Below are 58209 nucleotides of genomic sequence, written 5' to 3' on the forward strand. Positions count from 1 at the left end.
GCCATTCCCTTCTCCAGGGGATATTCCCAACCCAGGGACTGAACCAGGTCTCCTGCATTGCAGGCAGATTCTTTCTGGCTGAGTCATCGAGAAGTCCATATATTATGTAAAGCAATAATATATTATGTAAATCAATAAATAAATCCAAGAAAATACACTCACATGAGTTTACCACTGCCTTTCCCCTGTACCTATATTTCAAGGAACTTAAAATTATTGTGAGTTTTTTGTGTAATTTAAACTGAAGCACAATATATCAGCTACTGAAAACTAGTAGGGCTAGTTTTTTTTTAATTTAATTTTTTATTTTAATTAATTTTTTAAATTAATTAATTAATTAAAATTAATTAAATTTAATTAATTTTATTTAATTATTTTAATCAAATTCAGTATTAAACAAGAGAACATTTGTTTCCTATTCTTTCCACAGAAAAATCATAAAGCAATTTACTTCCATGTCTCTCAAATTCCACTTTCTAGAAATACTGAAGACTGTGTAGCAGGCTTATCTTAGATTATTTAGAGACCATGTTCATGTCAAAGTCCAATGCTGATTTTACATAACCCCTGAGGACAAGCACATTCAGAGAGTCAACCTTTAAACAGATTTCATTGTCAACAATGGAAAGTATTTTGGTAAATAATTATCTCTATAACTTTACTTAAAAAAAAGAAGAGTATTATATCCTGATAACAAAAGGACTGGGAAAACTACTCTGTTGTAAGTAAGGTGACAGGACTCATTAATGAGAAACTGGTGTGAGGTCACGTAGATAGTTTGAATTAATATAAGGAAACTTTTTGTGCCCCTGAACTTGTCCCTGTAAAGTCATTGTAGCTTCTCTTGAATATCACCTTTGCACAGTGCCCTTTGAGAAGCTCCAGGATGAAATTGGTGGCCTGGGGAAATTCCAGATCCTTCAGATGCTTTTAGCTTTGCCTTCTCTCATGATGATAGCATGCCATATACTGCTGGAGAACTTCACTGCAGCTGTTCCAGGGCATCGCTGCTGGGTCCACATCCTCAGTAATGCCACTGTCTCTGATAATGACACTGGGACCCTCAGCTTTGATGTCCTCCTGGGAATTTCCATCCCCTTGGATTCTAAATTGAAGCCAGAGAAATGTCATCGCTTCCTCCATCCACAGTGGCAGCTCCTTCACCTAAATGGGATCTTTCCCGACATGAGTGACGTGGACACAGAGCCCTGTGTGGATGGCTGGGTGTATGATCGCTGCTTGTTCTCCTCCACCATCATGACTGAGGTAAAGCCTCATTTACTATTGTGAGTACATGGTCTGGGTGTTTAGAATAACAGCATAAATACTGTTCAAGTGCTTAGTATTAGTGTACCCACCTGCCTTTCATTCTTTCAGCAATAATGATTGCTTACCTTTTTAAAAGCCAAGCATTTAAAATTGAGGACAGTGAAATCAACCAACTGGATATGAATTCTAACACCACAAAGCTTTACCTTTAGTATAAAGACTGGTGATTAGACAAGTAATTACTTGTGAAAAATTATTCTTGCTCACTTGTTCTCAATCTAGTTGCAAATTGGAAATATTATTTTTAATTAGAACATATTTCAATACCCTGGTTACTTGTCAGAGAAACAGACTGGAGTACATTTCACTCTAGATGTGAAATCTAGACTTCAATATTTTTTTAAAAACTCAGTGTTTCCTTACAATGGGATGACCCAGAGGGATGGCAAGGGAAGGGAGGAAGGAGGAGGGTTCAGGATGGGGAACATGTGTATACCTGTTGTGGATTCATGTTGATATATGGCAAAACCAATACAATATTGTAAAGTTAAAAAAAAAAACTCAATGTTTCCAATGTGTAGCAAAGATTGAGGACCGCTGGGGTATGCAGTGCTAAGTGAATATAAAGACTGATCCTGTTATAACCTAGAAGACTTGGTTGAGAAATTCTAGAAAAGCCATGCTTAAACTGAGACTTGAATGATATAGATGAATAAACATAGTAAAAAAAAAAAAAAAAAACAGAACGTGTTCACGAAGGGCACTTTGAGGGATTATGGGATGCTGTGAAGCCCCTTTGTGCTGGTTTTCTTCTCTTCCAGTGGAACTTTGTATGTGATCATCAGTCACAGAAATCAGTGGTTCAATCCCTAGTCATGGCTGGAGTGCTGGTTGGGGGCCTCATACATGGCCATCTCTCAGACAGGTGAGTGTCTCCACATCACTGCTGCCCTTCCTCTGGGGTGAGCTGCCTTGGTTCCCAGGGAGCTATGGATGGAAATGCAGAATTCAACTCATTGTGATGAATGACATTTTGTTGCCACAGAGCTCTGTGTACTGGACACAGAAATATCATCTCCACAAGATCTGGGGGATATTCCAGAACAGTATTTAGAGGGTAAGTATCATAATACTTCATCCAGAAATATGAGGAAGAGTTATCTATGGGAACAGAAAGGAAGGTGCTTCAAGACAGGAGGTGCAGCTTCTTTAAAAACACAGATATAGAGAATAGCACTGCTGGCCTTTGCCATGATTTTTATGTTAAGTCCCTACTGGACTCAATGAGCTAAATGCTTATGGGTTCCCACATTGGTTATCATGTCTTGGTTGCCCCACCATAATTGGTAGGCATTTCTATAAAACCTGGTGCATAGTGAGGTAATACTGGAATTGTAAAATAATTGTGGATGTTTATCTTGCTTTTATTTTTTTTAATTTTTTAAATTATATTATTTTTTTTTTTACTTTACAATATTTTATTGGTTTTGCCATACATCAACATGCATTCGCCACGGGTGTACACGTGTTCCCATCCCGAACCCCCCTCCCACCTCCCTCCCCATACCATCCCTCTGGGTCATCCCAGTGCACCAGCCCCAAGCATCCTGAATTCTGCATTGAACATGGACTGGCGATTCATTTCTTATATGGTATTATACATGTTTTAATGCCATTCTCCCAAATCATCCCCCCCCGCCTCTCCCACAGAGTCCAAAAGACTGTCCTATACATCTGTGTCTCTCTTGCTGTCTCGCATACAGGATTGTCGTTACCATCTTTCTAAATTCCATATATATGCATTAGTATACTGTATTGGTGTTTTTCTTTCTGGCTTACTTCACTCTGTATAATAGGCTCCAGTTTCATCCACCTCATTAGAAGTGATTCAAATGTATTCTTTTTAATGGCTGAGTAATTAATATTCCATTGTGTATATGTACCACAGCGTTCTTATCCATTCATCTGCTGATGGACATCTAGGTTGCTTCCATGTCCTGGCTATTATAAACTGTGCTGCGATGAACATTGGGGTACACGTGTCTCTTTCAATTCTGGTTTCCTCTGTGTGTATGCCCAACTTATAAAAGCCTTGTATTAAGTATTCGTGCAATCATATATTATCTTAATATGAGTTAATTAATCTATAGACCTCAGGAGTCACAATTTGTGGTGTGAGAAATTTGGGTTATCCTGTGCCAGCAGTGTCCATCCTCAAGTAAGAGACAACGATGGCACACTCAAGTCTTTCACAGGAGAAATGAGAGACTTAAAGTATCCCTTACCATCCATAAGCCTAAAGCCATTTTATCTTTCACCTGAAAATTGTGAACTTTGTATGCAATTACCCCAAATGTAATTCACAAAAGAGTTGACAGTATTCTGACCAAAGCCTTTATGATAATTCACAATAAAGTGCCTTTTGATGCTACTGTGAGTGGAATTGTTCTCTTTAATACTTTTTTTCCACATATTTCATTGTTAGTGTACAGAAATGCAATTGATTTCTGTATGTTGATTTTGTATCCTGTAACTTCACCGAATTTGTTCTTCACTCAATTTTTGGTTGAATCTTTAGAATTTTCTGTGTATAGGATGATAGCATCTGCAAACAGAGAGAACTTAATTCTTCCTTCCAACTTCTATGGCTTTTTCTTGCCTGCTTTCTCTGATTACAACTTACAATATTATGTTAAATGTGACCTGTGTGAGTGGGCACCCTTGTTTTTTCCTAAGCTTAGAGGAAAATCCTTCGACCTGTCAGCATTGAGTATGATATTAGCTGAGGATTTGTCATGTATGGCCTTTATTATGTTGAAGTACATTTCTTCTGTACCCAAATAATTATTTTTATCACTAAAGGATGTTGGATTTTGTCTGTATCTCTTGACATGATCATACTAATTTACCTTTCATTCCATTATGTGGTTTTTCACATTTATTGATTCACATATCTTGAGTAATCCTTACATCCTGGGGGTGAATTCCACTTGATCATGTTTTATGATCCTTTTAGTGTGCTATTGAATTTGGTTTACTAATATTTTGTTGAGAATGTTTTGCATCTGTATTCAGCAGAGATGTTGGTCTGCAGTTTTCTTGGAGTGTCCTTATCTGACTTTGGAATCAGAAAAGTGGTGGATTTCTAAAATCAGTTTGAGAGTGTTTCCTCCTCTTCAAATTTTTTTGGAAGTGTTTGAAAGGAACTGGTTTAATTCATTTTTTAATGTTTGGTAGAATTCACCTGTGAAACCTCTTGTCCAGGTTTTGCATTGTTTTTCTTTCTTTCTTTCTTTTTTTTTTGTGAGAAGGGGTGGTTTATATTACTGATTTAATCTCCTTAGTCATTATTGGTCTGTTCATATTTTTCCATTTCTTTATGATTCAGTCTCGGTAGATTGTATGTGTCTAGGAACTTACCCATTTCTTATAGGTTAACCTTTTTTTTAATTAAAGGTTTTATTTTATTTTATTAAAGGTTTTATTTATTTTATTAAAACACAGAAATATTTGAGTAGTACCTTATAACCCTGTGTCTCCACTTTCGTTTTTAATTTTTTATTTGAGTCTTCTCTCTAACTTTCTTAATCTGGCTAAACATTGTTGAAAACAAAGTAATGAGGTCCACCAATATTATTGTGTTGCTGTCTATTTCTCCTTTCATATATGTTAGCATTTGCTTAATATATTGAGGTGCTCTGGTGTTAGTTGCATAATTATTTATTACTGATATATCATCTTGATAAATGGTTCCTTTATCATTATGTAATGCACCTTTTTGTGTCTTCTTACCATTTTTGATTGGAGTCTCTTTTGTCTGATGTAAGTATCAGACAAAAAAATTCTCATTTGATTGTACTCTGTATAGAGTATCCTTTCCTGTCCCATCACTTTGAGCCTATGTATGTCTTTAAAGCTGAAGTGAGCCTCTTGTAAGGAGAATATAGTTCAGTCCTTTTCTAAAAAATCCATTTAGTGACTCTCTCTTTTGATGGGAAAATTCAACCCATTTGCTTTTAATTGTTAATAAGTTGGCTTCCCTGGTGCCTCAGTGATAAAGAATCCACCTGCCAATGCAGAAGACACAAGAAACATGGCTTCAATCCTTAGGTTGGGAAGATCTCCTGGAGTAGGAAGTGGCAATCCACTCCAGTATTCTTGCCTACAGAATTCCATGGGCAGAGGAGCCTGACGGGCTACAGACCACAGGGTCACAAAGAGTTGGATGTGACTGGGGACAATAACGAGCAATAATGCTGAAAATGTTGCTTTTTCTCTTTCATCTTCAATATTAAAATGGCTACACAAAAATCCACCAACTTTGATAAGTTTTTAAAATGCACACTGATATGGCAGCTGTCAAAGTACCAGGTAACAAAATTATTTTGAATGAAGTTAAAGACAACTAAGCACTGATAGAGCCATCTAATGGGGGAGAAATGAATGACCCTTTGACCAACCTAACATGAACACCAATTCTTCTTGAACTTTTCCATGAAACAGAAGAGGAGGAAAGCTCCCTAACTCACTCTATGGGACCAGTGCTGCTCTGATATCAAAGCCAGATAATGACATCACAAGAAAACAACAGAGCAACATCCTTTATGAACAGAAAATCTGCAGCAAAATGCTAGCAGACTGAATCCAACTGCATATTTAAAAAGTTATATACCTTGAACAAATAGGATTTATCCCAGGAATGCAAAGGTAGTCTATGATAAGAAAATCAATCAATGTAATATAGCACTTTAATAGGAAAAGAAAGCATAATTTCAATTGATACATTTTATAAAATGTACAATTCAGCATTTTATAAAACCTAGCACTCTTTTATGATAAAAGTAAGACTACTAAGAATAAAAGGGAACCCAACAAGTTAAAGGGTATTTAAGAAAAAAACTACAACTAACATTAAGCTCAATGGTGAAAGGAAAACTTTCACAATAACTTCGGGAGCAAGTCAAGGATGTCTGCTTTCACTGTTGCTAATCAACATTGTACTGAAGAATCTAATTAGAGTAATTAGATAAGAAAGAGAAATTAAATTTATCCAAATTGAAAAGAAAAACTTTAGTCTATCTATATTTGTAGATGACATGATTATACAAATTTAAAATTCCAAAGAATGCACAAGAGAGCTATTAGAGTTCATGAATGAATTCAACAAAGTTGTAGGGTACAAGAAAAACACACAATTATATAACCACAATGAACAAGCAGAAAATGAAATTGAGAAAGTTATTACACTTACAATATCTTCTAAAAAATAAACTACCTATCAATAAAATTAATCTAAGAGATAAAAGATTTGTATACTGTAAACTATAAAGCCTTGCTGAAAGAAATAGAAAAGCCCTAAACAAATGGAAAGGATCCCATGTTAATGCTGTAGGAAGACTTAATGTTGGCAACTAGTCAATCTACTTAATGCAATCAAGAGTTTCAGTGAAATCCCTATCAAAATTCCAACACTGTTTTCTATAGAAATGGAAAAGCTGAACTTTAAATTTATATGAATTTGGAGCTCCAAAGAGCCAAACAATGTTAAAAAGAAGGATAAATTCAGAGGACCCACACTTTTTGACTACTACAAAACTGCCATAACCAAATATTATAGTACTGCCATAAGGATAGAGGAGAGGTACAAACCAACAAAAAGGAACTGAGTCCAGAAATGAAATTGTACATTTAGAGCCAACTGACTTTTGTCAAGTGTGCCAAGATCACTCAGCATGGAAAAGAAAAATGTTTTCAGGAAATGGTATTTAACCACTAAATATCCATGTTCACGCCTGCAAATTCACTTCAGTCATGTCTGACTCTTTGCGACCCTATGGACTGTAGCCCTCCAGGCTCCTATGTCCATGAGATTCTCCAGGCAAGAACAGTGGAGTAGGTTGCTGTGCCCTTCTCCAGAGGGTCTTCCCAACCTAGGGATTGAACCTGCGTTTCTTAATGTCTCCTGCATAGGCATGCTTTTTTTTTTTTTTTTACCATTAGTGCCACCTAATAAGCCCCTAAATGCCCATACGAAATAAAAAAAAAAGTTTACTCTTCTCTCACTCTATATGCAAAAGCTGAGTGAATTAATAACCTATATGTAAGAGTTAAAACTTTAAAACTCTTAAAGGAAGCATAGAAGTGAATCTTCATAACCTTGTATTTGCTAATGGATTCTTAGACATGCAAATCACAAACAACAAAAGAAAAATAGCTTAATCAGACTTCATCAAAATTAAAAACCTTGTGCATCAAAAGTTATTATCAAGAGAATAAAAGATAACCTACAAGTTGGGTGAAAATATTTTAAAATAACATAGCTGATAAGTATTTAATATCCAGAATATATGAACCATTCAATAACAAAATGATAAACCAATTTAAATATTAGCAAAGGACTTGAATATATTTCTATAAAGAAGATATACAAGTAGTTGATAAGCACATGAAAAGATCCCAATGTCATCACTTATTAAATAAATGCAAGTCAAAACTGTACTACAAACCATATCACACCTACTAGGATGGCTATAATTTTATTATTTTTTAATATAAATTTACTTATTTTAATTGGATGGCTATAATTTTAAAAAAGCAGAAATAGTAAGTGTTGGTGAGCAAGTAGAGAAATTGAAACCCTCATTCAATGACAGTGGAAATATAAAATGATGAATCCTCAATAGACATGAATTTGAGCAAGTTTCAGAAGATAGTGAAGGACAGGGAAGCCTGGTGTGCAGAGTCGGACACAACTTAGTGACTGAATAACAACAACAAGATGGGAAACAGTTTGGCAGGTTGTCAAATGGCATTAAAACATGTATAATATCATATAAGAAACGAATCACCAGTCCAGGTTCGATGAAGGATACAGGAAGCTTGGGGCTGGTGCACTGGGATGACCCAGAGGGATGGTATGGGGAGGGAGGTGGGAGGGGGGTTCAGGATGGGGAACACGTGTATACCCATGGCGGATGAGTGTTGATGTATGGCAAAACCAATACAATATTGTAAAGTAAAAAAAATAATAATAATTAAAAAAACAAATTAAAAAAAAAGTCTAAACAGAATTTTCACATGAACCAGCAATTCCATTCCTAGGTATATACTCTAAAAAATTAAAAACAGCGAGTTTGATAGCTGTACATCAGTATTCATTACAACATTATTTATAATACCTGAAGGTGGTGATCCAAGTATGCATCAGCAGATTAATGGGTAAACAAATATGGTGAATATACACAATAGGATATTATTCATCCTGAAAATAGAATGATGTTCTGGTACTTGCTACAACATAAATAAACTATGAAAAAAAATACGCTGAATGAAATAAACCAGGCACAGGACAAACGTATGCATCCACTTACAAAAGAACAATCTTTCTGACCATTGGGGTTTTAAGCAGGAGGTGTCCGAAAAGTTACCGCAGGGATAACTGGCTTGCGGCGGCCAAACGTTCACAATGATGTCGCTTTTTGATCCTTCGATGTCAGCTCTTCCTATCATTGTGAAACAGAATTCACAAGAACTAGCTAAGACTAGGCAAATTAGAGGAGGCAGAAAGTAGATTTAAGGTATCAGAAGAATAAGGTGAATGAAGAGTTATAAATTAATGATTGCAGAATATGAACTCTGTATCTAATTCTGTCAGTTTTATTTCATGTATTTCAAGCTTTTGTTGAGTTCATATACATTTGACCTTTTCAGCATTATTATTTCTGTAAATGTCTTTTGTTTTGAAATTTGTTTTATTTGATGATAATGTAAAGACACCAGGCATCTTATAATTACTATTTGAACTAAATATTTTTTTTACTGTCAATTTACTTTCAACCCACAATATTTTAAGTACTATTGTACTTAAAATTAGGTCTTTTTTTAACCCTTTGATAATCTCCCTCATGTGATAGACGGTTTAGGTCATTAGCAACTTGTTTGATGTGATTGTTGTTATGATTCGTTTCAGTCTATCACTTTAATTTTTTCTACATAATTTTCTTTTTTTTAATATTTTATTTTATTTTTTAACTTTACAGTATTGTATTGGTTTTGCCATATATCAACATGCATCCACCACAGGTATACATGTGTTCCCCATCCTGAACCCTCCTCCCTCCTCCCTCCCTGTACCATTTTATTGATGATTATGTTGTTGTTCAGTTGTTCAGTCCATGGGGTTGACTCTGCAACCCCGTGGACTGCAGCGCACCAGGCTTCCCTGTCCTTCCCTGTCCTTCTCCCAGAGTTTGCTCAAACTCACATCCATTGAGTCAGTGATGTCATCCAACCATCTTATCCTCTGTTGTCCCCTTCTCCTGCCTTCAATCTTGATGATAATAATGATTACTAAAATGCTTATTTGGTATTATTTTTGTTCCTATGTTTTTACATTTTCCAGTTTTTTTGGTGCACTATTTGAATTTTTAAAGAATTCTATTTCAAACCTTGCAGAGGAATTCTGAATTCCAAAATTTGTACGTTAGTTTTTATTACTGGGTGTATATATTAGCACATCCTATGTAGTCCAAGTCATATACACTAAGGTCCCCTTTTCCTGACGCCCAAGGAAAACCAAATTCCCTTTTCCTCATTTGTCTTTCACCTTCTTTTCCCCTTGATTCACCATCTTACATTAATCTTTCCCCTGAAAAAATTATGTAATTTCTTCTGTCTGGCTTATGGAGCTCATATTGTTCTAGGAAAGCATGTTGCTTGAGAACTGAAAATCCAGATTCAATTGAGTGATTTTACATAAAGCTTTAACAACTTTAATGCATTGTTCCCTGATACTTTGCAGTGGCTCAGGACTTCCCTGGTGGCTCGGACAGTGAAGAATCTGTCTGCAATGCAGGAAACCTGGGTTCGATCCCTGAGTCCAGGAGATACTCTGGAGAAGGGAATGGCAACCCACTCCAGTATTCTTGCCTGGAGAATTCCATGAATAGAGGAGCCTAGCAGTCTATACAGTCCATGGGGTTGCAAAGAGTCAGACATGACTGAGCAACTAACTTTTTTTTTTTTCAGCTGTAATTTAGAGACTCAAGTATACTTTTAGCTCCATGCATTCTAGACACTCTATAGAGACTCTCTACTTTGCTGGATACACATACTTGTTAAATGGATGTTTACGGTAATATTCAGTTCAATTCAGTTCAGTCGCTCAGTCGTGTCTGACTCTTTGTGACCTCATCAATTGTAGCACCCCAGGCCTCCCTGTCCATCACCAATTCCTGGAGTTCACCCAAAGTCACGTCCATTGAGTTGGTGATGCCATCCAGCCATCTCATCCTCTGTCGTCCCCTTTTCCTCCTGCCCCCAATCCCTCCCAGCATCAGAGTCTTTTCCAATGAGTCAACTCTTTGCATAAGGTGGCCAAAGTATTGGAGTTTCAGCTTTAGCATAATTCCAAAGAACACCCAGGACTGATCTCCTTTAGGATGGACTGGTTGGATCTCCTTGCAGTCCAAGGGACTCTCAAGAGTCTTCTCCAACACCACAGTTCAAAAGCATCAATTCTTCGGCCTTCAGCTTTCTTCACAGTCCAACTCTCACATCCATACATGACCACTGGAAAAACCATAGCCTTGACTAGATGGACCTTTGTTGGCAAAGTAATGTCTCTGCTTTTGAATATGCTATCTAGGTTGTTCATAACTTTCCTTCTGAAGAGTAAGCATCTTTTAATTTCATGGCTGCAATCACCATCTGCAGTGATTTGGGAGCCCCCCAAAATAAAGTCTGACACTGTTTCCCCATCTATTTTCCATGAAGTGATGGGATCAGATGCCATGATCTTAGTTTTCTGAATGTTGAGCTTTAAGTCAACTTTTTCACTCTCCTCTTTCACTTTCATCAAGAGTAATACAGTAATATTACAATTTCCAATACTGTGGTTTCTTTAATATGATATAACTTGATGTCAATTGCCTCCTGCTGACTAGAGAATGAAGTTTTTAGATTCTTAGGCTACTACATAGACAAAGAGTGTTACTTTTGGGGAAATGTGTTGATTTAGCTCTTGTTTTTTCAAGATTTCAGGTTCACTTATTAAAACACTGGTGCACTGGGACGGCCCAGAGGGATGGTATGGGGAGGGAGGAGGGAGGAGGGTTCGGGATGGGAACACATGTATACCTGTGGCGGATTCATTTTGATATTTGACAAAACTAATACAATTATGTAAAGTTTAAAAATAAAATAAAATTAGAAAAAAAAAAAAAAAAACACTGTCTAAATTTCAGAGTATGCTTTTGCTTTCTGAGTTTCTTACCATGTATTACTATTACTCCCATAATCTAAGCTGACTCTCTGTTTCTTAGGTTTGGGCGAAAGTTGATTCTCAGGTGCTGTTTGCTCCAGCTCGCCATCTCTGGGACCTGTGCAGCCTTTGCTCCCACCTTCCTCATTGACTGCTTACTATGCTTCTAGTCAGGTTGTTCTGCTATAGTCATCATAGCAAATAACAACATGCTTGGTAAGTCCACAACTGTGATCTAATCCATTTTCCAAGTCTTGAATTTGACCTTGAAATTTCACCTTTATCTGACATTAGTATCTCAATTGGGTTTCTTTCAGTTATAGAGTGGCTAAGTTCCCAGTCACAAACCATAGTAATGACACTGTTATCCTGTACCTTTAGTATTGGACAGACAATGCTGGGAGGACTGGCTTTTGTCTTTCGAGAGTGGCGCACCCTGCAGCTGGTGGTGTCTGTACCGTTCTTTGTCTTCTTTTTCTCCTCAAGGTATGAGCCTTCTCTCTCACTCGGTCTTATGGGTACCTGGGGTGAAAATGCATATTGAATCAGAGTAGTCTTACTCCAGGGATCATATCTAATTGTTTGGAAGTAAAACCCATGTCTCTCATTTGTTCACTCTGTGCAAACTGAGATTTGAAAAGCACAACAGGGAGTGACAATGACTTTTCTTCCAGAGAAATCTAAGTATTTTCTGCCATCCTTCTTCATGTATCTTACTCTGTGTAGCAGTCATAGAGTTATTTTAGTGTTATTTTCCTTAATGTAAAATGCACTCAAATATTTAAAAAGTAAGCACCTTTAATATTTTTGGCTTTGGAATGAATCACATCATGGCAAAGTTTTTATTTTCATTTTTGTAGGTGAAATTGGATAAAAGGAAGAGGCAACAAATTTATCCATATAGTTAGCTGACATAATAGAAGCATAGTTTTTTCCAGTAATAAAACTGGCATGCAGTTTAGGTGCTTTACATCATGTGTTCAGCAGTCCCTACCCTCTTAGATAATTTTAACATTTATTTATGCTTCATCATTACACTTAAAACCAGTCTAGGGAGAATGAGATTTCATCACTCATAAAGAAATGACTATAGATTTAATACACTGAGAGGAGTTTAGAGAGAGAGGAAAGTGCAATCCATGCCAGACACAACCGTTATTTCATTCTAGTCTCATAACAAGCCCACAAGGACAGTGGCATTAATTTCTCCACTGTCTTGATGAGAAAACTGAGACTAATTTAAATTAGTGGCTCATCTGTGTACTTAGCGACTAACAACAGGTTACTAAGAGCAGTTCATGGTTGGAGTACTTGCACATGTTGTTGGGCTTTAAGCTTACATAATAGGAGGGCTTTTAAAAAAAGAATATTTTATAAATATATACTGTGAGCACAAATTTGATAGAACTTAAGACAAACTTTGGAAGGGAATTATGCATGTGGAAGACTCTCAAGCTTAAGCCTCATAAGCTTCTTGGAAAATCGGCTGATTAAGCACAGAGGAAATTTGACTCCCAAGTCTGTATAAGACTGCGTGTGCTATACATTTCAGGTAAAATGCCCACAATAGTCATTCTCGTATTTTCCTAATATTTGTATAATAGAACATAATTTCTTTCCTAATCCAACAACTGAAGTTCTAGATATAGATGAAAAGCAAAAAGTATCTGTTGCCAATAATCAGGTGACAAATAAGCAAGGGAAAGCTGACTGCACTTGTGTGCTCTTCTTTAATCAGGTTGTTGGTTGAATCTGCTCAGTGGCTGATTGTCACAAATAAACCAGATGAGGGCTTAATGAAAATTAAGAAAGTTTCACACAGACATGAAATGAAGAATGCTGAAGAAACCCTGAACATGAAGGTGAGCAGGAAAGGGAAAGTGGTTACTGGGTTGGAGGGAAGAAATAAACTGACATCTGCCTTCTCTTTATTGAGATAGACAAGCTGCTTTTCTAAAAAGGGCAGTTAGTTGAGAATGCAAGCTCAGTTCCCTTGTCTTTCATGGCTATATCATGAAAAGAAGCTTTGAGCACTGTACAAGGACTTTGTGATTTAGCTCATTTCCTGATCTGAATCTACAGTGTATGTGCTCTCATGGATCCCTGCCTGGCTCTATGGCCTCATTTTCAAAATATCATTGCTTCTGTCTAATTTCCTGGGGTCTCCCTTAACTCCCCGCATCTTTCTTCATATCACATCTACACTGGCAATTGCATGTGTAATATGCTACACTACAAAAAAAGGGAGCACATCTTTCTTGTCCTGTGGGGTACCTGTGCTTTTCACAATGCCTGGCACTACGCTGACAAGTGATACATGTTTGTTGTTATTGAAGGGTTTGAGAGTGACCATGCAGGAGGAGGTAGAGGCAGCACAGACTAAAACTACTGCTTTTCACTTGTTCTGCACACCTAACCTGTGTAAAAGGATGTGTCTCCTGCTCCTTGTCAGGTGGGCTGACAACATTCAAACAGTGGGGACATGAAGCCATTTATGTCAAAGATTATAACGTGTTGTGAGAGAGGGGTGCATATTTAAAGGTAAACAATGAGGAAAACACACAAAATAAGACTCACATGGAACTGATTATATGATGAACAGTTAGGTTGTATCACACTGTCAGTCTCTTCACTGGAGATGAATGTACTCCATCTGTAATCCATCACAGTACAGATTTTGGCACATCAGTTCACTTCAGTTGCTCAGTCGCGTCTGTTTTTTTGCAACCCCATGGACTGTAGCACACCAGGCTTCCCTGTCAATCACCAAGCTCCTGGAGCTTGCTCAAAATCATGTCCATTGAGTCAATGATGCCATCCAACCATCTCATCCTCTGCTGTCCCCTTCTCCTCCTGCCTTCAATCTTTCCCAGCATCAGGGTCTTATCCAATGAGTCAGTTCTTCCCATTAGGTGGCCAAAGTATTGGAGTTTCAGCTTCAGCATCAGTCCCTCCAATGAATATTCAGGACTGATTCCTTTTAGGATTGACTACTTTGATCTCCTTGCAGTCCAAAGGACTCTCAAGAGTCTTCTCCAACACCACAGTTCAAAAGCATCAATTCTTCGGCGCTCAGCTTTCTTTATAGTCCAACTCACATCCATACATGACTCCTGGAAAAACCATAGCTTTGACTAGATGGACCTTTGTTGGCAAAGTGATATCTTTGCTTTTTAATATTCTGTGCAGATTGGTCATAGATTTTCTTCCAGGGAGCAAGCGTCTTATAACTTCATGGCTTCAGTCACCATCTGCAGTGACTTTGGAGTCCCCCAAAATAAAGTCTCTCACTGTTTCCACTGTTTTCCCATCTATTTGCCACGAAGTGATGGGACTGGATGCCATGATCTTAGTTTTTTGAATGTTGAGTTCTAAGCCAACTTTTACACTCTCCTCTTTCACTTTCATCACGAGGCTTTTTAGTTCTTTTTCACTTTCTGCCATAAGGGTGGTGTCATCTGCGTATCTGAGTCATTGACATTTCTCCCAGCAATCTTGATTCCAGCTTGTGCTTCATCCAGCCCAGCGTTTCATGTGAGGTACCTTGCATATAAATTAAATAAGCAGGGTAACAATATACAGCTTTGATGTACTCCTCTCCCGATTTGGAACCATTGTGTTGTTCCATGTCCAGTTCTAACTGTTGCTTCCTGATTCACATACAGATTTCTCAGGAGGCAGGTCAGGTGGTCTGGTATTCCCATCTCTTTCAGAATTTTCCACAGTTTGTTGTAATTCACACAGTCAAAGGCTTTGGCATAGTCAATAAAGCAGAAGTAGATGTTTTTCTGTAACTCTGTTGCTTTTTCCATGATCCAACAGATGTTGGCAATTTGATCTCTGGTTCCTCTGCCTTTTCTAAATCCAGATTGAACATCTGGAAGTCCACAGTTTATGTACTGTTGAAGCCTGGCTTGGAGAATTTTGAGCATTACTTTGCTAGTGTGTGAGATGAGTGCAATCATGCAGTAGTTTGAGCATTCTTTGGCATTGCCTTTCTTTGGGATTGGAATGAAAACTGACCTTTTCCACTTTGGCCACTGCTGAGTTTTCCAAATTTTCTGGCATATTGAGTGCAGTACCTTAACAGCATCATCTTTTAGGATTTGAAATAGCTCAACTGGAATTCCATCACCTCCACTAGCTTTCTTCATAGTGATGCTTCCTAAGGCCCACTTGACTTCACGTTGCAGAATGTCTGGCTCAAGGTGAGTGAGTGATCACATCATCGTGGATATCTGGGTCATAAATATCTTTTTTGTATAGCTCTTCTCTGTATTCTTGCCACCTCTTTTTAATACCTTCTGCTTCTGTTAGGTCCATACCATTTCTGTTCTTTATTGTGCCCATCTTTACATGAAATGTTCCCTTGGCATCTCTAATTCTCTTGAAGAGATCTCTAGTCTTTCCCATTCTATTGTTTCCTTTATTTCTTTGCATTGATCACTGAGGAAGGCTTTCTTATCTCTCATTGCTGTTCTTTGGAACTCTGCATTCAAAGGGGTATATCTTTGCTTTTCTCCTTTGCCTTTCGCCTCTCTTCTTTTCTCAGCTATTTGTAAGCCCTCCTCAGACAACCATTTTGCCTTTTTACATTTCTTTTTCTTGGGGATGGTCTGGATCACTGCCTCCTGTACAATGTCATGAACCTCTGTTCATAGTTCTTCAAGCACTCTGTCTATCCGATCTAATCCCTGGAATCTATTTGTCATTTCCACTGTATAATCATAAGGGATTTGATGTAGGTCATACCTGAATGGTCTAGTGGCTTTTCCTATTTTCTTCAATTTAAGTCTGAATTGGCAATAAGGAGTTCATGATCTGAACCACAGTCAGCTCCCAGTCTTGTTTTTGCTGACTGTATAGAGCTTCTCCATCTTTGGCTGCAAAGAATATAATCAGTCTGATTTCAGTATTGACCACAATAGGAGAAAACTTTGCAAACTGTAATATGAAGAGATCAAATTGTTGTTGTTCAGTTGCTAAATTGTGTCCAACTCTTTGTGACCCCCATGGACTGCAGCACTCCAGGCTCTTTTGTTCTCCACTAACTCTTGGAGTTTGCTAAAATTCATGTCCATTGAGTCAGTGATGCTATCTAACCATTTCACCCTCTGTCATCCCCCTCTCCTTTTACCTTCAGTCTTTCCCAGCATTAGGGTCTTTTCCAATGAGTTGACTCTCCACATCAGGTGGCCAAAGAATTGGAGCTTCATCAACGGTCCTTTCAGTGAATATTCAGGGTTGATTTCCTTTAGAACTGTCTCGTTTGATCTCCTTGGAGTTCAATGGACTCTCAAGAGTCTTCTCTAGCACCACAATTGAAAAGCATCAATTTTTCAATGTTCAGCTTTCTTTATGTCCCAACTGTCACATCTGTATATCATCACTGGAAAAACCATAGCTTTGATCATATAAACCTAATGTCGGCAAAATGATGTCTCTGCTTTTTAATATGCTGTATAGGTTTGTCATAGCTTTCCTTCCAGGGAGCAAACATCTTTTGATTTCACCATCTGCAGTGATTTTGGAGCCCAAGAAAAGAAAATCTGTCACTGCTTCCATTTTTCTCCTTCTATTTGCCATGATGTGATGGGACCAGATGTCATCTTAGTTTGTTTCACGTTGAGTTTCAAGCCAGCTTTTTCACTCTCCTCTTTACCCTCGTCAAGACTCTCTTTAGTTCCTCCTCAATTTCTGCCATTAGAATGGTATCATCTGCATATCTGAGGTTGTCAGTATTTCTTCAGGCAACCATGATTGCAGTTTGTGATTCATCTAGCACTGCAATTCTCATAATGTATGCTGCATATAAGTTAAATAAGCAGGGTGGCAATATACAACCTTGTCGTACTCCTTTCCCAGTTTGGAACCAATCCATTTTTCCATGTCCAGTTCTAACTGTTGCTTCTTGACCTGTGTACAGGTTTCTTAAGAGACAGGTAAAGTGATCTGGTACTCTTATCTCTGTAAGAATTTTCCACAGTTTGTTGTGATCCCCACAGTCAAAGGCTTTAGCATAATCAATGAAGCAGAGGTGGATGTTTTTCTGGAACTCCCTTGCTTCCTCCATAATCAAACAAATGTTGGCAATTGATCTCTGCCTCTTTGAAACCCAGATGGTATATCTATACATTCTTGGTTCATGTGCTGCTAAAGCCTAGCTTGAAGAATTTTTAAAATAACCTCACTAGCGTGTGAAATGAGTTTGAACATTTTTGGTACTGCTTTTCATTGGAATTGGAATGAAAACTGACCTTTTCCAGTCCTGTGGCCACTGCTGAGTTTTCCAAATTTGCTGACATATTGAGTGCAGCACTTTAACAGCATCATCTTTTAGGATTTGAAATAGCTTTGCTGAAATTCTATCACCTGCACTAGCTTTGTTCATAGTGATGCTTCCTAAGGCCCACTTGGCCTCACACTCCAGAATGTTTGGCTCTAGATAAGAGACCACACCATTGCAGTTATCTGGGTCATTAAGACCTTTTTTGTATGGGTCCTCTGTGTATTCTTGCGATTTCTTCTTAATCTCTTCTGCTTCTTTCAGGTCCTTGCTGTTTCTGCCCTTTATCATGCCCATCCTTGCATGAAATGCTCCCTTGATATCTCCAGTTTTCTTAAAAAGATGTCTATTGTTTTCCTCTTTTCTTTGCATTGTTCACTTAAGAAGTCTTTATCTCTCTTTGATATTCTCTGTAACTCTGCATTAAGTCTGGTATATCTTTTCCGTTCTTCCTTGCCTTTTACTTTTCTTTTCTCAGCTATTTGTAAGGCCTCCTAAGACAACGACTTTGTCTTCTTGCATTTTTTCCCCCTTTGGAATGATTTTTATTCACTTCCTCCTGTACAATGTTATTAAGTTCTGTTCATAGTTCTTCAGGCACTCTGTCTACAGACCTAATCCATTGCACCTATTTGTTACCTCCATTGCATAATCATAAGAGATTTGATTCAGGTCATACCTGAAATGCCTATTGATTTTCCCTACTTTATTTGATTTCAGTCTGACTTTTGCAATAAGGAGCTGATGATCTGAGCCACAGTCAGCTCTAGGTCTTAATTTTGCTGACTTTATAGAGCTTCTCCATCTTCAGCTGCAGAGAACATAATCAATATGATTTTGGTATTGACCATCTGGTATGTCTCTGTGTAGCATCATTTTATCTCAGGTTGCTGGAAAATGGTATGTGGTAGGACTAGCATGTTCCATCGACAAAACTCTGTTAGCCTTTGCCCTGCTTCATTTTGTACTCCAAGGCCAAACTTGCCTGTTATTACTGGTATCTCTTTACTTCCTACTTTTGCATTCAAATCCCTGATGAAGAAAAGGACATCTTCTAGGTTTTAGCTCTAGAAGATATTGTAGGTCTTCATAGAACCAGTCAACTTCAGCTTCGTTGGCATCAGAGGTTAAGGCATAGACTTGGATTAGTATAATGTTGAATGATTTGCCTTGGAAGTGAACTGAGATTATTCTATCATTTTTGAGATTGCACCAAAGTGTGCTTTTCAGACTCTTGTTGACTCTGAAGGCTACTCCATTTCTTCTAAGGGATTCTTGCATGGCGTAGTTGATATAATGGTCATATGAATTAAATTCACCCATTCCCATCCATTTTAGTTCACTGGTTACTAAGATGTCGATCTTCACTCTTGCCATCTCCTTCTTGACCACATTCAATTTACCTTGATCCTTCGACCTAACAGTCCAGGCTCCTATGCAATATTGTTCTTTTCAGCATCAGACTTTACTTTCACCACCAGACACACCAACAACTGAGTGTTGCTTCCACTTTGGCCCAGATGCTTCATTCTTTCTGGAGCTATGAGTAATTGCCCTTCACTCACTCTTCCCCAGTAGCATATTGGACACCTTCCAACCCGGGGAACTCATCTTCTGGTGTCAAACCTTTTTGCCTTTTCATACTGTTCATGGTATTCTCATGGCAAGAATACTGGAGTGGTTTGCTATTTCCTCCTCCAGTGGACCATGTATTGTCAAAAGTCTTCACTATGACCCATCCATCGTGGGTGGCCCTGCATGGCATGGCTCACAGCTTCATTGAGTTATGTAAGTTCCTTCACCACGAAAAGGCTGTGATCCACAAAGGGGGATGAGATCATGAGTATATACAAATCAATGAATATTTCTAAATGTAAAACTGAAACCAACTTGCAGATCAAGATAGAAAGATCCTATTTCCACAGGGGTTCCCCTCAAGTTACCCCATACAGCAATAACCACCACCACTGCCTGACTCTTCTCTCCTCACTTCCCTCTCCTGTGCAAAATAAAAATTAATAACTATTCTGATCTCCTTCACTATAGATGAGTATTTGTTGATCTTGGCTGTCAAGTAGTGTAAATTGATACAGGGTTCTGTGACAGGCCCTCTCTCCTCATGCTTACTCATGAATATTCACCCATTCTATTGCATGTAACAGTAGGTTGTTCTCTTCCCTAGTGCTTTAGTGTCCACTACATGAATACACTACAATTTCTTTATGTACTTCAATGTTGGTGGACTTTTGTTTCCAATTTGGGGCATTAGCACCCCAAATCATGTGCATTATCTCTTGGGATATAAGTACTTATTTTGAGATCAGAGGGAAATTTTTTTTTAATTTTTGTATATTATTATTATTATTATTTTACTTTACAATATTGTATTGGTTTTGCCATACATCAACATGAATCTGCCATGGGTGTACATGTGTTCCCCATCCTGAACCCCCTCTCACCTCCCTCCCCATACCATTCCTCTGGGTCATCCCAGTGCACCAGCCCCAAGCTTCCTGTATCCTGCATCAAACCTGGTCTGGTGATTCATTTCTTTTATGATATTATATATGTTTTAATGCCAAGAAAGCTGTGGTATATATACACAATGGAGTATTACTCAGCCATTAAAAAAATACATTTGAATCAGTTCTAATGAGGTGGATGAAACTGGAGCCTATTATACAGAGTGAAGTAAGCCGGAAAGAAAAACACCAATACAGTATTCTAATGCATATATATGGAATTTAGAAAGATGGTAACGATAACCCTGTATGCGAGACAGCAAAAGAGACCCAGATGTATAGAGGGAAATTTTTATATTTAATTCTGAATTTTTGAAGTGTGTGTGTGTAAGTGTGTTTTTAAATCCCATACAGGATAATATAGAGCCAATGCCAAGTTTAAAAAATTAACTACTGAATTATACAGTTTACCTCTTCCTAGGCATATCCTAGCAGACAACTTCTGCATTTAACTGCATTGTGCTTTTTCAATCTTTTATCTACCCACTGGGCTATATACATAGGTTTCTTAATCTAGACAATCAGCTTAAGATTTCCTTACTCTAGACAATAAGAATAGGGGGGAAAAGTAGAGATACTGGTCAAGAAAGGACTTACTGTCTTGGGATTGCTGTGATCTGTGGTGTTTCTTCCGTTGAAATGTCTAAGTCTAGCTCTCTCTGGGTGTAACAGATCTTTAAAGTGGATTCCTTTCCCTTAGATCTTTCCTGGGTAAATTGTAGATCCCCAGTGGGAACTTTTGATTCCCTTTCATATCGTGCAGTTGATGCATGCTTGTTTGCCTGAATTCTTACATTTCTCTTGGCCCTAAGAAATCAGACATGAACTTAAATTCCCTAGAATTGTGTTAGGTACCAGACACTGTGCTCCCAGGTTAAGGGGACATAGTAGTATTTTTGCTGCTTCAACCACTAGTTGAGAAAAAGGAAATTGTTTATAGTACTGAGGTTGGTGAAGGAAAGGAAGAACTCAAAGCATACTGACAACTCTTAAGAAAGAAATCCTTCTCTAAGTTTTACCCTTCTATATTCAACTTCTATACACCATCCAATATGGTGACTTGATCAAGTTATGCTTTCGTTTCACTGCCAACTCTATACTAAGTGACTCAGACAAAAGAATGACAAGAGTATCATTTTCACTATTGTCATATAATTATTTATGGTAGCTTTATAATTACAACCTTAAAATGACATATTATACAGGCTGGGTCTTTATCCTTTAGGCTTGACCATTGACTGCCTGGGTCAATACAATCGTAGACTGCAGCTCTAAAGCTGGGCTCTAAACCCTATGGTTTGTGTCTTCCCTCTTCTGTTCACTACAGATTAGGAAGCACAATACCTTTGTTTGGCATCTTTATGAATCTACAGCTCTTCGGGAGCAATATTTTCCTGTTCCAGGTAATCTTTGGAACTGTCTCAGCCTGAAGCCTTGCATTTTTACCACTGAATCATATGGGCCGTTGACCAACCCAGACACTGTTCATGTTCCTGGTGGGACTTACCCTTTTGCTCAACACCTTTGTACCCCAAAGTTAAAGAAGACTGGACTCTGGGGAAAGAAAGTGTCTTTTTCTCATCCTTCAGAGGTTATATTGGTCACACTTATCTGAAGCCAGTAGAAAAGAGAGGTCCTAATTAAGGGCTAAGTATTCCCACAAGCCAAACTGATGAGAAATTCTGCTAGTAAGTTGTTGGGGGTAGAGCCAAAGGTCAGTAAGGGGCAGCTGAGACATATATTTATCTTCATCATATCCTAAAATATCTGTAAACTGGTACCATTTCATCCTCACGCTTCCTCTAGGACAGTTGATATTCACTTGCCTTTTGTCCATTCACAATGCTAATAACATAGAGGGGTGCGGCCTTGCAATTATACCCCAGGTGAGGACACAGTAGGGTCACTCCCTCTGTTTGGGCTCTTAGTTACCAGCTTTGAGGACTGGTCTACTTCCCCATCTCTGATGTATCCAGGACATGGAAGCAACCTAGATGTCCATCAGCAGACGAATGGATAAGAAAGCTGTGGTACATATATACAATGGAGTAGTACTCAGCCATTAAAAAGAATACATTTGAATCAGTTCTAATGAGGTGGATGAAACTGGAGCCTATTATACAGAGTTAAGTAAGCCAGAAAGAAAAACATCATACAGTATACTAATGCATATATATGGAATTTAGAAAGATGGTAATGATAACCCTGTATGCGAGACAGCAAAAGAGACACAGATGTATAGAACAGTCTTGGACTCTGTGGGAGAGGGAGAGGGTGGGATGAATTGGGAGAATGGCACTGAAACATGTATAATATCATATAAGAAATGAATCACCAGTCCAAGTTCGATGCAGGATACAGGATGCTTGGGGCTGGTGCACTGGGATGACCCAGAGGAATGGTATGGGGAGGGAGGTGGGAGGGGGCTTCAGGATGGGGAACATGTGTACGCCCATGGTGGATTCATGTCAATGTATGGCAAAACCAATACAATATTGTAAAGTAAAAAATAATAATAATAATTAAAAAAAAAAAAGCAAAACACCTACTTTCAGTACTTTTTACAGAAAAATAAACATTTCACTTTCAAGTCTGACAAATGACATGTTCTGAAACAGACTGCAAACCATGCAGCAGGTTTATTTTATTTTATTTACAGATGTGGAGCTCAAAGTCCAATGCCACTTTGGGGCACTGCTGACAAAAAGAATTTTCACAGAGTAGACCTTTAAACAGTTTTGTCAATTACTGGAAGCATCTCAGCAAAGTATTTCTCTGTGACGTTAAAGAAAACAGTTACCAACCTGATCCCCAAACAAGCTGGGGAACTGGCTTCCATGCCCTTGCTGTGGAGGTGACCCAGGACCCACTGAGCTAACATTGAGATCAGGATCAATACACACTTAGTGTGTGACATAGTGAAAGTTTTCCTCTCTTTGAACTCCTCTAAATAGTCATTTTGCTTCCTCTTGGGGATCACTGCTCAGCCTCGATGGCCTTTCAGGACCTCCTGGATCAAGTTGGAGGCCTGGGGCGATTCCAGATCCTTCAGATGCTTTTGCTTTGTATCTCCAGCCTCATCACCTACCCTCATATTCTATTGGAGAACTTCACTGCAGCTGTCCCTGGTCATCAATGTTGGGTCCACATTCTCAACAATAATACTGACTCTGCTAATGCCACTGGGACCCTCAGCCCTGATGCCCTCCTGAGAATCTCCATCCCACTGGACTCAAACCTGAGGCCAGAGAAGTGTCGTCGCTTCAGCCGCCCCCAGTGGCAGCTCCTTAATCTTAACAGGACCTTCCCCAACATAACTGACCTGGACACAGAGTCCTGTGTGGACGGCTGGGTATATGACCAAAGCATCTTCACCTCCACTATCGTGACTGAGGTAAGAGGCCTCATTTATGTCTTGTGAGTATATGGTCTGAGTCTTTAAGGGTAACTGAGTAACGAATAAGTTTCTAGCCTTTTTAGTCACTATTAGGTGCTCATTCTTCAATCTTTAAGCAAATATTAATTACTTCTTTATTGAATGCCAAACACCTATATATTTAATAAGTTTAATGAATTCAAAAACAGATGTGACCTTGCTATTATATGGCTTTTATTGTTAGAAAGACCAAAGGTTAAGAAAGTAATTTATGTGATGTGTTTAAAAGATCATTAATGTTCAGCCTTGCTCGTAAATTAGAAATATCAGAGATATTGATGGAAACCTCCAAGCACTGTATCCTAAAGCAGCCATATAAGAAGACCTGTGATGAAATTCTGGCATCAGGAAACTTTTTAAGGCCCTCAAATATTGCACACTATGGCCAAGATTGAGGACCACTTAATATGGAACAAAATAAGGCATTGTTAAATCTAACAGCTTTAGAGAAGGCTTCCTAAAAGAAGTTATATTTAAGCTGAGACTTGAATAGTAAAAATCAGCTAATGTAAAAAAGGAAGCTGGAGAGGGAAAAGGGGATAAAATAAACAACCATGTGAATTGTTTAAACTGCTTCAATCAGGTTTCCACTGAGAGGTTATAAATCGTGGAGCTCTCCTTTGCTGCTTTCTTTCTCTTCCAGTGGGACCTGGTATGTGAATCTCAGTCACTAAAATCAATGGCCAAATTCTTATTCATGGCTGGAATGCTGGTGGGAAGCATCGTATATGGCCATTTATCAGACAGGTGAGTGTCTCTGAATCACAGCTCTCTTTACTCAGGTATTTTCAAGAACTCATAAGTATTCTTCCATTAAGAAACATTTATTGCAAATTACACTGTCCTGGGGCTTCCTTAGTCCCCAGGGATCTAGAAACACAAACAAATGGAGAATTGCTATCAGTGTGGTAAGTGCTACTTTATCAGCTGTGAGCATTGCGTATGGGATGCAGAAACAACATCTCCATCAGACATGGGAGCAGTTTTAGGATGAGGTTTGGAGCAGAGGTGCCACATCATAGCTTATAAAGATTAAGAAAATAGGTGCCTATGGGAACAGAGAGGAACATGTTTCATGTCATGAGATTCAACCTGTGTTCAGTCCCTCCTAACGTCTCTTATCTGCATGCTTGTGGATTTTTAGAGTATGGTTATCATGTCCTTATTTCTCAAATATGCTGGTAGACATTCCTATGAAACCTGTGTTATACATAACAATGTATCTTGGTGGTGTATAAAAAAATATTTCCGTGGCCTTGATTTTTATTTTTCTAAAACACTACAGTAAACATAAAAATTTCAACCTTGTAGGGGAATTAATCTAATGACAACTTCTATCACAACTTGTGGTCTTAGAAATGGAAGTATCCTGTGCCTGACAGTACACTTCTGAATTAGACAACCCAACCAATTCCACCAACCACCCAAGTCTGTCTTCTCTAAAGGGTATGGGGAATTAAGGTGCTCCTTACCATCTACTAGCATAATGTCATCTATTATCTCAGCTGAAAATAATGAATTCTGAGTGTATGATCTTTTTTTTTTTTTTAAGGTAAGATACCTTATTTAAAAAGGTACCTTATAAAAGTGTTCAGAGTCACAGTGTTCATTTCTAACAGTTCTGTAACACATATGAAAGTGAAAGTGAAAGTCGCTCAGTTATGTCTGACTCTTTGCAGCCCCATGGACTGTGTAATCCATGGAATTCTCCAGGCCAGAATACTGGAGTGGGTAGACTTTCCCTTCTCCAGAGGATCTTCCCAACCCAGGGATTGAACCCAGATCTCCCACATGGCGGGCAGATTCATTACCAGCTGAGCCACAAGGGAAGTCTGGATATGAAGCCCTATTCCATTGATCCATTCAGTAATACAGAACTGTTAGATTATACATAGTGTATAAAAGTGTTCAGAGTCGGAGTGTTCATTTCTAACAGCTCAATTACACAGAACTGTTTACCTTGCAGAAATAAAAATTAAACAATATATCTATGCTGACTGATTTTTGAAAAAGTTTCAAGCCCATTTAATGGGTAAAATATGCCCTGTTTAACAAACAGAGCAGTGCCAATTAGACATACAGCAAAAGATGCAAGTAAACCTAAAACCAAGCAAATATTAACACAAAATGGATTCGCAACTTTAATAAAAGAGCTAAAACCATAAAACTCTTAGAAGAAAACAGGGATAAATCTTCTTGACTTTGGCAATGGATTCTTAGATATAACATTAAAAGTGTGAGTAACAAAAGAAGATATAAATAGGTGGGCTTTCATCAAAATTAAAAACTTCAGCACATCAAAGGGTATTATCCATAAAGTGAAAAGATAATGTGTCTAATGGGAGAAAATATTTGTAAATCATATATAAAGAATAAAGATAGGTGAATAGACCAATGGAATAGGGTTTAATATCCAGACTATATAAAAACTGGATAAGACTATATATCTTACAACTCAACAACAAAAAGACAATGAGCAAAAGTCTTGAATATACATTTCTTTTATAAAGTTATATATATAGGGCATAAGCATATAAAAAGATGCTCAACATGATGTCATTTTAAAACTATAAGTCAAAACACAATAAAATGCCGCTTCACATGTACTAGGATTGCTATAATCCAAAAAAACGGAAAATAGCATGCTTTCACAAGGATGTAGAAAAACTGGAATCTTGTACATTGTTGATGGGGAGGTGAATTGGTACCACCACTATGACAAATACTTTTGGCATCTTCAAAAAATTAAATTTAGAGAAACCACATGACCTAACAATTTCATTGCTAAGTATAAAATCAGAAGAGTTGAAAACAAGGACTCAAATAGCTTATAAAACAATGTCATTGCAACATTATTCACAATAGGCAAAAGGTTAAAACTACACATATCCATCAACAGATAAATGGGTAAAATGTGATATGTACAGCCATAAAAAGAAATAAAGTTCTGTATATCATCCTAAAACTTGTAGGACCATGAAAACATGTAAACTAAAATGACAGACAAAATATAACAAATGCTTATGATCCCACTTACCTAAAATATATAGACTAGGAAAATTCATGAAGAAAAATGCAGATTAGAGATACCAGAAGCTGGGAAGAAAAAGGAATGAGGAGTTATTGCTTAATGGGTACAAAGTTTCTACTGAGGATTTTGAAAAGTTTTGGCAGTAGAGAGTGATGATGGTTGCCTAACATCATGAATGTAATACCAGTGAGTGACCTATGTAATCAAAAGTGGTTAAAATAGCCAATCATATTTTATGTATTATACTACAACTAAAAAGAAATATGAGGCTTCCCTAGTGGCTCAGATGGTAAAGAACCACCTGCAGTGTGGGAGACCTGGGTTCAATCCCTGGGTTGGGAAGATCCCTTAGAGAAGGGCATGGCAACCCACTCCAGTATTCTTGCCTACAGAATCCCCATGGACAGAGGAATCTGGAGGGCTACAGTCCATGGGATCGCAAAGAGTCAGACATGACTGAGTGACTTAGCACACACAGCACAAAAAGAAGTATAACGAAAAGAATGAGAAGACAAACCACAAACTGGGAAAATATACTTGCAAAAGACACCTGAAAAAGAATAGTTAACCAAAATACACAAAGAACTCTTTGAAATTTATTTATCTGTTTTTAATTGGAGGATAGTTGCTTTACAACAGTGTGTTGATTTCTGCCGTATATCAACATGATCAGCCATAGCCATATGTAAACAAAAAACTCTTAAAAAAAAGAAAAATGAACGTTCTAATTAAAATATGACCCACCTCCCAGAATATTGGAAATAAAAGCAAAAATAAACAAATGGGACCTAATTAAAATTAAAAGCTTCTGCACAACAAAAGAAACTATAAGCAAGGTGAAAAGACAGCCTTCAGAATGGGAGAAAATAATAGCAAATGAAGCAACTGACAAACAACTAATCTCAAAAATATACAAGCAACTCCTGCAGTTCAATTCCAGACAAATAAATGACCCAATCAAAAAAGAGGCCAAAGAACTAAATAGACATTTCTCCAAAGAAGACATACAGATAGCTAACAAACACATGAAAAGATGCTCAACATCACTCACTATCAGAGAAATGCAAATCAAAATCACAATGAGGTACCATTTCACACCAGTCAGAATGGCTGCAATCCAAAAGTCTACAAGCAATAAATGCTGGAGAGGGTGTGGAGAAAAGGGAACCCTCTTACACTGTTGTTGGGAATGCAAACTAGTACAGCCACTATGGAGAACAGTGTGGAGATTCCTTAAAAAACTGGAAATAGAACTGCCTTATGACTCAGCAATCCCACTGCTGGGCATACACACCAAGGAAGCCAGAATTGAAAAAGACACGTGTACCCCAATGTTCATTGCAGCACTGTTTATAATAGCCAGGACCTGGAAGCAACCTAGATGTCCATCAGCAGATGAATGGATAAGAAAGTGGTGGTACATATACACAATGGAGTATTACTCAGCCATGAAAAAGAATACATTTGAATCAGTTCTAATGAGGTGGGTGAAACTGTAGCCTATTATACAGAGTGAAGTAAGCCAGAAAGAAAAACACCAATACAGTATACTAACACATATATATGGAATTTAGAAAGACGGTAATGATAACCCTGTATGCGAGACAGCAAAAGAGACACAGATATATAGAACAGTCTTCTGGACTCTGTGGGAGAGGGAAAGGGTGGGATGATTTGGGAGAATGGCATTGAAACATGTATAATATCATATAAGAAACGAATCGCCAGTCCGGGTTCGATGCAGGATACAGGATGCTTGGGGCTGGTGCACTAGGATGACCCAGAGGGATGGTACGGGGAAGGAGGAGAGAGGCGGATTCAGGATGGGGAACATGTGTACACCCGTGGTGGATTCATGTTAATGTATGGAAAACCAATACAATATTGTAAAGTAATTAGCCTCCAATTAAAATAAATGAATTTAAATTAAAAAAAATATAGTCAGAAAATTTGAACGACATCTCCACAGAAGTTGTACAGATGGCAAATAAACATATGAAAAGATGCTCCACAGCATATATCTTTAGGGAAATACAAACTAAAACAATGATATACTACTACATACCTATTATACAGATAGATAGATAGATACACATCAAATGCAAAGATGTAGAGCAGCAGGCACTCTATCTTATTCATTGCTGATGGGAATGTAAAATAATATAGCCACTTTTGAAAACATGTTGACAGTTTCTTACAAAATTGAGCACATTCTTGCCAAATAATCTAGGAATCATACTCCTTGGTAATTACCAAGGAGCTGAAAAGTTATGTCCACACAAAACCTACCCAGGGATGTTCATAGCAGCCTTATTCATATCTCCTAAGCCAAAACTTAGAAGATGAAAGCATGGATAAATGCATTTATTTTAGCAAATTGTGGTACATCAAGCCATAGGATCTTATTCAATGCTAAAAGGAAATGAACTATCAAGCCATGAAAAGATATGGAAGAACTTTAGATATATACTGCAAAGTGAAAGAACCTAATCTGGAAAGTCTATATACTGTATGATTCCAACTACATAACATTCTGGAAAAGATAAAACTATGGAAACAGCAAAATGATAAGTGGTAGATAGGAGGAAAATAGGGCTTCCCTGGTGGCTCAAATGGTAAAGAGTCCGCCTGCAATGTGGGAGACCTGAGCTCGATCCCTGGGTTGGGAAGATCCACTGGAGGAAGGCATGGCAACCCACTCCATTATTCTTGCCTGGAGAATCCCCATGAACAGAGGAGCCTGGCAGGCTACAGTCAGACACGACTGAGCAACCAAGCACACAGCACACACAGGAGGAAAATAAAAGAATAGGCAGAACACAGAGGTATTTTAGGGCAGTGAAACTACTCTTTATGACACTGTAACAGTGGGCACATGTCATTACATTTGTCAAAACCCATAGAATGTACAATAGCAAGAGTGCATCTAATGTATTCCTAATGAACCTTGGAAAATAATGACATATCACTGTAGGTTCATTAGTTGCATCAAATGTCTATTGGTGCAAACAGGTAGGGACACTGCATGAGTAGGGGCAGGGTATATTGAGAAATCTCTGTATTTTCCTTTCATTGTTGCAGTCAACCTAAACTCCTCTAAAAAATTAAGTTCTTTAAAAAACACCAAATTAGGAGCACCTAAATACGTAAAGCAAATATTAACAGACATAAAGGGAGAAATTGACATGACACAATAATAATAGGGGACTTCGGCACCTTGATTATACCAATGGAGAGATCATCCAGACAGAAAATCAGTAGCAGCATTAAATGGCACATTAAACCAGATGGTCTTAATATATATACACATATGTATGTATATATACATATGTATATATAGATTAACTCATCAAAAAACAGAATACACATTCTTTTCAAGTACACATGTAACATTATCCAGGATAAGTCATATGAGAGGTCACAAAACCAGTAATAGTAAATTTAAAAAAATTGAAATCCTATCAGGCATCTTTTGTGACCACAATACTATGAGACTGGAAATCCACTATAAGAAAAAAAAACTGCCAAAAACACAAGGATATGGAGGTTAAACAAAGGCCGCTAAATAACTAATGGTTCACTGAGTAAATCAAAGAAGAAATTAAAAAAAAATACCTAGAGACAAGTGAAACTGAAAACACAGCAATCCAAAATCTATGGAAATCAGCAAAAGCAGTACCAAGAGGAAATTTATACAAGTCTACCTCAGAAAACAAGAAAAATCTCAAATAATAACCAAACCTTACACCTCAAGAACTAAAAAGAAGAACAAACAAAACCCAGAGTTAGCAGAAGGAAAAAAATAAATATCAGAGCAAAAAAATCAATAATACATTAAAAGGATCATACACCATGGTCAAGTAGAATTTATCCCAGGGTAGGGATGCAACAGTGGTTCAGTATCTGCAAATCAATCAGTGTAATAAAACACATTAACAAACTGAAGAATAAAAATCTATTATCATCTTGATAAATGCAGAAAAACCTTGAAAAAATCCAACATTTATTTATGATAAAAGCTCTCAACAAAGAAGTTACATGTCTCAACACACTAAAGGCCATATGTGACAAGCCCACAGTTAACTAACATCATACTCAATGGTGGAAAATTGATAGCATTTCCAGTAATATCAGGATCAAGACAAGGACACCCTCCCTCACCTCTTTTATTCACTTTTATTTACATAGTACTGGAAGTCCTAGCCACAGCAATCAAATTAAAAAAAAAAAAAAAGAAAAGGAATCCAAATTGTAAAGGAAGAAGTAAAACTGTCACTGTTTTTAAATAATATGACACCATAAACAGAAAATCCTAAAGATGCTACCAAAAAGCTACTAGAACCCATCAATGAATTTGGCAAAGTTGCAGGATATAAGGAGAAGGTAATGGCATTCCCTCTCCAGTACTCTTGCCTGGAAAATCCCATGGACGGAGGAGCCTGGTAAGCTGCAGTCCATGGGGTCGCGAAGAGTTGGACACGACTGAGTGAGTTCACTTTCACTTTTCACTTTCATGCATTGGAGAAGGAAATGGCAAACCCACTCCAATGTTCTTGCTTGGAGAATCCCAGGGACGGGGGAGCCTGGTGGGCTGCCATCTATGGGGTCGCACAGAGTCGGAAATAACTGAAGCGACTTAGCAGCAGCAGCAGCAGCAGCAGCAGCAGCAGCAGGATATAAAATTAATTTACAGAAATCTGTTATATTTCTGTATACTAACAATCAGAAAGAAAAATTAAGAAAACAATCCCATTTACAGTTGCATCAAAAAGAATAAAAATCCTAAGAATAAGTCCAAATGAAGGGGTACAATATCTGTACTTGGAAAACTATTAGTCATTGATGAAAGAAATGGAAAACAACCACAAAAGAGGAAAGATAAACTGTCCTCAAGGATTAGAGAATAAATATTGCTAAAATGAACATACTGCCCAAGGTGATGCCCAAAATCAATGCACTCCCTATCAAATTACCAAAGTTATTTCTCACAGAACTAGAATAAATAATTCTAAAACCTATATGGAAGCATGAAAGACCCCCCAACAGCCAAAGCAATCCTGAGAAAGAAGAGCAAAGCTGGAGTGTCATGCTTTCTGATTTCAAACTACACTACACGTGTACACCCATGGTGGACCATGTTGATGCATGACAAAACCAATACAATATTGTAAAGCAAAAAAAAATAATAATAATAAATAAATAAATAAAACAAACTACACTACAAAGGTACAGTAATCAAAATTTTATATGAGCTCAAAACCAGACACACAGATCAATAGGACCCAATAGAAAGCCCAGAAACAAACTCATCACATGTCTATGGGCAATTAAAGAATATACAATGGAAATAGATGGCCCTCCTCAGGAACCAGTATTGAGAAAACATGTCTGACTCTTTGCAAACCCATGGACTGTAGCTCTCCAGGCCTCTGTCCATGGAATTTTCCAGGTAATAATACTGGAATGGGTTACCATTTCCTGCTCCAGGAGATCTTCCCAACCCAGGAATCAAACCCACATCTCTTGCAGCTCCTGCATTGGCAGGCAGATTCTTTACCACTGTGCCACCTGGGAAGCCCTAAAATGGAATATTGCTCAGCCACGAAAAAGAATGATATCTTTCCATTTGTGACAATATGGATGAAGAAACAATTCAGACAAAGACAAATGCCAACTTCACTAATATGTAGAATATAAAAAGAAAACGATGAACAAAACAGAAACAGTTATGGATAAAGAGAACAATCAGGTGGTTCTAGAGGGACAGGGATGTGGGGGGGAAAATGATGAGGGAGACTAAGAGGTTTAAACTTCCAGGTGTGCAATAAATGAGCCAAGGATATGAAATGTACAGTGTGGGGAGTACAGTCATTAACTATGTAATATCTTTGTATGGAGACAAGCTTGTCTTACCATGGTGATCATTTTGATATGTATAGAAATACTGAATCACTATGTTGTGTAATAGGAACTGACCTAGTATTGTAGGTCAGTTAGACTCCAAAAGCAAACAAACTCACAGAAAGCTTTATTACCAGAGGCAGACATGAGAAGAGGGGAAATTGGATGAAAGCAGTTAAAAGGTAGAAACTTTCAGTTATAAGTACTAGGGATGCAATGTATAACATGATGAATATAATTAACATGGCTGCATGTTATATATGAAAGCTGTTAAGACAATAAATCCTGAGTTCTCATCACACAGAAAAAAAAATTTTCCCTTTCTTTAAATTTGCATCTATAGGGGATGATAAATGTTCACTAAATTTATTGTGATAATCATTTCATGACATGAGGCAAATCATTATCCTGTATACCTTAAACTTGTCCAGTGCTGTATTTCAATTATATCTCAACAAAATTTCATTGCAGCACTGTTTACAAAGCTAGGACATGGAAGCAACCTAAATGTCCATCGGCAGACGAATGGATAAGGAAGTTATGGTACATATACTCAATGGAATATTACTCAGCTATAAAAAAGAACACATTTGAGTCAGTTCTATTGAGGTGGATGAAACTGGAGCCTATTATTCAGAGTGAATTAAGCCAGAAAGAGAAACACCAATACAGTATATTAACACGTATATATGGAATTTAAAAAGATGGTAATGACGACCCTATATACAAGACTGCAAAAGAGACACAGATATAAAGAACAGACTTTTGGACTCTGTGGGAGAAGACAAAGGTGGGATAATTTGAGAGAATAGCATTGAAACATGTATATTACCATATGTAAAATAGATGACCAGTGTGTTTGATGCCTGAAGCAGGGCACTCAAAGCTGGTGCTCTGGGGCAACCCAGAGAGATGGGGTGGGGAGGGAAGTGGGAGGGGGGTTCAGGATGGTGAGACACATGTACATCCATGGCTGATTCATGTCAATGTATGGCAAAAACCACCACAATATTGTAAAGTAATTAGCCTCCAATTAAAATAAATACATTTAATTTAAAAAAAAACAAGGTAGGAGGAAGAAAAACAGAAATTTTTTAAAAAGAAAATAATAAGAAGAAAATTAGAAAACATCCCCTAAGTTTCAAAGTGTGTATTCTTTTTTTTTTTTTTTTCATTTCTACTATACTGTTGTGACTACTACTGTATCTAACCTGTTTCCATTTCTCAGGTTTGGGAGGAGGTTAATTTTCAGATGCTGTTTGCTCCAGCTTGCCATTACTGACACCAGTGCAGCCTTTGCTCCCACCTACCTCATTTACTGCTCGCTACGCTTCTTGGCTGGGTTTTCTACCATGAGCATCCTGACAAATTGTACTGTTCTTAGTAAGTCAAAACTTTGGGTCTTTGACATTTTCCAAGCCTTCAATTTGACTTTTGAATTCTAACTTTGTCTGAAGTCAAGATCCTGCTTGTGTTTTCTTTCAGTTGTAGAATGGACAGTGCCCCGATTCCAAGTCATGGGAATGACCCTGTCGATCTGTGCCGCTTGCTTGGGCCAGATCATCCTGGGAGGACTCGCTTTTGCCATTCGAGACTGGCACACCCTTCAGCTGGTGTTTTCTGTACCATTATTTGTCTTATTTCTTTCCTCAAGGTATAAAATTTCTTTATCTGAGAAGACCCTAGATGCAAGGTACATGGAGTTAGGATGCAAGAATTCTGATTGGTCTTAGTCAATATTTGAACACATGCTTAACTAATCTGTGCCCTGTGTACAATTAAAGAAGTAGAACAGTCAGTGTTACAAGATAATATCAAGGACATTCAGGTAAATGTGAATTTTAGATAAAACACGAAATTTTTATATAGTAACCCCCAATACTGAATGGAGCCTGAGTGATTACCTGGTGGCTCAGATGGTGAATAATCTGCCTGCAATGCAAGAGACCCGGGTTTGATCCCTAGAACAGGAATATCCCCTGGAGAAGGGAATGGCTACCCACTCCAATATTTTTGCCTGGAGAATTTCATGGACAGAGGAGCCTGGAGGGCTACAGTCCAAAGGTCGCAAAGAGTTGGGCACAACTAAAATCTAACACTTTCAATACTTTTCTGTATTTTTATTTACTAACCTGATAAAAATACAGTGTCTCGTTAAATTAAAATTTCAAATAAACAGCAAATACTTTTTACTGTATGCACAAAATATGGCATGGGACATAGTGGTACTCAAGGTTTACTCGTATTCACTAGTAATCTAAATTCAAATTTAACTAAACACAATATTTTATTTGCTAAAACTGATACTGTCCCTCTGAATCATAGGAAGGGAACACTATGACTCCAGGTCTATACTCTGGCAGTAAACGTTTCTGCATGCAGAGGTCATCTTCAGCGTTTCCTAGTTATGTGAAAGTGAAAGTCGCTCAGTCATGTCTGACTCTTGGCGACTCCATGGACTGTAGTCCATGGAATTCTCCAGGCCAGAATACTGGAGTGGATAGTCTTTCCCTTCTCCAGGGGATCTTCCCAACCCAGGGATCGAACACAGGTCTCCCAAATTGCAGGTGGATTATTTACCAGCTGAACCTCAAGGGAAGCCCAAGAATCCTGGAGTGGGTAGTCTATCCAGAGGATCTTCTCAACCCAGGAATCAAACCGGGCTGTCCTGCATTGCAGGTGGGTTCTTTATCAACTGAACTATCAGAGAAGCCCCTAGTTATGGTACGAGAGAATATACATTATATTTTCTGGTGTAACAAAACAAGAGGTAGGCATTAGATGGAAGGGGAGAGGTATTTCAGGAAAAAAAAGGTATGTGAAAAAATGAGGAAATGAGAGTTGGTTGTACCTCTGTTCTCTTCTTTGATCAGGTGGCTGGCAGAGTCTGCTCGGTGGCTGATTATCACCAACAGACCCGAGGAGGGCTTAAAGGAACTTAAGAAAGCTGCACACAGGAATGGAAGGAAGAATGCTGGAGACGCCCTAACCATGGAGGTGAACAGGAGAGGGGATTGGGATGACGTGACCTGACATACACCCTAGTCGGTGTCCAAGTGAATAAAGGGTGGGAACACAGGTGTGGTTGGGGTCTACTTAGCTCATTGTCCTCGTCTTCAATAGCCGCCCACATTGTTTGAGTGAATATTAAGAGAGAGCATGATGCTGCTGAAGGGACTGAACACAGATATTTCACTCAACAGAGGCAGAAAGCACTTAGTATGTATGATTGTAAAGACTGTGTATTGATCACCCTTTGTGTTAGAGAAAGTAAAAAACAAACAAACAAAAAAAACACAACCTAATCCATTTCTTTCCAATTAACATTCCAATGGCTTTTTTTGTCAAGATGGTAAGTCAAGAAGAAGGGCAGCTTAGTGACCATGCAGAAAAGAGCATGTGAAAGTGAAAAACAGTCGTGTCCAACTCTTTGCGACCCCATGGACTGTACAGTCCCTGGAATTCTTCAGGCCAGAGTTCTGGAGTGGATAGTCTTGCCTTTCTCCAGGGGATCTTCCCAACCCAGGGACTGAAGCCAGGTCTTCCACATTGCAGGCAGATTCTTTACCAGCTGAGCCACCAGGGAAGCCCAAGAATACTGGAGTTGGTAGTCTATCCCTTTTCCAGCAGGATCTTCCCAACCCAGGAATTGAACCAGGGTCTCCTGCATTGCAGGTGGATTCTTTACCAACTGAGTTATAAGGGAAGGCCATTATTAACTTTTTTTTGTTTGCAATGATAAGAGAATGGAAAGAATGCTAATAGAGACAAGGAGAAATCATCTGCCCTTGTTAATAGGAAAAAGAGAAGGTTAGGGGCTAGACAGTCAAACAAGAACAATGAAACATTTCTGCAAGTTCACTCATTGGCACATCTGATCAATTTTTTGAAATCACTTTATTGAGGTTTTAACATACAAAGAACTGTACCTATTTAATGTACAATTGATGGATTTGCAAGTTAGTATACATCTGAATATCATCACCACAGTTTATACAATAAACATATCCATTATCTCCTAAGACTTTCTCCGTCCTTCTTTATTATTTTTTGTGATAACACAATGTAAGACCTCCCACCACAGCAAATTTTGAGTGCACAGTACAGTATTATAACCCTAGACACAATGCTATAGATTCCTTTAGGATTGATTTATCTTGCTCAACTTAAACTTTGTACTCTATGATAAATATTGTCCCATTTCTCACATCCCCCAGCACCTGGCAAGCACTATTCAGAAACTCTCTGCTTCTTTGAGTTTGACTATTTTAGATTCCTTGTATAAGTGGTATCTTGTAGTATTTGTTCTTTTGCACATGGCTTATTTTTTGTAGCATAATATCCTCTAGGTTAATCACACTGTGGCAAATGGCAAAATTTCTTTACTTTTATTGCTGAATAATATACCATTTTGCATATATATAGATGGCACTTTCCTTTTCTATTCATCCATGAATGGACATTTGTTTCCATATCTTAGCTATTGGGAATAATGATCCAATGAACATATGAGGGCAGATATCTCTTCAAGATCCTGATTTCAATTCCTCTGAATGTGTATCCAGAAGAAGGATTACAGGATAACATGCTAGTTTTGGTCTCAATTTTTTGAGGAACCTCCCTACTGTTTCCATAGTGGCCACAGCATTTCACATTCCCAGCAACAGTGTACAAGGGTACCCTGTTCTCCACATCTTCACCAATATTTATTACTTTTTTTATAATAACCATTCTAACTGGTGTGCAGTGGTAACTCGTAATTTTGATTTGCCTTTCCCTAACAATTAGTGATGTCAAGCACTTTTTAATGTACCTGTTGGCCATTTGTATGTGGTCTTTGCAGAAAGGTCTGTTCAGTTTGTATGCCCATTTTTTGTTGTCACTCAGTTGCAAAGTCATGTCCAACTCTTTTCGAGCCCATTGACTGCAGCAGGCCAGGCTCCCCTGTCCTTCACTCTCTCCTGGAGTTTGCTCAAACTCATGCCCATTGAGTCGGTGATGCCATCCAACCATCTCATCCTCTGCCGTACCCTTGTCCTCCTGCTTTCAATCTTTTCCAGCATCAGGGTCTTTTCCAATGAGTCGGCTCTTCACATCAGGTGGCCAACGTATTGGAGCTTCAGCATCAGTCCTTCCAATGAAAATTTAGGGTTGATTTCCTTTAGGTTTGGCTAGTTTGATCTCCTTACTGTCCAAGGAACTCATCAAGAGTCATCTCCAGCATCTTTTTTATTTTATTTTATTTTTTAACTTTACAATATTGTATTGGTTTTACCATATATCCAGCATCTTCTAAAGCATTAGTTATTCATTGTTCAGCCTTCTTTATAATGCAATTCTCACATCCATACATGGCTACTGGAAAAACCATAGCTTTGACTAGACAGAACTTTAATTGAATTATTTGGGTTTTTCACTACTGAGTTGTAGGAGTTTCCTATATATTCTGGATATTAACCCTCTATAAGACACATGGCTCACAAATATTTGCTTCCAGTCTGCAGTTGCTTTTTAATTTTGTCAATTATTTCCTAGCTGTGTAAAGGCTTTTCAGTTTGATATAGTACCATTTGTCTATTTTTGCTTATTATCTGTGCTTTTGGTGTCAGAACCAAAAAATCATTGCCAAGACCAATATCAACAAGCTTCTCTCCTATATTTTCTTTAGCAATTTTATACTTTAGGTTTTTAGTCTTTAATCTATTTAAGTTGATTTTTTATTTTCTTCACTTACTTTATTTTAATTGGAGGATAACTTCTTTACAATATTGTGGTGGCTTTTGCCGTACATTGACATGAATCACCCACAGGTGCATAGTGTAAGGTAAATTTCCAATTTCATTTTTTGCATGTAGATATCCAATTTTAATAAACACCATTTATTAAAGACAATCTTGTCCCCATTGTGAATTCTTGGCACAACTGTCAGAAATCAATTGTCTGTATATGCATGAGTCTATTGCTGGGCTCTCTATTCTGTTCTATTGGTCTATATGTCTTTATGCCAGTATCATGCTCTTGATACCTGTGGCTTTGTTATATATTTTGAAACAAGAATATGTGATGCTTCCAGCTTTGTTTCTGTTCAAAAATGCTTTAACTGTCAGGGGGGTCTTCTATATTTCCATATGAATTTTAGGGTGTTTTTTTTTCTATTTCTGAAGAGAATGTCAATGGGATTTTGACAGGGATTTATTGAACCTGCATATTGCTTTGTGTTGTATGGACATCTTAACAATACTAATTTGTTTAATCCATGAGCATGGATGTCTTTTAAGTTTCTTGTATCTGCCTTAATTTCTTTCTTCAATGTTTTCAATATGCCAGTCTTTCACCTCCTTGGTTAAGTTTATCCCTAAATGCTTTATTGTTTTTGATGATATTGCAAATAAGACTGTCTTCCTAATGTTATTTTTAGATAGCTTGTGGCTGGTGTATAGAAATACAACTGATTTTATATGTTAAATTTTTATCCTGCAAATTAACTGAGTTCACTTTTAACAACTTTTTGGATATGTGTTTAGGTTTTTCTACAAATAAGATCATGTTGTCTAAAAAAAAGATCATTTTACTTCTTTCTTTCTGATTTGGATGCCTTATTTTTTTCTTATCTAATTGTTCTGGCCAGAACTTCCAATTCTATGTTGAACTGAAGTGCAATCCTTGTCTAGTTCCAGATCTTAGAGGAAAATTTTTCAGCTTTTCATTATAGAGTATGATATTAGCTGTGGGCTTTTCATACATGGCCTTTAATGGAAGTTCCTTCAGTACTTAATTTGTTGAGAATTTTTGCCATGGAAGTGTGTTGAATTTTGTCAAATGCATTTTCAGCATTTATTGTGAGAATCATATGATCTTTAGCCTTCATTCTGCTACTTTGGTGTATCACATTTATTTGCTTGTACTGAACCATCCTTGCATCCCAGGAATAAAGCCCACTGGGTAATGGTGTATGATCTTTTTAATATGCTGTTAAATTTGGTTTGCTAACATCTTGTTGCTTATTTTTTTGACCATATTCTTCAGGAATGTTGGCCTGTATTTTTTTTTTTTTCTTTTCTTTCCTTATGGTTTCTTTATTTCACTTTGCTGTTAGGACAATAGTGGCCTGACAAAATTAATTTAGAAGGATTTCTATCTTCTATTTTTTGGAAGAGTTTGAGAAGATTCATATTAATTCTTTAAATGTTTGGTAGAATTCATTTGTAATGCTATATAATATTAAGCTTTTATTTCTGGAATTTTTAATTACTGCCTCATGCTGTTTATTAGTTATTCATCTATTGAGGCTTTCTAGTTCTTCTCAGTTCAGTCTTTGTAGGTTATATGTCATATATTTGTGTTAGATTGATCCTTTTGCCATTATAAATTACCTTCTTGGTCTCTTGTGACAGTTTTTGATTAAAGTCTATTTTATCTATACAAGGTGACTATCCCTGCTCTATTTTGGTTATCATTTTCATGGAATGTCTTTTTTCATCCATTATTTAAAGTCTATGGTTTTCTTAAACTTTAGAAATGGAAAAACCTTCTAAATTCATTTTGTCAGGCCAATATGATCCTGACACCAAAATGAGACAAAGATACCATAAGAAAAGAAAAGAAAGAAATATAGGCCAACATTCCTGAAGAGTATAGCTGAAAAATCATCAACAAGATGTTAGAAAACCAAATTCAACAATTAAAAAGATCATACACCATTACCCAGTTGATGTTTTTGAACTGTGGTGTTGGAAAAGACTCTTGAGAGTCCCTTGGACTGCAAGGAGATCAAACCAGTCAATCCTAAAGGAAATCAATCCTGAATACGCATTGGAAGGACTGATGCTGAAGCTGAAACTCCACTACTTCGGCCATCTGATGCAAAAAGCAGACTCGTTAGAAAAGACTCTGATGCTGGGAAAGATTGAAGGCAGGAGGAGAAGGGGACGACAGAGGATGAAATGGTTGGACGGCATCACTGACTCAATGGACATGAGTTTGAAGAAGCTCTGGGAAATGGTGAAGGACAGGGAAACCTTGAGTGCTGCAGTCCATGGAGTCACAAAGAGTAGGACACAACTGAGTGACTGAAAAACAGGAAATGTAAAGCGATTCTCTTACAGATAGCAGAGAACTTACAGTGGGGGTCAAGCCAGGGTGTGCTGGAAAATGTTTAACACTTTAGTTACAGGAAGAAAAAAAAGCCATAGGTCTCAGATTTGTGGTGCTGATCAATTTCTGTGATGTGAATATTACCACCATAGTCAGTTTCAAGCCACCAACAGGATGGTAACTGCTTAACAAACTATCTAAAAATTTAACAAAGGGCTTTTATGAATTTTCACACTGATTCCAGGACACAACTGGGCAAGGGTTCAAACAGGGGCTGTTTCATGCATTTTAACCCAGGATAGTGTTATGAGTGGTATGAATATTTAGAAGAGGCCGGAGATTGAATTGCCAACATCTGCTGGATCATTGAAAAAGCAAGAGGGTTCCAGGAAAAGATCTATTTCTGCTTTATTGACTGCCAAAACCTTTGACTGTGTGGACCACAACAAACTGTTGAAAATCCTGAAAGAGATGGGAATACCAAACCACCTTACCTGCCCTTTGAGAAATCTGTATGAAGGTAAAGGAGCAACAGTTAGAACCATACGTGGAACAACGGACTGGTTCCAAATTGGGAAGGGAGTACATCAAGGCTGTATATTGTCACCCTGCTTATTTAACTTATATTCAGAGTACATCATGTGAAATGTCGGTCTGGATGAAGCACAAGCTGGGATCAAGATGGCCGGGAGAAATATCAATGACTCAGATATGCAGATGACACCACCCTTATGGCACAAAGTGAAGAAGAACTAAAGAACCTCTTGATGAAAGTGAAAGAGGAGAGTGAAAAATTTGGCTTAAAGCTCAACATTCAGAAAACTAAGATCATGGCATTTGGTCCCATCATTTCATGGCAAATAAGTGGAAAAAATGGAAGCAGTGACAGACTATTTTCTTGGGCTCCAAAATCACTGCAGATGGTGACTATAGCCGTGAAATTAAAAGACACTTGCTCCTTGGAAGAAAAGCTATGACCAAGCTAGACAGCATATTAAAAAGCAGAGACATCACTTTGCCAACAAAGGTCCATCCAGTCAAAGTTACAGTTTTTCCAGCAGTCATGTATGGATGTGAAAGTTGGACTATAAAGGGAGCTGAGTGCCAAAGAATTGATGCTTTTGAACCGGGTGTTGGATAAGACTCTTGAGAGTCCCATGGACTGCAAGGAGATCCAACCAGTCCATCCTAAAGGAAATCAGTCCTGAATATTCATTGGAAGGACTGGTGCTGAAACTGAAACTCCAATATTTTGGCCACATGATGCAAAGAACTGACCCATTGGAAAAGACCCTGATCCTGGGAAAGATTAAAAGCAGGAGGAGAAAAGGCTGACAGAGGATGAGATGGTTGGATGGCATCATCAACTTAATGGACATGACTTTGAGCAAGCTTCAGGAGTTGGTAATGGACAGGGAAGCCTGACCTGCTGCAGTCCATGGAGTTGCAAAGAGTCAGACACGACTGAGTAACTGAACTGAACTAAACTTACATTGTCATCCAAGACGCAATCCTGACTCCTTTCTTCTAAAAGCCTAAGTCCAATATTTTCACTACTCAGGTTATAACTGAAAGGATCTTATTGCATTTGTAGGTACTCAGTTAAGGTGGGCTTTCACTTCTCTGAATTCCTCATGAAATTATTCCAATGGACTTTATGGTATTTTTTCATTTGTAGAGGTGGGATAAGAATTAAGACTATATTGTTTGAATAACTAATAAATAGGTATCTGAGATAAATTGGATATAATTCCATATACACATTTATAGCCTCATGTATGGCCCTGGAAATCCTTGTGAGAGAAATGCTATTATTTTTCTCCACCTACTCTTCTCCTACTCTGATTCCTCTACTTGTTCTTTTTGTTGTTGTAGTTGTTTGGTCACTAAGTCATGACCAACTCTTTGTAACTCCATGGACTGTGGCACTCCAGGCTTCTCTGTCCTCCACTATCTCCTGGAGTTTCTCAAATTCGTGTTCATTGAGCTGTTGATGTGAATTGAGTTTCATAAATATTTAATCACATTTCTCAAGGTATATACCTAGCATATTGCAGGACTATTAAGTAACTCCATATTATAACCAGTTCTGAATATAAATCATTCTACTCCAAGATCTCTCCTGATTTCATCCTCAGATTTAACTCTAGGCATCTCATTCGTGGAGGCACAACGTGCCAGGAACTCCCCAAAAAGTGACTGAACAAAGAACCAAAACAAAGAATCTCAGGAAATGTTCTTTTCCCTGAGATAAACAGTTTTTCTGCAAGGGACAGCCAGCTGATAGCCAAGCTTAGTTTCCAGGTCTTTCATGCCCATCTGGCACAAATGGAGCTTTGGACCATTATCCAAGTAAGCCTGATTTGATTCCCTTTCTTATCTGCATATCTGACATATAATCCCTTTCCAATGCCCTGCAGCCCTCTCAAATCCTGTGTTTAAATATTTTTGGTGCTACATAATTTCCTTCAGTCCCTTTTAACTCAGCAATTCTCTATTCATATCACTTTTACACCCATCGTTACATTTTCAATGACTACATTTTGCAGTAGACAGAAAAGGAAGTCGTCTATCTTGTCCTCTGTTGGGGGCCTCACAATGCCGACCACTGTATGACAACTGAACAGTTTGTTGTTGTTAAAGGTCCTGAGATCCGCCATGCAGGAGGAGCTGGAGGCAGCACAGATCAAATCTTCTGTGTTTGACTTGTTCCGCACACCCAACCTGCGTAAAAGGATCTGTCTCCTGTCCTTTGTAAGGTGGGCTTCACACAGTGCGTGAGAGATGTTAAAATAGTGGCGACATGAATCTATTCCTTATCAAAAGAGCAACATGGTGGGAACAGATCTGAGATAAAACAGAGAGAAAGCCATAATGATAACTACTGTGTTGAATAGTCAAAGGGTTATGAAAAGACTGACCCAGAGCTAGGTATACAACATAGAGTTCTGTTTAGTGTATCACCCTACCAAGTTCATCACTGGAAACAGAGGCTAAGAACTTCAGACATTCTCATGATACAATGTTGGCTTTAACTCTCTTCACTTGTTTGTTTTCATTTTAATTAAGGTAAAATTACAAACCATAAAATGAAGAAGAATATATAGCCTGATGAATATTTCCATATGTAAATATGCAACCATCACCCAGATAAAGATACAGAAAAACTCTAAAGCCCTGGAAGGTTCCATCATGTGTCTTCCACAAAAATACTCCAAATCCTCCTCCAAAACATAACAATAATTAGGAGCTCCAAATATATAACTATCTTATAGTTTTAAAATCATCACTGTGTAAGGAAATATTTCCTAAAACCTATCATGTTTTTATACTTTAAAACCAACTGCTGGCTGCTTGGTTAATAGTTTGGATCATCATTTGTAAGACAAACCTTATGGTAAATGTTGTTCATCTTTGTTCACCACAGATTTGCAAACTTCATGTCATTTTTTGGTCTGATTCTCCACCTCCAGTATATGGGGAGCAATGTTTTCCTGTTCCAAGTTCTTTTTGGTGCAGTCAACCTCCCAGCCAATTGTGTTGCTTTTTGGGCGCTGAATCACCTGGGCCGTCAAGTAAGCCAGACACTCTTCCTGTTTCTTCTTGGAATCTCCATTCTGGCCATCACATTTGTGCCTCAAGGTGAGAAAAGAGCACAGGTTGAAATAAGAAAATGTCTTACCCCGGGTATTTGAAGACAGAATCTGAAGCCAGTAGGAAGTGAAGGCTAGGTTCTAAGGATTCTCCAAAACCAGTCTGAGGATTTAGGATAGATTCTGCCATTAAGTGGCTGCAAAATAGTTCAGACAGTTCAGACAACTAGTTGTCTTCATCATATCTGATATGTATTTGGTAATTGGTACCTGGGACAGCAATTGATCACTTACTCTTTGGCCAATCAAATTGTATCTCATATGAGGACGCAATACTGCCACTTCCTCTGTCTTGTCTCTTTCCTATTACAACAGTGTCAGTGACACTTTACTACCTGACTCTATGTATCCACTCATGTGTCCAGAATTAGGTCACCATAACTTCAACCTGGTTCCAGGTTGTCATCTTGACTCCACGGTATTTTTAATCCCTTCCCTTCAAGCATAGTAGATGTGTAGAATAGGGGAAAATGCATTAAGCTGTTAAGAGCCTCTCTTAAAATCCATGTTACTAAATTAAATGACCATATGCAATGAATAGGGGAAGCCAGATGGTCACCATGCTTCAGGTAACTCCCAGTGCAGTGGCATTTATACAGGATCCCATCTTGAATATCAGCTTCAATGCAAATGTGCTGCCTTTCAACAGAGCCCACTCCAACGTTGTAACACTTTCATGATTTTTTTTTAAATGGGATAGAAAACTGACTGTCTGAAACATCTTTCCAGAGGTTTCCAAAGTCTATTTTTTCCCTAAAACAGATCCTTATTCTTGAATCTTAAAATATTATTCTAGATCAGGCAATTTTCTAGCTTATCCATTAACATGAGCCCCATTCTTTTATGATTCTTTACTGCATTACTAGCCCTATGTCAATATTGTGTAAACACACAAGTTTTAAAGGATATTGATGAGTCTTAACATCTGTCAGTAATTGCTCATATGATAGTCCTATGTTATATATGAAAGACAGAGGAGACACTGGACAGAATAAATGAAAGCAAACCTTTTCTGGGATTTTGATTTTGTCACCTCCTCTGTCTTTAGGAAACTTCTAAGATCTCTGATATGCAGATACAATTGATTCAAATACTCAGGTTTTTAAATTCTCATTAAGCTGTAATATACAGATAAGTCACATTTCTCAGCTATTAGTCTCTGCACATTTTCCATTACATGCATTTTCTCTACCATGTATTTAACACATGCAAATGTTTCCAACTGTGTCTTTTTCACTTATAATTTGGGGGATGTTGATTTCTTCAGCTCAGATTTCCTGAGTCTCACCGATCTTCTTCTCCAGAAATGCAGACCCTGCGTATGGCTGTGTCAGCTTTGGGAATAGCGGTTTCTTCTGTGACTCTCATGTGTTCTTTTGCCCATGGAAATGAACTAACCCCCACCGTTCTCAGGTACACAAGCTCATGGAAGCTCTAGCAGAGTCAAAACAGACCTTTCCCAGCTAATTAAGACTTACAGAAGGAAGAAAACTAATCTGAATCATTATCAAAAGCATTGATTATAGTAGTATTAATAATAAAAATTAGAGCCAAAATTTTAATCAAAATCTCAATTTTGTTAGGCATGTTATGCCCTTTAATGTATCATCTCCCATAACCTGCTGAACCATTACGGTGCTGTGGGTAAGAGTATTTTTAAATGACAAAGACTTTTTTTTTTTTATCTTTCCACCTTATTTTATTCAAAGTATAATTGACTTGCAATATTATGTTAGTTTCAGGTGTACAAAATCAAGATTCAATACTTTTATACATTATGAAATGATCACTATTCTAGGACAAGTTACCATGTGTAATCATACAAGTTATTACCAATATGATATTATTGATTATTTTCCCTATGCCGTATGTTGCAGTCCCACCAGTTCAGTTCATTTCAGTCATTTAGTCATATACAACTCTGCAGCCACATGGACTGCGGCATGCCTGGCTTCCAAAGACTTTTTAAAAAACACGTGCACTTGAAAAAATTTGTGAGCAAATAAGAGTATATTTTAAATGTAAAAATACATCATTAGTCTTCATGTATCTAAATACTGCTCTGATGTCTCCCATGCCTGCAGGCGTGCTAAGTTGCTTCAGTCATGCCTGACTCTTTGTGACCCTATGGACTGTAGTCCACTGGGCTGCTCTGTCTACAGGATTCTCCAAGGAAGAATACTGATGGGTTGCCATGCCCTTCTCCAGGGGATCTTCCCAACTCAGGGATTGAACCTGAGTCCCTTACACTGGCAGGTTCTTTACCTCTAACTCCACCTAGGAACCCCATGTGGTCTCCCATAATCAAAGCAAAATAATACATCTCATATTACATGTATGAATTTATACCAGATTATTTTTGTATTGTTGTTTTCACTCCAAGGGTAACAGCTTCAGGATTCTTGGGAATTGCTTCTAATATTGGGGCAGCCCTGGCTCCCCTCTTGATGATCTTAACAGTGTATTCCCCCCACCTGCCCTGGATCATCTATGGAGTCTGCTCCATCCTTGGTGGCCTTGTTGTCCCACTTCTACCTGAAACCAGGAATAAGCCTCTGCCTGACTCCATCCAGGAAGTGGAAAAGGAGTGAGTAAACCCCTGCTTGTCCCTTACAGTTGCTATGTGATACAGGTCTGTGTTAAGGAGGCCAAGGCACCATACAAGGTCATTGTCCCCAGGGGAAGGCTTACATCTAGATTTCTCTAGGTGGTCAGTGCCTTCACTTTAGCTACAGCCTCATCCCTCCTCACAGTGACCTCAGACTTCCCCAAGGCTCCCCGGACCACCCAGACCAGCACCAGTAGGCACCAGTAGGCACCAGTAGGTTTAGTGATGAAGAAGTCAAAATTAGGTGCCCTAGTGTAACATAAACAACCCCTGAAGGTGTTTTACAAACATGCACAGACTTAAACATCAGATTCTCGCCCCTCAGGCCCTGGCAGCCCTCAGCCCAGTGAGGGCAGTAAGCTCTCTGAGATTACTGGTGTATGTAGGTCTGTGACCTGCCGTGGTCACTGAAGCAGGTCCCCGAGGGAGACCAAGGAGAGGGCAGGAGCCCCTCCTCTCTCTAAGATGACAATATATCTTAGGAGAAGGAGTCACAGACCAATACAACCCATTTTCTCTAAAGAATTTAAGGCATAGGTGCCTTTTCCATGTTTTTTAATCTTGTTCTTTTGTTGTTTTCATTGTATTTGCTCTAGGAGAAAAGACTCAAGAAAAGCAAAGCCAGAAGGTACTTTCATGAAAGTGACACAATTTTAAGGAATTCCATTCCAGGCACTATCTGCTAATAAAAGAGCAAGATAAACAAGAAAAATTGGGGTCATTCACAAATACTGGTAAAATTTGGAAAACAAATAAATAAAAACATGTAATAGGAAAATGGACCTCATTTACAATTGCAGTTCTAAGTAACTACATACAAAATACCTATGACTGATCATAATATGAAGTTTGAGGAAAGTCATGATGCTTTTAAAGGAATCATAATAAAACATGTATGTTTCTGGATAGAGAGACAGAACAGCATTAAAACCCATTGATTCTGTTCCAATTAATGGCACAGTCATTGATGGAATAATTATTAGGGGAACAACTTGAAAAATAGTTACAAATTTATCTACAGGTTAATAATAGGCAAGATTCAAAAAATGAAGTTAATGGAGGGAAGGTGGTACAAGTATTTGGGGCAGTACAGGCTGAAATGAAATGCAAATGCATTTACAACTCAAAAGACATCCAGAATAGGCTTGTGGCATGTAGAACACTTGAAATTTGGAAACTGGAACAGCATAAATCACTGATGGAAATAAATGATTATGTAATATGTATCATTAACTAACTTTGGAAATAAATGACTAATAATTACCTCACTCCAGTATTCTTGCCTGGAAAATCCCATGGATGGAGGAGCTTGGTGGGCTGCAGTCCATGGGGTCGCGAAGAGTCAGACATGACTGAGCGCCTTCACTTTCACTTTTTACTTTCATGCATTGGAGAAGGAAATGGCAACCCACTCCAGTGTCCTTGCCTGGAGAATCCCAGGGACGGGGGAGCCTGGTGGGCTGTTGTCTATGTGGTCGCACAGGGTTGGACACGACTGAAGCGATGCAGCAGCAGCAGCAGCAATTTAAAAAAGTACTCCACATGTTTAAAATGATGAATGGAACAATTAAGTCACATTATTCAATAGAAAATGTGGGTACAATATCTCAGGATTAAGAAAATTTTCTGATTAGTAAAAACAAATACCAGCAGTTTAAATATAGGTATATTTGACTAAATACTCATTTAAAACCTCTATTGGACAAAACTCTAAAAACTTATGGGATAAATCTAGAAAAATATTAATATTCACCAAAATGATAAAGTACCTTTAGGATATTTTACTTTCTTTATCAGTTTCTGTATTCTAAGTTTTAAAAGGATAATGCAATATTTTAAAATATTGTACAGTCATCAAAAATAAACTGAAAAAAGACCAAATAACAATTTTCAAAATGATTACATATTAATATGTGGGATTCTAATAATCATGGAAAGAATATGTAATTCAATATTAGATGGTCAAAAGGCAAGAACATATACTTTTCAAAAGAAAAAAAACCCTATGAGTAATAAATTTATGAAAATGTACAAACCACTGGAATTTAAAGACATACAAACTAAATAAAATACCAACTTTTATTTTCCAAAAGAATGTAAATGAAAATTTGTAAATTGATGGTTGAATTAGAAAATAACATGTGCCATGCATTTGTGTAAAACAGAATGGTGTCATTATAAGTAGCTTTAAAAATGTTTCATTGATTCAGCAATAATTTATTCAGCATGTAAGTCATTAAACAGTGTGCTAAGAACCTTGGATACACAGAGGAAATTACAAAAAATTAGATATTAGCAGATATTAATCTACATGTGATAGATATTAGTCCATGTGTACTGGTGTGGCATCTTATTTTTATTTTATATGATCAAAAAAGATTTATTTTAAAGTCCTCATTCCCTCCAGGCTGGTGAAAAATTGCAAATCAGTTACTTTGGGAAGTTATTTCCATAAGTCTTCCACACCAGAGCTATCTAGCTTCTAGGAGTATATACAATGGCAAGGTGATAATGTGGTTACAAGGAGGACTGCACTGGTTATCAGTCGTCTATTCAAAGAAATTACCAGGTTACTACTGGCCCAAGGGACACTGGGGTGCAGCAACTTTACCATTCACACCATAATGAGATGTTGGAATCTGGAGCTTCTCATCTGACAGCATAGCTTCTTATACAGCTATAGACATAGGAGTCTTCTGTTTCCATGCAGTGTTGCCAGGGCTCAGGACTGGGTTCTTGCTCCCCCAAGATCTACTAACATTCCTTCATTCTCAGACTTCCCAGACACTCAACTTCTTTCTCTTATTAGCTCTTCTACATACACCCTCTAGTTACCTCATGGGCTTTAGCTTTTGAAACACACTCAATCAAATCAATCAGTCTTACAATCTTCTTTTATTTTTCTCCTGCCAATAACTTCCAAGAGACTGAGAAACAGAAATGACAACCTGCAAGAAGCGAGAGAGAAAGGAATGCCAGGGAACTATCAATGATGAATATCATTGGTTTATCCATTCTTCTTTCTAATGAAATGTTTGATATCCCATCATGAGAAAGACCAGACAGCATCTATTGTGCATCACCCCAAAGACTGAGTGCCAGCCCACAAAATATGATGTTTTGTGGCAGAGAAAGCCCCACAGGTCCTCATGGGTTTTTGTTTTTTTTTTTAATATTTACTTATTTATTTGGCTGCATCAGGTCTTAGTCGCAGCACATGGCATCTTCACTGCTGTGCACAGACTCTAGTTCTGGCATGGGGTTTCCTGAGTGTGTGGCCTCAGTAGTAACAGTGCACAGATTTTGTTCTGCAGCATGTGGGTATCTTAGTTTGCTGACCAGGGATTGAACCTGTGCCCCCTGCATTGCAAGGTGGATTCTTAACCACTGGACCACCAGGGAAATCCCCTTCATGGTCTTTGATGCTACCATCCACAGTTGTGGCCCAGCAAATGCTCCATAATACAAACAGTAGAGTGATGTGTGTTATGGTGGAGAAGTACGGTAAGCACAAGTATAGAAAATTGGAGTGACAGGGTTGGGCAAGTATCCTTTCAGTTTAACACAAACTTTCAGGCTGATTCTTCAAAAACCTCATCAGTGTTTCCAAATTGTCATTGTCTTACAGCAGGATTATCAGTGAACATGTTTCATTTACTCTGTATTTTGTCGTATTTATCAAAAGGCGTTTTATAAAAGGAAAAACAGAATTCAGAGAACTAGCTACATTTAAAATCAAGTGAGGAAATGCTGTATGGCAAATCCTTTCTCCTATTGTAATATTATATCTTCCTTGATATAGATACCAACTACCCCTTAATACAGACCCTTCAAACATACCCTTCTAAGCCATGAGTCTGTATATAATTTTTGACAATTTTTATATAAAACATGAGTCTATTAATTATTCAGAAATAGCATTATGAAGTCTAGTCAAACGTTTCTAAACGAGCATGGTACATAAAGCCAGTGCAGCTATAATAGGACAGCAGATGATTCATGTAAAGACATGGCATGGAAATCTCTGCTGAAAGAGGTTTCCACCAGTATCCTTGCTACCAAGTTATTGACTCTATATTTTCTCAAAGTTATTGAATGGAATATGGTCTTGTGATGGACCTGAGAAAAGAAAATGTGTGAAAACTAGAGAGCTTGTCTGTGTCACCACTCATGCAGTTTAGTAAAGCTGGGGTTGGTTGCTTGGTTGGTTGGTTGGTTGATTTTTCACCATCCCATGGACACATAATCTTTTCAGAAAACTCAGAGACATTAGTTGAGCCTTGTTCCCCAGAATCTATTTTGTTCAGAGTCCATGAGCTGCTGTTGATCACAAGACAGAGGTTAAGAGGCTAAGTCACCATTAGCCTCTTATAGCACAGCACGCTCTGTAGGAGCTAAAAACTCTTATATGAGGATATCTCAACTACAGAGCTGCCATTTGTCATCTATCAATATGTTTTACTTCCTAGATATAGTGTTTATTGTTCCATTTTAGATAACCTGTGGTAATAATAAAAGAAACATATCATGCCTCTGGAAAATACAGATAGATGTGCCACAACAAGAGTATGACTTAATGCATACATCTATTCTTTGGGTCCTTGGTTAAGGGGATGTACATCCTTCAGTGTTACACCTATTGGTAACATCCTTTACAACAACCAAAGTACTACACATATATAATATATCTAGTGTCACAACACATTCAGCAGTATCAATCACTACTACCTGATGGCCCAAAAGTTCCAACCCACAAAATTACATTAGCAACATCTTAGCAAGATGGCAGAAAAAGAAGCCCTAGACCTTCCTTCCCCACAGATTTAACAACAAAATTACAAAATACTTCTGTGAGAAATCCAGAATCCAATTAAAATATTCATGTACCCCAGATGAGCATGAAGCCAACATCACCAACCAGTAGGGAATTCCAAACACTCTCCACCCTCTCTAATCAGAGCCCATCTGTACACCTCACACTGAGGGGCATTTGACTAGAAATCACCGAATTCTATCTTCTTTCTGGAGAAGAAATTAAAATATTGTAAGTTCAACTGATTTACACCAGGTTTCTGGAGAGATTATCATCTATATAAATGAATAGATGCCAGGTTGAAGAGGGTGTCTCTGAAAATACAGACACAAACCTTGCACCAGGATATGCAATACCATAAACAGACACTAGAAGGAGACCCCGACAGTGATTTACCACAGTGCCTGCTAGCCTCAATACTACAGTGGGGAGAAGTCCTGAGTAAAAATCAGCCAGCTTCTTCAAACTGGAGATTAGACACAAAAGTCAGAGAGGACATATATCTAGAAAAGGCTTGAGAGGTCTCCAAAATCTCTAGCCAGGCTTTGTTAAAGTCCTCCCTGTATGAAGCCAGATTACAGAGTTTGGAAGAGCTAGCTGATTCTTCAAATGTTAAAAATCATATTGATGTATGGCAAAACCAATACAATATTGTAAAGTAATTAACCTCCAATTAAAATAAATAAATTTATATATATTTTAAAAATCTCAATAAGAAAAATAACAAAATATTCAATGAAACAGGCAATCATGACACTTTTAAATGAACCACTAAATCTCCAGAAACTGAACCTAAAAGAAATAGAAATACATGAATTGCCAAAAAATGTAAAATTACCATGATAAGAATGCTCAGTGACTTAAAGAGAGCACAGACAATGAAACAAAATTGGGAGTGAAGAAATGTGTGAACAAAATGACACTACCAACAGAGGTGTAAACTATGAATGAAAACCAGACAAATTCTGGAACCAAAAAATCAGATCAGATTAGATCAGTCACTCAGTCGTGTCCTACTCTTTGCGACCCCATGAATCGCAGCACACCAGGTCTCCCTGTCCATCATCAACTCCCAGAGTTCACCGAGAATCCCGTCCATCGAGTCAGTGATGCCATCCAGCCATCTCATCCTCTGTCATCCCCTTCTCCTCTTGCCCCCAATCCCTCCCAGCATCAGAGTCTTTTCCAATGAGTCAACTCTTCACGTGAGGTGGCCAAAGTACTGGAGTTTCAGCTTTAGCATCATTCCTTCCAAAGAAATCCCAGGGCTGATCTCCTTGAAAATGGACTGGTTGGATCTCCTTTCAGTCCAAGGGACTCTCAAGAGTCTTCTCCAACACCACAGTTCAAAAGCATCAAGGCTTTGGCACTCAGCCTTCTTCACAGTCCAACTCTCACATCCATACATGACCACAGGAAAAACCATAGCCTTGACTAGATGAACCTTTTTTGGCAAAGTAATGTCTCTGCTTTTGAATATGCTATCTAGGTTGGTCATAACTTTCCTTCCAAGGAGTAAGCGTCTTTTAATTTCATGGCTGCAGTCACCATCTGCAGTGATTTTGGAGCCCCGAAAAATAAAGTCTGACACTGTTTCCCCATCTATTTCCCATGAAGTGATGGAACCGGATGCCATGATCTTCGTTTTCTGAATGTTGAGCTTTAAGCCAACTTTTTCACTCTCCACTTTCACTTTCATCAAGAGGCTCTTTAGTTCCTTCTTCACTTTCTGCCATAAGGATGGTGTCATCTGCATATCTGAGGTTATTGATATTTCTCCCAGCAATCTTGATTCCAGCTTGTGTTTCTTCCAGTCCAGCATTTCTCATGATGTACTCTGCATATAAGTTGAATAAGCAGGGTGACAATATACAGCCTTGACGTACTCCTTTTCCTATTTGGAACCAGTCTGTTGTTCCATGTCCAGTTCTAACTGTTGCTTCCTGAACTGCATACAGATTTCTCAAGAGGCAGATCAGGTGGTCTTGTATTCCCATCTCTTTCAGAATTTTCCACAGTTTATTGTGATCCACACAGTCAAAGGCTTTGGCATAGTCAATAAAGCAGAAATAGATGCTTTTCTGAAACTCTCTTGCTTTTTCCATGATCCAGCAGATGTTGGCAATTTGATCTCTGGTTCCTCTGCCTTTTCTAAAACCAGCTTGAACATCAGGAAGTTCACGGTTCACATATTGCTGAAGCCTGGCTTGGAGAATTTTGAGCATTACTTTACTAGCATGTGAGATGAGTGCAATTGTGTGGTAGTTTGAGCATTCTTTGGCATTGCCTTTCTTTGGGATTGGAATGAAAACTGACCTTTTCCAGTCCTGTGGCCACTGCTGAGTTTTCCAAATTTGCTGGCATGTTGAATGCAGCACTTTCACAGCATCATCTTTCAGGATTTCGAATAACTCAACTGGAATTCCATCACCTCCACTAGCTTTGTTCGTAGTGATGCTTTCTAAGGCCCACTTGACTTCACATTCCAGGATGTCTGGCTCCAGGTCAGTGATCACACCATCGTGATTATCTGGGTCATGAAGATCTTTTTTGTACAGTTCTTCTGTGTATTCTTGCCATCTCTTCTTAATATCTTCTGCTTCTGTTAGAACCATACCTTTTCTGTCCTTTATCAAAATCAAAAAATAGAAAAACTAAATTGAGAATTTTATGGGAAGGACTAAACAACAGACTTGACCTGGCAGAAGACAGAATCAACCAACTTGAAGACCGAACTTTTGAAATTACCAGAGCAGAGGATCAAAAAGAAGAACCAATAAAGAAAAATGAAGAGAGCTAAAAAGGACTTATGGAACACATTCAAGTGGAACAACATGAACATTATGGGAGTCACAAAATAGGAGAGAAAGGAGCAGAGAAGCAATTTGAAGAAATAATAGCCAAAAATTCCCAAGTCTCCAAGGAGACAAATAGAAAATCAAGTTGGAACTCCAATTGAGATAGGTCTAAAGAGACCTATCCTGAGGTACATTATAATCATATCATCAAAAGCCACAACAAAGAGAGCATCTTGAAAGCAACAAGAGAGAAACAACTTGTTATGCACAAGAGAGTGCCTATTAGATTATCAGCAGGTTTTCAACAGAGATCTTGCAGTATAGAAGGAAGTGGAATAATAAAAATTAATGAAGGTATAATATCATATATGAAATGAGTCGCCAGTCCAGGTTCGATGCACGATACTGGATGCTTGGGGCTGGTGCACTGGGACAACCCAGAGGGGTGGTACGGGGAGGGAGGAGGGAGGAGGGTTCAGGATGGGGAACACGTGTATACCTGTGGTGGATTCATGTTGATATATGGCAAAACCAATACAATATTGTAAAGTTAAAAAATACAATTAAAAAAAAATAAAATAGAGGCAAAGAAAAGAAAAAAAATAAAAACATGATCAAAAAAATAATCAATGAAAAAAACACTGTGAATCAAGAAATCAAGAATACTATATCCAGCAAAACTATCCTTTTAAAAAAGAAGAAAGACTTTCCCAAACTAAAAATGAAGAAGTTTATCATCACTGGATCAGACCTATATGAAATGCTTAAAGGAGTCCTACAAGTTGAAGCAAAGGGACAATAAGCAGCAACACAAAACCACATAAAAGTCCAAAATCCCTGACAAAGGTAATTATAGAGACAAATATAGAATCTTGCGGCTTGTGTTGTAGATGAGTGTCTTTTCATTTGTTTGTATCTTCTTCAATTTCTTTCGCTGATGTCTTTATTGTTATCTAGTTGTTCAGTCATGTCCAACTCTTTGCGAACCCATAGACTGGCCCACCAGGTTTCTCTATCCATGAGATTTCCCAGGCAAGAATACTGGAATGGGTTGCCATTTCTTTTTCCAGGGGATCTTCCCAACCCTGGGATCGAACCCATGTCTTCTGCTTGACAGGCAGATTCTTTACCACTGAGCCACCTGGGAAGCCAGAGATTAGTATGATGTGATGTCTTATGTTTTCCAAATACAACTCTTTCACCTAGCTAAATTTTCTTCTGATGCAATGTTTAAGGTGATTGTTTTCTTAATTTTTCTTTCTAACAGATTTTTAATTTATAGAAATGCAACAGATTTCTGTATATTAATTTTGCATCCTACAACTTTACAAAATTAGTTTATCAGTTGTTACGTTTTATAAATCATCACCTCAGGATTTTGTATATAGTTTTATGTCATCTGCAAATAGTGACAGTTTTACCCTGTCCTTTTTGGTAAGGATCCTTTGAATTGTTTTCTGTTTTCTTTTTCTTTTTTTCTTCCATCTCCTGCATTGGCAGGCATGTTCTTTACCACTAGCACATCCTGGGAAGACCCCTATCAAGTACATGTCTCTTTAAAATTACCTTATAGTCATTATCCTAGAGTTAGTAATATACATTTTTTTTCTTTTTTTTCTGTGGCCAGGACTTCCAATACTATGTTTAATAAAAGTGGCAAAAGTGAGTATCCTTTCTTGATCCCAGTCTTAAAATGTTTTCAGTATTCACTAAGTATGATGACTTTATCATAAATGGATGTTGAATTTTGCCAAAAGCTTTTTCTGCATCTATGGACTTGATCATATGATTTGATTTTTTTTTCATTTTATTTATTTATTTTATTTTATTTTTTAACTTTACAATATTGTATTGGTTTTGCCACATATCAACATGAATCTGCCACAGGTATACACGTGTTCCCCATCCTGAACCCTCCTCCCTCCTCCCTCCTCCCTCCCCATACCATCCCTCTGGATCATGGAGTATTACTCAGCCATTACAAAGAATACATTTGAATCAGTTCTAATGAGATGGATGAAACTGGAGCCTATTATACAGAGTGAAGTAAGCCACAAAGAAAAACACCAATACAGTATACTAACGCATATATATGGAATTTAGAAAGATGATTTTTTTTATTCTTCAGTTTGTTAATGTGGCAGATCACATGGATTCATTTGTGACTATTGAACCATCCTTGTATCCTTGAGCTAAATCCCACTTGACATGGTGTATATTTATTTTGAAGTACTTTAAAATTTATTTTTCTAATATTTTGTTGATGATTTTTGGATCTATGTTCACCAGTGATATCAATTTGTATTTGTGTGTGTGTGTGAGTATCTTTGACAAATCTAGACAGCATATTAAAAAGCAGAGACATTACTTTGCCACCAAAGGTCCATATAGTCAAAGTTATGGTTTTTCCAGTAGTCTATGTGGATGTGAGAGTTGGACCATAAAGAAAGCTAAGTGCCAAAGAATTGATGCTTTTGAACTATGGTGTTGGAGAAATCTCTAGAGAGTCCCTTGGACTGCAAGGAGATCAAATCCATCAATCCTAAAGGAAATCAGTCCTGAATATTCATTGGAAGGACTGAAGCTGAAGCTCCAATACTTTGGCCACTTGATGCTGGGAAAGATTGAAGGCAGTAGGAGAAAGGGATGACAGGGGGTGACATGGTTGGATGGCATCACTGACTCCATGGACATGAGTTTGAGCAACCTTAGGGAGTTGATGATGGACAGGGAAGCTTGGCATGCTGTAGTCCATGGGGTTGCTAAGAATCAGACACAACTGAGTGAGTGAACTGAACTGAGTATCTTTGTCTGGTTTTGGTATCAGGGTGATGCTAGTTTTAATGAATAAGTTTGGGAGTTTTTCTTCTACTTCAATTTTTTTGGAAATTTTGAAAGGATAGCTATTGTCTTCTTCAAATGTTTGATAGAATTACCCTGTGAAGCTGTCTGATCCTGGACATTTGTTTTGTGGACATTTCTTCTTGATTCAATCTTGGAAAATAGTACCTTTCTAGGAATTTATCCATTTCTAAATGTTGTGCATTCATTGGCACATAATCTCCTATGATCCTTTGCTTCTGTGGTGTCTTTTATAATTTTTCTTCTTTCATTTCTGATTTTATTTATTTGAACTTTTTTTTTCTTGATGAATCCAGTTAAAGGTTTGTCCATTTTCTTCTATTTTCAAAACCATTTCCTAGTTTTATTGATCTATTCCATTGTTTGGGGATTTACTTATAAAAATGAAGTCTCTGCTTCATTTTTGCTGCTCTCATTTTTCTTCTTTCTTTCCTTCTACTTAACTTTGTGTTTTATTCATTCTTATTTCCCAGTTTTTTTTAGGTGTAAGGTTAGATTATTTATTTGAGATTTTTCTTGTTTCCTTAAGTAGACTTGTATTGTTATAAACTTCCTCTTAGAACTGCCTTTGTTGCATCCCATATATTTTTTTAGTTTATTTATTTTAATTGGAGGCTAATTACTTTACAATATTGTAGTGGGTTTTGCCATACGTTGACACGAATCAGCCATGCG

The 58209-nt window shown here is 37.9% G+C and overlaps 2 protein-coding genes across 3 annotated transcripts; both read left to right on the forward strand.

Moving 5' to 3' along the window:
* Positions 1 to 813: 813 nt before the first annotated feature.
* Positions 814 to 1345, forward strand: LOC788786 (solute carrier family 22 member 10-like; the record flags this gene model as incomplete). Its single annotated transcript, XM_059883150.1, has 1 exon — positions 814 to 1345. A coding segment is annotated over one exon (477 nt), but the record flags the coding sequence as incomplete, so codon positions are not given.
* Positions 1346 to 23286: 21941 nt separating this feature from the next.
* Positions 23287 to 48334, forward strand: SLC22A9 (solute carrier family 22 (organic anion transporter), member 9). Of its 2 annotated transcripts, NM_001046006.2 has the most exon segments (10): positions 23287 to 23732; positions 24418 to 24521; positions 33935 to 34089; positions 34192 to 34360; positions 35580 to 35703; positions 43444 to 43559; positions 44228 to 44442; positions 45758 to 45866; positions 46837 to 47040; positions 47658 to 48334. In NM_001046006.2, coding segments are annotated over 10 exon segments (1659 nt in total). In that variant the 5' UTR covers positions 23287 to 23330; the 3' UTR covers positions 47719 to 48334.
* Positions 48335 to 58209: the final 9875 nt, after the last annotated feature.

The sequence above is a fragment of the Bos taurus genome, chromosome 29 (genome assembly GCF_002263795.3).
Source record: "Bos taurus isolate L1 Dominette 01449 registration number 42190680 breed Hereford chromosome 29, ARS-UCD2.0, whole genome shotgun sequence".
In the NCBI taxonomy this organism is placed as follows: Eukaryota; Metazoa; Chordata; class Mammalia; order Artiodactyla; family Bovidae; genus Bos; species Bos taurus.

Excerpts from the sequence above, each read along its gene's own strand:
- SLC22A9 (XM_024987047.2), top strand. The coding sequence starts at position 23,331 with ATGGCCTTTCAGGACCTCCTGGATCAAGTTGGAGGCCTGGGGCGATTC. Across the intron at positions 23,733-24,417 it reads CCTCCACTATCGTGACTGAG|TGGGACCTGGTATGTGAATC; the intron begins GTAAGAGGCCTC and ends TTTCTCTTCCAG. Across the intron at positions 35,704-43,443 it reads GAGACGCCCTAACCATGGAG|GTCCTGAGATCCGCCATGCA; the intron begins GTGAACAGGAGA and ends TTGTTGTTAAAG.